The 71,263-nt window shown below is 42.6% G+C and overlaps 4 protein-coding genes and 1 non-coding gene across 10 annotated transcripts in view; 1 reads left to right on the plus strand and 4 right to left on the minus strand.

Annotated features, from left to right (window-relative positions):
- Positions 1 to 8,960: 8,960 nt before the first annotated feature.
- LOC106580505 (cytotoxic granule associated RNA binding protein TIA1) lies at positions 8,961 to 19,290 on the minus strand. 2 transcript variants are annotated; one of them, XM_014161651.3, is made up of 12 exons: positions 19,171 to 19,251; positions 19,011 to 19,066; positions 17,989 to 18,085; positions 17,345 to 17,443; positions 15,917 to 15,971; positions 13,753 to 13,840; positions 13,521 to 13,596; positions 13,264 to 13,372; positions 13,009 to 13,104; positions 12,733 to 12,817; positions 12,473 to 12,614; positions 8,961 to 12,349 (listed from the first exon to the last, which is right to left on the minus strand). In XM_014161651.3, exons 2-12 carry the CDS (start codon positions 19,046 to 19,048, stop codon positions 12,191 to 12,193), a joined length of 1,044 nt encoding a protein of 347 aa, XP_014017126.2. In that variant the 5' UTR covers positions 19,049 to 19,066; positions 19,171 to 19,251; the 3' UTR covers positions 8,961 to 12,190. The 2 variants fall into 2 exon arrangements, with proteins under 2 accessions (XP_014017126.2, XP_014017127.1); XM_014161652.2 differs by having other exon boundaries at positions 19,011 to 19,290.
- A 936-nt stretch (positions 19,291 to 20,226) lies between these two features.
- Positions 20,227 to 32,959, minus strand: LOC106580506 (prominin-2). The gene is made up of 24 exons (XM_045703268.2): positions 32,850 to 32,959; positions 32,282 to 32,532; positions 31,894 to 31,940; positions 31,147 to 31,358; positions 30,878 to 30,998; positions 30,669 to 30,732; positions 30,458 to 30,547; positions 28,829 to 29,013; positions 28,534 to 28,602; positions 28,341 to 28,404; positions 26,955 to 27,105; positions 25,192 to 25,350; positions 24,770 to 24,893; positions 24,516 to 24,637; positions 24,251 to 24,335; positions 23,911 to 24,057; positions 23,633 to 23,704; positions 23,454 to 23,543; positions 23,231 to 23,284; positions 23,012 to 23,092; positions 22,682 to 22,750; positions 21,948 to 22,037; positions 21,661 to 21,767; positions 20,227 to 21,264 (listed from the first exon to the last, which is right to left on the minus strand). The coding sequence occupies exons 2-24, from the start codon at positions 32,508 to 32,510 to the stop codon at positions 21,105 to 21,107; spliced, it is 2,592 nt and encodes an 863-aa protein (XP_045559224.2). The 5' UTR covers positions 32,511 to 32,532; positions 32,850 to 32,959; the 3' UTR covers positions 20,227 to 21,104.
- Positions 20,658 to 20,728, minus strand: trnag-ccc (transfer RNA glycine (anticodon CCC)). Its single transcript has one exon. It is a non-coding gene; the product is annotated as a tRNA-Gly (tRNA).
- A 7,348-nt stretch (positions 32,960 to 40,307) lies between the features above and the next one.
- LOC106580507 (transmembrane protein 150A) lies at positions 40,308 to 59,782 on the plus strand. Of its 4 annotated transcripts, none has more exons than XM_014161656.3 (9): positions 40,332 to 40,413; positions 41,652 to 41,782; positions 42,041 to 42,303; positions 42,566 to 42,613; positions 42,779 to 42,865; positions 52,101 to 52,168; positions 55,423 to 55,550; positions 56,449 to 56,626; positions 58,497 to 59,782. In XM_014161656.3, the coding sequence occupies exons 3-9, from the start codon at positions 42,239 to 42,241 to the stop codon at positions 58,793 to 58,795; spliced, it is 873 nt and encodes a 290-aa protein (XP_014017131.2). In that variant the 5' UTR covers positions 40,332 to 40,413; positions 41,652 to 41,782; positions 42,041 to 42,238; the 3' UTR covers positions 58,796 to 59,782. The 4 variants fall into 4 exon arrangements, with proteins under 4 accessions (XP_014017130.2, XP_014017134.2, XP_014017131.2 ...); XM_014161657.3 differs by having other exon boundaries at positions 41,652 to 41,731; XM_014161655.3 differs by lacking the exon at positions 41,652 to 41,782 and having other exon boundaries at positions 40,308 to 40,413.
- Positions 59,783 to 70,654: 10,872 nt separating this feature from the next.
- rnf181 (ring finger protein 181) overlaps positions 70,655 to 71,263 on the minus strand; it is a 4,806-nt gene continuing 4,197 nt past the window's right edge. Inside the window, exon 6 of one of the 2 annotated variants that reach the window (XM_014161603.2) lies at positions 70,655 to 71,151. In XM_014161603.2, coding sequence (XP_014017078.1) covers positions 71,092 to 71,151 — 60 coding nt within the window. In that variant the 3' untranslated portion in view covers positions 70,655 to 71,091. 2 annotated transcript variants of the gene reach the window in all.

A 71,263-nucleotide genomic window follows, 5' to 3' on the forward strand; every position in this document is an offset into this window, starting at 1 on the left:
AGTAGCGCATTTGGTAAGTGGTTGATCTGAGAACAATGAGACGGGCGCTCGCGTGCACGTGAAGAGTCCATTTTAGATTTTGAGTCTTTGAACGGAAAGGACGTCTCCCGGTCGGAATATTATCGATTTTTAATGAGAAAAATCGCATAAAAATTGATTTTAAACAGCGTTTGACATGCTTCGAAGTACGGTAATGGAATATTTTGAATTTTTTTGTCATGATACGCGTCCGCGCGTCACCCTTCGTTACCCTTCGGATAGTGTCTTGAACGCACGAACAAAACGCCGCTATTTGGATATAACTATGGATTATTTGGAACCAAACCAACATTTGTTGTTGAAGTAGAAGTCCTGGAAATGCATTCTGACGAAGAACAGCAAAGGTAATCCAATTTTTCTTATAGTAAATCTGAGTTTGGTGAGTACCAAACTTGGTGGGTGTCAAATTAGCTAGCCCGTGATGGCGAGCTATCTACTCAGAATATTGCAAAATGTGCTTTCACCAAAAAGCTATTTTAAAATCGGACACCGCGATTGCATAAAGGAGTTCTGTATCTATAATTCTTAAAATAATTGTTATGTTTTTTGTGAACGTTTATCGTGAGTAATTTAGTAAATTCACCGGAAGTGTTCGGTGGGAATGCTAGTTCTGAACGTCACATGCTAATGTAAAAAGCTGGTTTTTGATATAAATATGTACTTGATTGAACAAAACATGCATGTATTGTATAACATAATGTCCTAGGAGTGTCATCTGATGAAGATCATCAAAGGTTAGTGCTGCATTTAGCTGTGGTTTTGGTTTTTGTGACATTATATGCTAGCTTGAAAAATGGGTGTCTGATTATTTCTGGCTGGGTACTCTGCTGACATAATCTAATGTTTTGCTTTCGTTGTAAAGCCTTTTTGAAATCGGACAGTGTGGTTAGATAAAGGAGAGTCTTGTCTTTAAAATGGTGTAAAATAGTCATATGTTTGAAAAATGGAAGTTTTTGGATTTTCAAGGAGTTTGTATTTCGCGCCACGCCTTATCATTGGATATTGGAGTGGTGTTCCGCTAGCGGAACGTCTAGATGTAACTTCCTGACTGATGTCTTGAGATAATTTTCCATGTAATTTTCCTGCCTCATGATGCCATCTATTTTGTGAAGTGCACCAGTCCCTACTCCAGCAAAGCACCCCCACAACATGATGTTGCCACCCCCGTGCTTCACGGTTGGGATGGTGTGTTCAGCTTGCAAGCCTCCCCTTTTTTCCTCCAAACATAACAATGGTCATTATGGCCAAACAGTTCTATTTTTGTTTCATCAGACCAGAGGACATTTCTCCAAAAAGTACAATCTTTGTCCCCATGTGCAGTTGCAAACCATAGTCTGGCTTTTTTATTGCGGTTTTTGAGCAGTGGCTTCTTCCTTGCTGAGCGGCCTTTCAGGTTATGTTGATATAGGTCTCGTTTTACTGTGGAAATAGATACTTTTGACCCTGTTTCCTCCAGCATCTTCACAAGGTCCTTTGCTGTTGTTCTGTGATTGATTTGCACTTTTCGCACCAAAGTACGTTCATCTCTAGGAGACAGAATGCGTCTCCTTCCTGAGCAGTATGACGGCTGCGTGGTCCCATTGTGTTAATACTTGCGTACTATTGTTTGTACAGATGAACGTGGTACCTTCAGGCATTTGGAAATTGCTCCCAAGGATGAACCAGACTTGTGGAGGTCTACAATTTTTTTTCTGAGGTCTTGACTGATTTCTTTTGATTTTCCCATGATGTCAAAAGCAAAGAGGCACTGAGTTTGAAGGTAGGCCTTGAAATACATCCACAGGTACACCTCCAATTGACTCAAATGATGTCAATTAACCTATCAGAAGCTTCTAAAGCCATGACATAATTTTCTGGAATTTTCCAAGCTGTTTAAAGGCACAGTCAACTTAGTGTATGTAAACTTCTGACCCACTGGAATTGTGATACAATGAATTATTCATGAAATAATCTGTCTGTAAACAATTGTTGGAAAAATGACTGTGTCATGCACAAAGTAGATGTCCTAACCGACTTGCTAAGACTATAGTTTGTTAACAAGACATTTGTTGAGTGGTTAAAAAACAAGTTTTAATGACTCCTATGGTGGAAAAATTGCAAGATTATGTTATAATACTTTTATTGCATCAAATGGTTGTTTTATTCAAAAGAATAGAGTATTCTTCTAAACTATTGTGTGTGTGTTCTACTGAGGATGGGCCCCTCTGGGAGATAACACTGAGAGGAGATTTACAATGTCTTTTGGGTGATAAAACCTAAAGACCATTCCAGAGCATGAGTTAATGTTTCTGTTCTATACCGTACCAGGGAGAGATGGTTCCAGTTTGGAGTCGGAGGGCCAGACACTGGTCTATACAATGAAAACTGTTGACACAGCAGATACTGTCTGCTATGTATTATAGGTATCTTTTATAAAAATTTTAACCTTGTGACCCATTCTATATATCTGTTGTTCGTCATGTAGGTTGAAAGGGGTGTACTGTATCTTGGCTATAAAAGACCTTTGTTCTTTTGTCTCTGGGCTCTCAACAAATCATCTGATCGTGAATTGTCGACCAGCCATGACCAGCCATCATTATCGTAGAGCACTCAATTGATTCACTTTATATGTGTGCGTTGTATTAATAAGTGATTAAATATTTAGTTTAAGTATAACTCTGACTTGTGTGACAAGTTTGTCTCTCCTCATTTGATAGTAAAGAAATTAACCACCACACTCCAACCTAAGTGTATGTAAACTTCCGACTTCAACTGTATATGCCAAGTTGCTCTCTCAGTATATCTTAATGGACCTGCAAATGTGACTTTCTCCACTGCTATTACTTTCTGGAATTTCTCATCCAAGTTTCTCTCCGTTTGGATCCTTTTTCAACCTTACTGGAGCTAATGCATCAATAGTTGCCCCGAATTTGCTATTAAAGTTATCAACTAAATCATTACAAGATGATGGTGTATTGTTCATACACTGAAAAAAAATCTGGAGCAACTTCAAAGGTAAGACAGCGTTTCTTAATAATTGCGTTCAGTATTACCCTGTGCTATGGGCAACAAGGTAGTAAAAAATACACAGTGGTGATCAGATAAAATAACAACAATAGAAGATATGTCAATTGGAAGACACTTGGTAATAACTAGGTCCAGAGTATGGCTGCGGTTATGGGTTAGTATGTGTATATATGTGCCCTCTGTTCCCCATTGTCCTTGTCGGTTATTGTTACCATGTCCGTTGGTCTTGTGAGCACCTGTGATGCTGTACCGGCTTCCATGCTACGTGTTATTGTGCCCTTGTTTTACGGGTCTCGTCCCGTGTATTATTTAGAGGTTTACACCTCGCTCTTTGTTTGGGTGGAGAAAATAAAAAAAACTATTATGTATTCCTGCGCTTGTATCCTATCATTATACAACATGACAGAATAACCATCCCACTAACTGGAGACAGCAGGAAAAACAGAGCGTCAAACATCGTAGAGACAGTCCAGCATCAAGAGGACTGTCTCTCCAGACTTGGCAGCGCCATGGACAGCGTGCTGGCAACCATCCTGCATTTGGAGGGGAATGTGCAGTCCCTCGAGTCTCCAGCACCGGTTCCGGCACCAGCCCCCACACCACTACCTGCCTCTGTCCCATCTGAGCTGGTCCGTGGAATAACCCTGTCCCTCCCGGAGCACTTTGATGGAGCACCAGCGAGTTGCAAGGGATTCCTTCTGCAATGTGACATGTACCTCACTTGCTACGCCGAGGCTGTCTCCGGGAGAGACAGGGTGGCCATGGTCATCTCGAGAGACAGGGTTGCCATGGTCATGACCGGACGGGCCCTGGACTGGGGTGCCGCTGTCTGGGAAACGGGCGGACCCGAGGTCGAGTCCTACGAGCGCTTCACCCTCCCCTTCAACTCGGCGTTTGATCATCCTGTGGAGGGCCGAGAGGGGGGTGAGCGCCTACTCCGACTACGCCAGGGATCTAGGACCGCCTCGGAGTTCACTCTGGAGTTCTGGACCATCGCTGCCTCCACCGGATGAAACGAGTCGTCTCTGGTCACCTGTTCCTCAGTGGACTGCGGGAGGAGGTACAATGGAGTTAGCCTGCCGTGATGACAACCTGTCACTCGACCAACTCATCAGCATGGCTATTTGTTTGAACAACCTCCTGCGGTTCCGACAAAGACCTACACGGAATCCAGAGCCCATGGCTACACCTGCTCCATGGCCAGAGCCGATGGAGGTGGGCTCTGCACGTTTGCCCGAGGCAGATCGTAGGCGAGGAGGTGACAAGCCAGGGAATTCTCCTGCTCCAACCCAGATAGGATGCAAGATCTCCCCTCCCTTCTGTCAACTCAACCAGTGTGTTTTCCCATTAAATTCCCTGAATACCCTAGCCTCTCACTCCCGTTAGCTCTGATTAATTCCGGAGATGCCGGAATTAATCTTTTAGATGGCACACTGGCCACTGCATTATGCATTCCTTAGGTTCCCCTAAAGTCACCCATTCTGGTTCGAGTGCTGGATAATCGTCCAATAGGGCCAGGGCTCATACATCACATTACTGTTCCCATTTCTCTGCTGACCCATGACACTCATTTAGAACAGATAACCTTTTTGATTATTGACACCCCCACCGTTGTTTTAGGTCTCCCCGGTTGAGTTGGCATAACCCTGTTATTTTCTGGTCCGAGAGGAGACTGCTGGGTTGGTTGCAGAAGTGTCAAGGGAGGTGTCTCGCGGTGTCAACACCACTACGGTGGAAAGTCTTGGACCACGCCCCTCAAGTGGAGTTACCGGAGGAATACCAGGATCTGCACCGGGTTTTCTCTAAGACCCAGGCTACACACCTGCCTCCTCATCGCCCCTGGGACTGTGCCTTTGACCTGCTGCCTGACGCAGCCCTCCCGAGAGGACACGTCTATCCCCTCTCCTATGCGGAGACCGAGGCCATGGAGACCTACGTACAGGAAAGGACTTGTGTAACTCCTCTACTTGGCTGGTAACTGTTTGTAATGATTTGTCTGCTGGGCGCTGTTCTCAGATAATCGCATGGTATGCTTTCGTAAAGACTTTTTGAAATCTGACACCATGGTTGGATTAACAAGAAGTTAATCTTTAAACCGATGTATACAGTGCCTTGCGAAAGTATTCGGCCCCCTTGAACTTTTCGACCTTTTGCCACATTTCAGGCTTCAAACATAAAGATATAAAACTGTATTTTTTTGTGAAGAATCAACAACAAGTGGGACACAATCATGAAGTGGAACGAAATTTATTGGATATTTCAAACTTTTTTAACAAATAAAAAACTGAAAAATTGGCCGTGCAAAATTATTCAGCCCCTTTACTTTCAGTGCAGCAAACTCTCTCCAGAAGTTCAGTGAGGATCTCTGAATGATCCAATGTTGACCTAAATGACTAATGATGATAAATAGAATCCACCTGTGTGTAATCAAGTCTCCGTATAAATGCACCTGCTCTGTGATAGTCTCAGAGGTCCGTTTAAAGCGCAGAGAGCATCATGAAGAACAAGGAACACACCAGGCAGGTCCGAGATACTGTTGTGGAGAAGTTTAAAGCCGGATTTGGATACAAAAAGATTTCCCAAGCTTTAAACATCCCAAGGAGCACTGTGCAAGCGATAATATTGAAATGGAAGGAGTATCAGACCACTGCAAATCTACGAAGACCCGGCCATCCCTCTAAACTTTCAGCTCATACAAGGAGAAGACTGATCAGAGATGCAGCCAAGAGGCCCATGATCACTCTGGATGAACTGCAGAGATCTACAGCTGAGGTGGGAGACTCTGTCCATAGGACAACAATCAGTCGTATACTGCACAAATCTGGCCTTTATGGAAGAGTGGCAAGAAGAAAGCCATTTCTTAAAGATATCCATAAAAAGTGTTGTTTAAAGTTTGCCACTAGCCACCTGGGAGACACACCAAACATGTGGAAGAAGGTGCTCTGGTCAGATGGCAACAATGCAAAACGTTATGTTTGGGTTAAAAGCAACACAGCGCATCACCCTGAACACACCATCCCCACTGTCAAACATGGTGGTGGCAGCATCATGGTTTGGGCCTGCTTTTCTTCAGCAGGGGCAGGGAAGATGGTTAAAATTGATGGGAAGATGGATGGAGCCAAATACAGGACCATTCTGGAAGAAAACCTGATGGAGTCTGCAAAAGACCTGAGACTGGGACGGAGATTTGTCTTCCAACAAGACAATGACCCAAAACATAAAGCAAAATCTACAATGGAATGGTTCACAAATAAACATATCCAGGTATTAGAAGGTATTAGAAGTCCAGACCTGAATCCAATCGAGAATCTGTGGAAAGAACTGAAAACTGCTGTTCACAAACGCTCTCCATCCAACCTCACTGAGCTCGAGCTGTTTTGCAAGGAGGAATGGGCAAAAATTTCAGTCTCTCGATGTGCAAAACTGATAGACATACCCCAAGCGACTTACAGCTGTAATCGCAGCAAAAGGTGGCGCTACAAAGTATTAACTATGCGATCCCGGAGGACATTGTGTCAGATCACGTATGGAAAGCGTTCATGGAACGCCTGGGGGTCACGGTCAGTCTCACATCCGGGTACCGTCCTGAAGCTAATGGGAAGGTGGAGAGCCAGACCGAGGCCCCTGTGGTGGACGAGTGGTTTCGGCGGAGACATGGAATGCTGCTCACACTCGTCTTCAGCGACACTTGTCTTGTGCATCGGCACAAGGAACCGGCCGACCGCCACCGCAGTGAGGCACCTGTCTTCTCTCCAGGCAACCGGGTCTGGCTCTCCACCCGGAACCTGCCCCTGCTCTTCCGGAAGCAGAGCCCATGGTTTGTGGGGCCATTTTAAAGTCCTGAGTAGGGTTAATGAGGTAACGTACCATTTGCAACTCTCTGCTGATTACCGCATTAACCCAACTTTTCATGTGTCTCTCCTCAGGCCAGTGGTGCCTGGTCCCCTCGCTGTAGCTGGACCCAGTGACGCCATGCCTCCTACTCTGGACATCGAGGGAGGTCCGGCGTACTCGGTTCGTGAAGTCCTGGAGGCGCTGGGCGGGGGCTCTCCAGTACCTCATCGACTGGGATGGGTACGGCACAGCGCATCGGGGGGGGGGGGAAGACGTATCTCAGACTGGCCAATAAAAAGAAAAGATTAAGATGGGCAAAAAAACACAGACACTGGACAGAGGAACTCGGCCTAGAAGGCCAGCATCCTAGAGTCACCTCTTCACTGTTGACATTGAGACTGGTGTTTTGCGGGTACAATTGAATGAAGCTGCCAGTTGAGGTCTTGTGAGGTGTCTGTTTCTCAAACTAGACACTAATGTACTTGTCCTCTTGCTCAGTTGTGCACCAGGGCATCCCACTCCTCTTTCTTTTCTGGTTATAGCCAGTTTGCGCTGTTCTGTGAAGGGAGTAGTACACAGCGATGTACGAGATCTTCAGTTTCTTGGCAATTTATCACATTGAATAGCCTTCATTTCTCAGAACAAGAATAGACTGAGTTTCATTAGAACGTTATGTGTTTCTGGTCATTTTGAGCCTGTAATCGAACCTACCACAAATGCTGATGCTCCAGATACTCAACTAGTCTAAAGAAGGTGAGTTTTATTGCTTATTTAAGCAGAACAACAGTTTTCAGCTGTGTTAACATAATTGCAAAAGGGTTTTCTAATGATCAATTAGCCTTTTAAAATGATAAACTTGGATTAGCTAACACAACGTGCCATTGGAACACAGGAGTGATGGTTGCTGAAAATGAGCCTCTGTATGCCTATTCCATTAGATATTCCATTAAAAATCTGCCGTTTCCAGCTACAATAGTCATTTACATTATTAACGTCTACACTGTATTTCTGATCAACTTGATGTTATTTTAATGGACAAAAACACGCCAATAGGATCTCACTAGCTCATGCTTGGCTCTGCCCACCTCCTTGCATGTTCTGCCTACTATGATTAATTTACTCCCACAACAGACTCTGGTCTATCTTGGATTAGTTATAAAACATCTTGGGTTAGTTATAAAAAATATTTGGTACAACCAAATATATTTATAACTAATCCAAGATAGTTCATCTGTATCGTTTTCATTGGGAGCAAATGAAGCATAGTGGGGCGGCAGGTAGCCTAGTGGTTAGAGTGTTGGGCCAGTAACCGAAAGGTTTCTAGATCGAATCCCTGAGCTGACAAGGTAAAAATCTGTGGTTAACAAGGCAGTTAACCCACTGTTCCTAGGCTGTCATTGTAAATAAGAATTTGTTCTTAACTGACTTGCCAAGTTAAATCAAAAATAAAAATAGTGGGCAGAACAAGGAAGGAGGTGAGCAAGCAAGTTCCTGTTGTCATGTACTTACATATTTTCTTTTGGGAATGCTTTCTCTGTGCGCCTGTTGAGTAACTCAATATGCCCCTTGCACTCCTTGTAAACAACATTTTCAGAAACTTTGGCAATGGGTCATGTCTACAAAACTTAGTGCACTCTGTTAGAAACACATTTTAGTTGAGAACAGAAACCTGAAATCGGGCTTTTCTTCGCTGTGAAAATAAGCACGTTCAGCCCAGTTCCATCTTGCTCCATTCTCTCCCACTGCCAGAACTGGGCTTCCTCCAATGATGCATATAAACCCAAATAAATGGCTCTCTTTCCTAACCATGTTTAGTGAGGAGTGTAAATTTCAACCTGAAGCTTCAGATTTATACATCTGATGAAACACATCTCCTTGTTCTGTGGTGCAACTACAAGAACCACAATGAAAGGAAGAAAATCTTAAAGTTGTTTGTTCCCCATGCCCCTTACACCCCTCAATGTGTGATTTGGTTGTAATGATCGTATCACACTTCAATCTCCATAATAAAACCAACTTTTATAGGCACTTGGAATACTTTGAATATTTTCCACTCTACTCATCACACAGTACTCAGAAAATTGTTTTTGCACATCAGCAATTTAATTGGACAAAGCAAGAACACATTGGTTATTACAGTAGCAGAAACATTATCAAACCCCAGAGTAAAACACTTTTCAAAACAAAAGTTTTGAAAATGTCTGTAGGCACTGCCTAATCTATAATGATTTTGTGTCCGTTAAAAGCAATCAACTCTATAAGGCAACACAATGGGTCTGGTCCCTCTTGTATTAAAACATGTTCAAGGGGCAACAGCACACATTTCAGATTCATTCAGGTTTTCCCATAAAAAAATACTGATCTTACTTCATAGAAAATGGCAGAAAACTCAATTTATGCACAGAATTACTATTCAAAGTAAAAGTTGTGTTCATTTTTGCACTGCATAGCAATGCTGTCTTTTCCCTTCCTGGATGTACATGTATCACTATGCCAGTTACCAGGGATCTGCATTTGATAATGCTGCTACTAATAATGTTTCATATCTTCAGTTATGAAAACAAAGAAAGCAAACAAGCTCCCTTAGTGAACATTTGGATTTTCCTTTAACCATACCTTGATTTCAAGCTGTATATTTACACATTAAGCAAATGTTGAGATCATCCAAAAGAAATAAAGGGGAAAGGTGGAATGCAAAAAATAAACTTCTTGGAAATGAAATTTGTAAAAACAAGACAATATTGTGCAATATTACAGAAAGAAAGCAGTGGCATATATCCCTGCAATTGGTTGAATTGAAAAGGAAATGCAAGAAAAAAAGTAACCCATTTTATTACTTCAAACCAAAAAAAAGTGAAGGATCTGTAAATTTTTACATGATTCATTGCATAAAACTCTAAATGGATTATTAATGTTAAATCAAAAGCAATTTATTTTGACTGTTCAAGTCCTTATGAAAATGGGTTTGAGACACTGTAAACATACCAACAATGGCGCAAATCCTAGTCTCTCCTTAAGCGATAGTAATTTAAAAATGGTACCGCACTGGCCATGTACAGTCCGTCTAACAAGGGCAGCATAATACCTGTGTGGTTTATTCCAGTCCTCCATGGCTCCCCTTAACCTCCTATGAAATCAGTATCACGAGCTTTAGCAGAGGTCAACTTCCCCTTCAAATTCCATGTACCAACAAGCCTTAGTGTGCTACAAGAGGCAGGGACATAACACAGATCCCTGTGGTGCTCCAGTAAAAAGTTGACTACACCCCACCCCATCAGTGTGTGGGGTATTCTGTGGCTCCCATACTGACCTAGTTTGCTAGCATACTCCCATTCAATCCCTGTGTAAATTCGTTAACCCCACCATTACTGAGGGCACTCACACCTGTCCACCCAGAACTGGCCGGTAAGTGACTGCAAACAGGGGAGAGAGGAAAAAACACCAGCAGGTTAAAGAGGTGACAGAGGCAAGACAGGCTTAATCACAAACGGCACCCTTTTTCCTTTATAGTGCACTACTTTAGTCCAGGGCCCTGATAGAAAGTAGTGCACTACATAGGGGAGCCATTTGGGACTCAAGCAGAAAGCACACAACAAATAAACTGAGCAAGTGCCAGCTGAGAGAATGTGCAAGAACACGAGGGCCAGGGTATGTCAGAGGATCAGCACAAAACTAAGACAGCAGAGAATATGGTAGGGAGAGAGAGAGGGAGAAAGGGATTTGACATTGAAAAGGGAAACAGAGCGAAGGATGGCATTTGTGAGTGTGGGCATGCAGTATTAAATTAGTCATGATCAACTGGTGTAGCTTTACATAAAATGTTTGCGTGTGTCTTGACTCCTCGTATCCAACCCGAAGTTGCTGAAATGGGTCAATGTTGCAGAGCGGCTGAAGCGGGACTAGCTGGTTTAAATTTGGCTTTGAAGATGAATTTCAAACTTCTTCCCTGAATCCTGTAACACTGCAAATGAATAACAAAAATGTGACTGTTTCATGCCAAAACCCCATTCATGACTTATGTTTTTCCTGGTCAAATCTTTAGCAACATCCATTATGCAACAAATACCTGAAGGGAAAAGTTAACATTTGAACGGTCAGTACATCAGGTATTGGCAACAGTGACTGATGAGCTCAATGTAGTAAGAGTTAGAGGAGAACCTATAGCTCAGACAGATTGATTTAAATCCTAAAATCAGTCTCAGAACAGCCCTTGTCAACTACAATTCCCAGGCATTATTGCTTAACTATTTTTCAACGTAGCCTACTATGTCCTTGTAAGAATATTTGCATGGACTCTGTCTCACAAAATTTGGGGGGGGGGATGTTTACATGCAATGTAGTTAAGTTACTCTGCAATTTCTATTTCCAAAACAGTAAGATTTAGGATTTCAGCTAATTATTCCAAGTTACTCCATTCTTTGGTCCTCTAGATTATAGAAAAACAAGAACTAAAAAAACTGCTGTGGTAAACTCATTATCAATGTTTCTCCTGTTATAAGAGCAGTTAACAGGATTGTTGTGAAACCCAATTCTACCAATTTGGAGACAAGCAAATGACCAGTCATATTTCAAATGTAGCTATAATCTACCAACACAAATTCATACAACATCCCATTTCAAGTAGCAATGCATTTTAACTCCTCAGGAAAAAAATAATAATAATCATATTCAACAAATTAAGGGCAAATTAAAGTTCATAGAGTAAAAACAAAAGTGTGCATAAAGTAAGAAAAGATGACATGGCACTTAAAAAAAGGAATAACGTGGACGCGACACGGGCACACTAAGAAGTATCCCTCTGCACTGGGAAAAGCTTCAGAGGGCAGGGCAGCAGGTCACTTTCTGTGTATTCAACAATTCCAGTTTCCTCAGTCTAGGACGATGTAGTTCATCGATGTAGTTCAGCGGACACTCACATCTGGCGACAAGTAGACCCAGAATAGTGGCCATTTTGAAAAGCCAAAAAGGACATTAATTAATGCTCTTTTTTTATATATATATAAAAAAAGATCAAAGTCAAATGGGGGGATAAAATGATGAAATTGCTGTTATCTTGACCAATAAATCACAAACGAAATCTTTGATTATAGCTTTTTTTAAATGCGTTTTTTGTCTTTGTCCTCATAAGCTGGATATGGTGGCGAGGGTGAAGGTTGGAGGACATCTTTGGCTCCTTCCTTCCCCTGGCCAGAGCTGCAGGCGACTGGGCTGGAGCCCAGCTGTCCTTGGGAAGCCCAGCCGAGGACACTCAGACATTCAGCTGCAGCCCTTGTTGCTGGAGGAGGGGAGCCCTGCAGATGTCCTTGTGTACTTACTGAAAACCCTGCTGGTTCCAGGCCTGGGCCTGGCCGTAAACGCCATAGGTGGGTACTTGCCACCCGTTGGGGACGTACTGGCCAATCTGCTGGGCATTGCCGTACCACTGGGCATACTGGCCATAGGGCTGGGCTGCAAAGCCCACTTTGTTCTGCTGCAGGGGAGAGAGAACAACAGTGTAAGAGTGTGTGCCTGTGTATGCATGCGTGCGTAAGCTGTGCATAAGCTATGCATAAGCTATGCCGATGAGTGGAAGCCTCTGGCTCTTGCTTCATACCTGGGGAACTTGCTGAACCTGCTGCATAGAGCTAATCATGTCCGGGGTCTCTTTACCCCAGTAACACTTCACCATATGTCCCTCTATCGAAGTCCCATTCACAGACACAATGGCATGGGCTGCTCCCTCGTGAGAGTTAAACCTGAACAGAGAGGAGTCAAAAGATGGTGCTAGGTACTGAGAAACATATGCAGAAAATTGTACTTCAATGATAATAAGTCTTTGTCAGAGGTTTAGCAATTTTTGATCTCATGGCATACCTCACAAAGGAATATCCTTTGTCTGGGAACACACGGATTTCCATGATTTGTCCAAAGGGGGTGAAGGTCTGTCTCATCAATTGTTCTAGAAAACAGGAGGGAGGCATGTCAAAGGTCAGGTCAGGTCGCAATTGTAAATGAGAACTTATCCTCAACTTGCCTACCTGGTTAAATAAAGGTGAAATAAAATAAAAATAAAATAAATAAAGACCTGATTCTCTCACACACACACACACACACCACAGAAAGTAAACAGTTGAATGACAGACTACCAACCTGTTAGACCGGTGCTGACTCCCCCACAGTACACAGTGCAGTTACTGGGGCTTGACTGGTTCACTACCTCATCAAAGGCCAGGTGCTTGGTGTTGGCTATTGGGAACAGGAGAATGAAAGTTAATAAATACATTACCATTCAACAAAATAAGAACCAGTGTTAGAGGATAAAATAGAGAATATAAGATAAAAACCTAACATTTCTTCTCAATGACAAATGCGCTGGAAACCAATGCCTATCTTGCCTGGACTCACTTTCATAGGTGGTTTTAGGGGCTGAGGGTTTTCTCGTGGCCCAGTTGGTCCTGATCTGTCTGCCGCCTAGCCATTGGCCACCCATCTGCTGAATGGCATTCTCTGCATCCTGTGGGTAGTAAAAGAGAAATTCATCATATGACCCATCTACACACCCAAATACCAAAGGATAATGTTGACTACACTTACAGGAAACTCCTCCATTATGAGTTATTATGACCCCCCCATAAGTGATTACAGCCATCTGTAACACTTACCCACTTGTTGAAGAAAGAGACAAAACCATAGCCTTTAGATTTCCCTGTGGCAATATCTTTGACCACACGAGCATCCCTGAGGAGAAACACAACATTCACTCAATAAGAAGGAGTAATGTGACCATGTAAACAAACTACTGACTGATATCACACCAATTACTCTTCAGGACTTTTAAGCTATCCAATGTAACCCTGTGATAGAGCCGATAGACATGAATGTTAAGGTACATACGATATCCTCCCAAATGGGCCAAAGGCAGCTTTGACATCATCTGTTGTGATTTCGGGGCTGAGGTCTCCAACAAAGACATGGAAATGATCTGTTGGGAGGACATGAGACAAATTGTGACTCCTTGCTGGATGCAGCGCATTGTGAAGAAATTGAGAGATATGAGCAATTCCATGTTAACAGAATGATGCAGAGACTGACTTTTCCCTTTAAAATGTGAACTAAGCAAAAAAAGAAAACATCCCTTTTTCAGGACCCTGTCTCTCAAAGATAATTCGTAAAAATCCAAATAACTTCACAGATCTTTATTGTAAAGGGTTTAAACACTGTTTCCCATGCTTGTTCAATAAAACAAACAATTGATGCACCTGTGGAACGGTCGTTAAGACACTAACAGCTTACAGACGGTAGGCAATTAAGGTCACAGTTATGAAAACTTGGGACACTAAAGATGCCTTTCTACTGATCTGAAAAAAACCAAAAGAAAGAGGCCCATGGTCCCTGCTCATCTGCAAGAACATGCCTTATGCATGCTGCAAGGAGGCATGAGGACTGCAGATGTGGCCAGGGCAATAAATTGCAATGTCCGTACTGTGAGACGCCTAAGACAGCGCTACAGGGAGACAGGACGGACAGCTGGTCGTCCTCGCAGTGGCAGACCACGTGTAACACCTGCACAGGATCAGCACATCCGAACATCACACCTGCGGGACAGGTACAGGATGGCAACAACAACTGCCCGTTACTCCAGGAATACACAATCCCTCCATCAGTGCTCAGACTGTCCGCAATAGGCTGAGAGAGGCTGGACTGAGGGCTTGTAGGCCTGTTGTAAGGCAGGTCCTCACCAGACATCACCGGTAACAACGTTGCCTATGGGCACAAACCCACCGTCACTGGACTAGACAGGACTGGCAAAATGTGCTCTTCACTGACGAGTTGCAGTTTTGTCTCACCAGGGGTGATGTTCGGATTCACGTTTATCGTCAAAGGAATGAGCGTTACAACGAGGCCTGTACTCTGGAACGGGATCGATTTGGAGGTGGATGGTCCGTAATGGTCTGGGGCGGTGTATCACAGCATCATTGGACTGAGCTTGTCGTCATTGCAGGCAATCTCAACGCTGTGCGTTACAGGAAAGACATCCTCCTTCCTCATATGGTACCCTTCCTGCAGGCTCATCGTGACATGACCCTCCAGCATGACAATGCCACCAGCCATACTGCTCGTTCTATGCGTGATTTTCGGCAAGAGAGGAATGTCAGTGTTCTGCCATGGCCAGCGAAGAGCCCGGATCTCAATCCCATTGAGCACTTCTGGGACCTGTTGGATCGGAGGGTGAGGGCTAGGGCAATTCCCCCCAGAAATGTCCGGGAACTTGCAGGTGCCTTGGTGGAGAGTGGGGTAACAGCTCACAGCAAGAGCTGGCAGATCTGGTGCAGTCCATGAGGAGATGCACTGCAGTACTTAATGCAGCTGGTGGCCACACCAGATACTGACTTACTTTTGATCCCCCCTTTGTTCAGGGTCACATTATTCCATTTCTGTTAGTCATATGTCTGTGGAACTTGTTCAGTTTATGTCTCGGTTGTTGAATCTTATGTTCATACAAATATTTATTTACATGTTAAGTTTTCTGAAAATAAACGCAGTTGACAGTGAGACGGCATTTATTTTTTTTATGAGTTTATGTCAAACAAAAAACAATGACTGCAAAGTTAAAACCATACAACTCTATGTACAATGACTACATTTAACAATGATGACTGAACATTTTTCAAAAACACATTTACTTGAAGAAGAGTGCAGAAGCTAAGTTTGGTAACAGAATGACAGAACAAACCACAAATAGTAATTATGTTACCAAACTTTGCATCTGCACTGTTCTTCAAGTAAATGTGTTTTGTAAAATCTTCAGCAGAAATTGTTAAAAGTAGTCCTTCTGCATAGCGTTGTATGGTTTGTTTAACTTAGCAATAATTATTATTATTTATTTTTTTTTACATATATTTTAAACAGAAAGTTCTGAGTCTCGGCGTCATTCTGTTACAGTGGAGTTGTCCATATAGAGATGTATTTGTATCTCTATGGTGTGGAAGACCACATTTACAGAGAGAACCTCACTACTTTTCTATGGAACTGACTGATAAGGTAGCTGGGCACTTACTGCTTGTGTCTTTTTTCTGACTGCTTGGCGTTGTGGCCCAGTTGACTTTAACCTCCTAGAGAGAGAGAGAGAGAGAGAGAGAGAGAGAAAATGACCATATTAGAGACATTTCCCTCAGATTACAGACCAAAGAATTTGAAAACAAATCCAATTTTGTTAAACTCCCATATCTATTGGGTGAAATACCAGTGTGCAATCACAGCAAAAGCGATTTGTGACCTGTTGCCAGGTCAAATTTAACTATTTGTACATCATTACATTGTATATAGACATAATGACATTTGAAATGTCTTTATTCTTTTGGGACTTGTGAGTAATGTTTACTTTTCTTTTTTTCTTTCTTTTTCTCTTCATTATCTATTTCACTTGCTTTGGCAATGTAAACATATGTTTCCATTACCAATAAAACCCCTTAAATTGAGAGTGCGAGAGTGAGCAGGCTAGATGTTTATACAATTTAGATACAGTAGGCTATATTACTACCTCAGTTGTGGTGCCGTCTGTGAGATACAAATGAGCCACCTGACCAAACACAGAGTGAATCTCAATGCCGTGAAAAGCAGAGAACAGAACATGGAAGAACTGTGCACTCCATAAAAAAGTGGACCATAAACTACTGAGTAAAAGGTCCAAGTAACAAAGGACTTACAAACCAGTGATATTTTCAACTTGTATTACTTCTCAAATTGTCCTTCATTACCTGTTGTGGATAAAATAATTGGCACTGAATATATTTCCCCTGAAGTTAGACCCTATATGTATTGTGAAGCTGTGAGTCTGGAAAATGTACTGAAATTGTTTTAGCTTTATCACAACCGGCCGTGATCGGGAGTCCCATAGGGCGGCACACAATTGGCCCAGCGTCATCCGGGTTAGGGGAGGGTTTGGCTGAGGTAGGCCGTCATTGTAAATAAGAATTTGTTCTTAACTGGCTTGCCTAGTTAAATAATGGTTAAATAAATAAAAAATTGAATATGGATTGGTTTTGTAAAAGAAAACGGCAATGGGCAAAGAACATTTTAATCTCTAATATATAGTCAATCAATCACTAAGACAGAAATGCACTTGATGTCCATATAACAGAACTAACCTACTCCATATTTGGAGTAATAGGATCATAGCTATTATACACGAACATGCCTGGTAGTCAGTATCGGAACCAACTGTGGTGGTTAGGCCTATATTTGGAATCAGATCACATCTTTCAGTCTCATTTAATCTGGGGAATCAAAGCACTTACCTATGGACGGGAAGTCGGAATAAGCCATTCTCACAAAGCAAATCAATTCATGACTTTGCCATTTGAACATCGTTGAGAAACTCACTGCCTGATACAGCTAATCCTCATAGCAACCAGTAGGCAAAAACTCAAACTTCTGCAACCATAACTCACCCATCCCAACTCAGCTTGTAGATACGATAGCTTACCTTACCCATAATTTTACGTCCATTCATGGCAGACAGCGAAGCAGCAGCATGCCTGTGTTCATAGAACTCCACAAAGCAGTATGGATCATTGCCTGCAGTCTGTAAGAGAACAACAAGAGTTACAATGAGTATGTTGACATGCACACTAATAACGCGATATTAAACTGATCGTGGCAGTAGGCAGATTATGCAAGTCATATAAACACCTTACTCTGCTTATCTTAACGATTAAAACCAGTATTTGTTTTTAGCAATCTTTCAAATCATTAGGACATGTAAACACCTTAAATTCAGGATTCCTGCCGCGTTTGATCTGCGTATGTGCTTGCACCAGCCGAGCGAGCCTCCCTCTTTAGAGCGAGTGTGTTCGGAACAATTGAATATACGAGTCTTACAAGCTTTCGCATACAAATATGCTTCCCAAAATGAACATGGTGAACATAATCAAGCAACTAATATATTAATCCAACTATCCACAATAATTGCATTATTGTGTGCATGTAACCGCACTCATTGAATCCAAAGCCAGGTCTGTCAACAGCATTAGCCACATGTTCTCATTTGACAGTTACCTATCACCATTGACAATAAAGAACTGTCAATCAATATCATACAAATTCTCTCTTGGGTCCAGGAATACTCACATCAAAAATCATTTTACAGCTCTTGCAGGGGCCGATCTGTGTGAAAACCTGTAGGATGAGGGGCTCAGTGACATCCCTAGACAGGTTCCCTACATACCTGGAGGGAAAAACAAGCACGTGACTAGGAAGTTCTAAGCAAGTTTAGCTACTTCTTCCAGGGAAGCAAAATGTAGGGTGCACTGCTGCATTTACAATTAGCCAGAACAGTAGACAGTTACTTCATTGAGTCAACTAACCCTTGCGTTTGACGCATATTTTGTTTAAAGCAACTTCTGGCCGTCCCCAAAAAAACGAACTCTCGTTGACGTGGCTATCATCCCCAGCAGCTGGTAGAAAGGCATGCATTGCATGACGCTTAGTTGGGCCTCGCGCAGTCCCTTGCTTGTTGGAATGTGTGGATGGAAGCTAGTTAGCCAGTTAGGTAACATATGAAACTCAATAAGTCCATAACATATTTTTAGTTACCGATTAAATGTAATACTGGGCAAATTGGCTGACGCCAGGGCACAAATTAGTGGATGACACGTCTGTCTCTGCATATTTGCCACGAAAGTAACGTTGTTAGCTGAAAGTTAGCCAATGATTGCTGCTTTGACAAGACGGTAACGTTAAAAGTAACAGTAGTAGCTAATTTCTGTTATGGACATGTGAATCAAATCAATATCAAGTAACTAGCTAGTAGTTAGCTTGTTAGAACGATATATATACATAGCTAGTCTTTTGAGACGTAGGTAGCTAACGTTAGCTGGTTAGCTAACTAGAACTAGTTTTCGTTTCGGCGAAAGCGAACGAGCAGCTAGCTAGCCAACTATGTGTTCTGACAAGGCTCGAGCCATGGACTGGCCCGACTGAGTTACACCATCTACTTTATGCATCAATAATGGTCACACATTGACAGATAACAAGACATGAGTACATGGACGTTTTTAAATGCTGGAACATACTTTATTATAGACACATGTAAAGTAGCTAGCTACTGAAATGATTTGGCTAGCCAGCCCGCGTTAACGTTAGTTACTTACAGGGTTTTGGGCTGTTCGTCGTCCATCATCATCATCATGTTTTCGTAGGTCGTGCCCTGCGAGAGTAATCAGTGTATGGTAGTTTGAGGGATACACACGCACTTTCTGATACAGTTCATGCAGACTTCGAGGAGTATTTATGAAAAGGGTCACAAATCACCTCAGTCGCTGACTGAAAACCAGCCGTGATCAGCTTGTATGAACAATGGGTGCACAACCGAAGTGGAAGATGGCGGAAAATAAGAGCGGATGTCCACGGTCGCATGCGCAATGAATGGACCAAATAATGTGTAACACACTTCAGCTGCAGGGGTCAGTAAAATCACTATTTCGAAACCAAATCTGCTTGTAATCTTGCGTTTTATAATGACGACCTTTTAATTGACATAACCAGGACACTGATGATGAACAAATCCTGACATTGTCAGGGTAAAACTTGGTTGATGCCTTAAAAATATAGTCCCGTGTGGCTCAGTTGGTAGAGCAAAGCCAGGGTTGTGGGTTCGATTCCCACGGGGGACCAGTACGGACAAAAATGTGTGAAATGTATGCATTCACTACTGTAAGTCGCTCTGGATAAGAGCGTCTGCTAAATGTAAAAAATGTAAATGTAAATATTGTATACCAAACAAACTTAAGGAAGTGCACTTTAAAATTCGACATAAGATATGTCCATGTAATTCTATGTTGTCCAAATTTGTGGCCATTGATGATATCTGCGTTTTCTGTGAAAAATGTGAATACCGGACTCACTTATTCTATGAATGTAAATCTGTGATATAATTTTGGGAAAACATTGCAGAATAGTTATTTACCATTTTGAACACCACCCATGTTTTTGACATGAAGAATATAATATGTCACTATTGCAATAATAACAAGAACATTGAAATGATTGTGAATTTTTTTTATTCTTGTTGCCAAATACTTTATACACAAACAAAAATTCCAGAATTCTATACCAAAATTACAAATATTTTTGATTGAATTTAATAATCTATCCCTAGTGAATAACAAAAATAACAATAACAAAATAATAAAATCTTCCTGAATCATCATAATGATTTTTTTCCCGAGTGAATACAATTGCACTATAATTGTTTTTTTATTATTATTATTTCTATATATATATATATATTTTTTTTTTTGTATGTATTTAATATGTTCTTGTTTATACCTGTGTTGTGTTTTGTTAGACATGTTTGATGTAGCGATGTAAGTTGTTGATTATTTTGTATTATGAATAAAATCTATTTTTAAAATGGTGTTGAACAAAAAATAACACACGTATGGGAAACTCGCAATACTGATCACAACCAGCAACATTGTAGCTAACGTTAGTGACAGAGATAAGGGTTGACAATGCAATAATTCTACAATAATAATTTCATCGGTGCTTATATTTGTCTTATTACACACATATATACAAGTGTGAATTGTAAATGTGTTTTTTTGCAAATCCAAACTCCCCTTGAGTGGGGCAGGGTGGGTTTAGAAGTTGGACTTTTGAAAATCTTTGGTTCGCTATCATGTGAGATGAAAGCATCCACATACATAGGTAATGGTGGATATATTACTCAATACATATTTTACTTTCTTCACAATACTTTTTGATTTGGAATTTGGCGAGAACCAAGAAAAAAAATATGCGCCGCCCGGGAATCGAACCCGGGTCGAAAGAATGGGAATCTTCCATGATACCATTACACCAGCGGCGCTGATGGTATAGGGGCTGCAAACAGTGATAATAGTAATAAGAGACAGGTAATGCTTTTAGTAATGCAATTATTTGTATTATACATGTATTCGTATTTAATTCATTATAAAAACTTAGTAGAAAAAACTAATAGGAACGAATAAGCCTATTTATCAGATTAAATAGGCCTTCGCTTTTGATTACATAGGCATGTGCTTCAGATGAATTATAGAGGCTAGCTAACCCAGTTGAAATAAGAACAGATACCACAACTAACGTTGTCAGGATGTCAGGAGTTGTTAGACAAATTATTACTATAATCGACAAGATTACATTCCATATGGGATAACTCCACCATTTTTATTTCAACATAGTATCACCTTTTTTTGCATTTAAATTCAAGTGTCATAGTCTTCACATTTTTGGCTTTTGATGTATTCAGAAACCATGCTCATCTTATGGACTTCTTCTAAGCTCATGTAGTTGTTGGATGCAGCTTTCTCTGTATGGCATTTCATATTCTCTGTCTTCTTCTCAGGCAAGATGAATGTATCCTTACTGCAGATATAAACAGCAATATATGATTAAAACGACAGTGCTATGTTGAACTACATTTATAGAGCAAGGGCGTTTTATATTTTAGTAGCCGGGCTGACGAGTGACCCACGTGACAACACCGCGCGCTAAAGCTGGCGTCAACCATACTAGTATTATAGCACAACGTATGAGCAAATATGGTTAGAGATTTGTCTCATGATGCAATTCAGTGGTAGCCAATAAAGACAGTAGATAATTGCTAGGCGCCCATGCCGTGCAGTCAGGTTAACATGGACACTACTCATACATAGAGTTGAAAGGAGTACCACAAAACTAGAATGAGTTCTATTCTAGTTCTATTCATTCTAGTTAAATGAGGAGGACATTGTATCAGTGTTCTGAGCAAGGTTCTCTCACCTAATGAAGGTGGGCTCTGGCTTCAATCGCCTGGCTGTATAGATGCTGAAGATCACTCCAGGGACCAGGAATGCACAACACCATCCCAGACACAGCCAGAATGCATTCTTCATGCAGAGAGAAACAAAAACATAGAGATGAAGAGAGACAGACAGACAGAGATGAGTAACATGCTCAGATTGATTGGAAGAGAAAGACAGAAAAAGAAAGGAAGAGAGGCAGCGGGAGAGAGAGTGAGATCAGATGGCATGGTATGTTTGGGATATAGTAATAGAGAAAACGCTCACCAATGGATCAACCACATTGAGACAGACTGCTGTATACACATTGTCCAGTGACACAGCAAGCCAACGGCAATCCAGGACCTTATATAAGATCTGTACATGGGAAAATACACTATCAATTATCGAGTAGGTCTAGTCTATTGTTCTCTATAGAGACTAATGTGCATAGAAAAATGATGTAATATATGCTGATGTCCTGTATGTAGGCTACTGTACATATGTACATTGACAGTTATTGTATGGCGATGAAAGGAGCTATGATAACCAATCCATCAAAGCAATATGTTTCTTGTCATGTCACTTACTCAATGTACCCTCTTTAAAACCAAACACATGGGATGTCCTCACGTCTATTGACACCCTAGCAGCATGACATTATGAAACAATATTCCACTGTTTCAAGAATCATGGTATAGGAACAACTGTCCTTTTGACCGTACTATTGCAAACACTTTGGGGAGAGATTATTCTGTAGTGGTATCCAAATGTAATGCTCAGAGGCAGCAACAAGGTGCCTGCCTGTGAAATTGTTTCTGTATGACATTTGTTGTGCTAGTAATAACTGCACAGTCCTGGACATCAACACTATAACAATGATGTACATTTTTGAAAACATGACTATAATAAAACAGTGACATGAGCAATTACCTACCCAAAGTACCCATTCTGGTTTACACAGTGTTGCTAAGTGCTATTATTATCTCTATAATTCTATGGCATATTAGTACAGTACTTACCACATGATGGACCCAATCTAGGTACCGAAGCAGGGATTGTTCTCCGTTCTCCATGATACACTGAGACACCTGCAGCGAAAAACCTCACCTCAGTCTAGAACCATTATAACTATGACCCCTGAAAAGTTTTGGCAGTGTCATTCATCATAACTTCTAAGAGCAGCTCCACATTTAGCTCTGGTCCAGGGTGTTACATGTGGTAACGTGCCACACATAACGTTCTGGACCAGAGCTATTCTACTTTCAACTTTCCTGTATACAATTAATTATAATGTAGTCCTTGACCAAGTGCATAGAGAATAATGGAAAACAATTGAATTTTGGTCTTACATTTCCCACAATGTAAGGAACCTGGTTGTGGAGTGCCACTTCTGTCTGGGTCAAACTTTCCAGAGTTTTGTCTACATTAGCCTAGAGTGAGATGAATTAGTTGTTAAGGGATTGATCACCACACTCAAATAATCACATTAAAACACACACACAGACACAACTCAGTGGTTATTTTATCTCAAAGGGATCATCATCAGATAGTGACAGTACTCTCTCTACCTTGTAGACTGTGCTGATAGTCTTCAAGGCCCTCACAATTTGGCTCATCTTTGCCTGAGTAGTGAAAACATTCAAATTTGAGGCAATAAAATACTTTGCAATGTTAGGACTGAGCGAGTCTAAATAGTTCTGGAAAAAAATCTATGTGCTTATTTTGAGGTGGAACATTAACACTTATAAATGTTTGTGGTTGGGATGACAATAAGTGTCAAAATAAACTCACTGCATTTGTCTGCTGTTGCTTAACGATGGTGTTCAGATATCTGGTTGTTTCTGCCTCTTTTTTCAAATCTTCCTTAATTCCTGCATTTGCCTGATGTGAAGAAAACAATCAAGCATTGCAATTTACATGGTCCATTGTGTTCTGAGGTTTATTTGTTACCTAAACCAAGACATACTTACAGGAACTTCTGCCTTCTCATCCAGTTCATCGGCAAATACTCCAAGGTCTGTCTTCACAACTGGTGTGCTTAGCTACAGAGACAATAAATTGATAAATGGACAACATAAATATGGAGCTTTCTGCACACACACACACACACACACACACACACACACACACACACACACACACACACACACACACACACACACACACACACACACACACACACACACACACACACACACACACACACACACACACACACACACACACAATTTGCTGCTCCTGTGTATACCATCAGTAATAGCTCATGGTAGTTGATGCTGTCTATCCCACACTGTTTAAAGCTCAGCAGACCCTGTCTGCCATTGTCAGGTAGCAGTTTCAAGCCATCCAGGTTGACTGTCATATTCTGAGCAGTCTCATTTAATCCATCCAAGTACTACAACAAATGAGAGGAGAAACATCCAGGCACATATTAAATAACTGGCACAGACAGTATCATTATTATATGCCATTTGAAAATGTAAATATTCTGTAATCAAAGGTGCAGTAGTAACAGTACCTTAGACACACAGGGTGATTTTTGAACAGAAAACAAATGAAATATGACAAGATGACAAATTGGACAACACCTTGCTGGCATTGAGGAAGTCCTCCAGATCAAAGTGCTGCTCCATGTGCATGCTGTGGAACAATGACTGTCCACTCTTGCAGCCACTGAAATAAAGAGCACAGACAGAGGGATGTATGACCAAACCCAGAAACAGAGGGTACAAATGCTGTTATCCAGTTTAACGGTCTGAGACAATGTGATTGTGACTGAGCATCATTGTGGAATGCGAGGGGCAGTAGCACATGAAAGGACAGATGCTCATTGAGCAGCAATTGAGAGCTCACTGGTATATTGCTGAGGAGCTGGGCTGATTTTGGTGGGTCTCAGAGTTGGTCTCTTTACTGATGTTGGGGCTTTGACTGATGTTGTTTAGGCTGCTGAAAACATTCTTCTGCTGGTCTAAGAACTATGATAGAAATGACAATGGGGGAGAGAATCATTTTAACGAGTTGTGTATGTATTAATTGAAGTTAAATAACTATAAGGTTTTTTCTATGCACATATATTTCCCATTAGCTCCATAGGGGCCCTCACTGACCCCAAATAGCTGTCCATGGGTCCAGCTCCGGCAGCCCAGGGTGTGGGCATTCCCCCCGAAAAACAACACAATAAAGACCAAGAGGATGAAAAGCCCAGAGAACACGAAGCTCGCTACTACAGCTCTGTGGAATGATGACAGAAAACAACATAATTAAAGAAAAACAGTCAATAATGTTAGGAGAAAACAGGTCCATGTCAGAAGAGGACAGGACTGGATCTCATGGCCAGTATTCATAAAATGCCAAAGAGCAGGAGTGCTGATCTAGGATCAAATGAAGCCCACCCTGTCCATGTAATCATATTCATTGTGGTGTTAAAGCAAAAACTGATCCCAGATAAAATGTCCTAATCTGAGATGTTTTAAGAATACCTGTATCTTCTCACAGGTTACATATGCTAAATCAGGTATACTTCACTTACGCTCTATACAGGCCAATTGCTGTGTGTTCCAGTCGAGCATCTTGGTATGTGGAGTAAATCGTAGGGTAGAAGAACACAGGCAGTCCCAGAGAGAGAGCAGCCACCATCAGAACCACTATGACCAGCATCACCATGCAGAGTGTCAATGACACTGCCCACCTGGAGAGCGCGCCAGAGAGCACACTGGCATCAATCCACCTCAGTGTCTTTCAGCAAAAAGTATGTCAACATGTCATTATTTTATAAATGATGGAAAAATATGTGTGACCCTATAGGGGAAGACAAGGGGGACAGATGCATACAGAAGTCTGTGGGTAAACGCTATCAAATTTGTTTTGTATGTCTTGAGATACTGTAAGTGACTGAGATAATCAAAATACCGTATCAGTCACATGGAAAAGAGTTTACAATACACTAATATGTGCCTAAGCTACTGACTGCTAAGGGAACCATGCCTGTAATGTGGTAGACAGGTTCATTAGGCTTCTGTATCTGTATGGTATGACACCTTAGTATTAAAGGTCCAATGCAGCTGTTTTTTGTTCTCAATCTCAAATCATTTCTGGGTAACAATTAAGTACGTTATTGAAAATGTTTTTAATTAAAATGGTAAAAAATAAACAAAAATAGCTCCTTAGCAAAAAGCTATATATCTAGCAAGAATTTTGCTAGGACTGTCAGGGAGTGGTCTAAGTGAGGGCCCTAATTGGAGGAGCCGAATGGGAGGAGCCTAATAGAGATATGTAACCTGAAAACAAGCTGTTATTGGCAGAGAGGTTTGAAACTCTTTTTGTTATTTGTCTATTCACTTCCTACCGCCTGGTGATGTCGCCAAGCGGTCCAAATACCCACCCATGCAAAATAAGCTTACATTTCAGGCGGTCTTTTCAAACAGCTCTTACACTAAAACAACATTACCATAATTTCACAATTTCAAAGTATTATTCCAACCTCATAGTGTGGAAATATATATAAAACACAGGAAAAACGTATTTGACAGCTCTGGGCCTTTAACAACAGACTAATCTTGATTAATCGTGAACAAAAATCTTGCGTAATTGGTCAGATGCTCAATTAAATTGTGGGCCCATAGTACGAGGTTAGGAACCGTGGGCGATAGTACGAGGTTAGGAACCGTGGGCGATAGTACGAGGTTAGGAACCGTGGGCGATAGTACGAGGTTAGGAACCGTGGGCGATAGTACGAGGTTAGGAACCGTGGGCGATAGTACGAGGTTAGGAACCGTGGGCGATAGTACGAGGTTAGGAACCGTGGGCGATAGTACGAGGTTAGGAACCGTGGGCGATAGTACGAGGTTAGGAACCGTGGGCGATAGTACAGGGTTAGGAACCGGAACAAAGAGCTCCACCATTTCGGCTTTGAATGTTACAGGCAAGTCTATGGGCCAAATGTCCCTTAACTTTCAGATATTCGAAAGATGCTAACATCACATCGTGATTTGTCCGAATAACCAGCGATGAAAAACCCAAGCACTGGAACTAATGCTGCTGATCTCATGCATCCCGTTGTAACAGGACAAATCTATGGCACAATTTATGTTTACTTGGTCTGTCCACGAGAGATTAACAACTGACAGCATTGATATGATTTTATGACTCTGGTGATAAATGTTCCATGATAGTCATAGGCTGTATCACAAATGGCACCCTATCCCCTACATAGTGCACAACTTGTGGGCCCTGGTCAAAAGTAGTTTACTATATAGAGAATAGAGTACCATTTGGAACTCAGCAAAATGTTACCTGACAAAGTCGTAGTAATCTACTGGGTCTGCAAAGCGTCTCACAGTGGTTCTACAGTCAGACACAGCCTCAATGAGAGACTCCAGCGAGGGGAACCTATGGCTGGTGTTCAGCAACTCTTCTTGGGTTTCATTCAGCACTGACATGAGAGCTACGTCAACCAGACACAGAGGGCAGCGGGTTCAGAAATAGAGTAGTGACAAGGAGAGAAGGAAAGCGAGAGACAGAGAGAGACAGAGATAGAGAAAGAGAGACAGAGAGAGAGCGAGACAGAGAGAGAGAGAGAGAGAGAGAGAGAGAGAGAGAGAGAGAGAGAGATTCTTCACATAGCTCATTCTAATATACACTACATGACCAAAAGTATGTGGACACCTCCTCGTGAACATCTCATTCCAATATCATTGGCATTAATATGGAGTTGGTCCCCCCTTTGCTGCTATAACAGCCTCCACTCTTCTGGGAAGGCTTTCCACGAGATGTTGGAACATTGAGGCAGGGACTTGCTTCCATTCAGCCAAAAGAGCATTAGTGAGGTCGGGCACTGATGTTGGGCGATTAGGCCCGGCTCGAGGTCAGTGTTCCAATTCATCCCAAAGGAGGTCAGGGCTCTGTGCAGGCCAGTCCAGTTCTTAAAAACACCGATCTCGACAAACCATTTCTGTATGGACCTTGCTTTGTGCACGGGGACATGCTGAAACAGGAAAGGGTCTTCCCCAAACTTCTCCAGACTTCTTGGAAAGGTGGCATCCTATGACGGTGCCACGTTGAAAGTCACTGAGCTCTTTAGTAAGGCCATTCTACTGCCAATGTTTGTCTATGGAGATTGCATGGCGGTGTGCTAACAGCCACACCTGTCAGCCACGTGTGTGGCTGAAATAGCCGAATCCACTAATTTGAAGGGATGTCCACATACTTGTGTATATATAGTATATCTACTACTGTACATTGCATTTTTTTCCACTGTTTATTTATACACCGGATTCTCAACATAGCTCACTGTAATATATCTAATGACGTGCATATCATTCTTAGTATATATTTTTGGTATATATAGGCATAGATTGTATTAGATTACTGATACAGTGTTATTGGGGTTGTTACATGGATTCGTTCTGACATTTGTGATTTCTTGTTTCTGGTTTTCATTATTATTTGTGTATTTTTCAACATTTTTGCTGCACTGTCAGGAGCTAGTAACACAAGCATTTCACTGCACCTGCTATAACATCTGCTAAACTGTGTACGCAATCAATACACTTTGATTTGAGAGAGAGAGAGGTTTTGATAAATTGCACATTTATGCCTTGCAGCCATTTACTTGGTCATTAGACATAATTAAATATAGCGAATAATGATGAAAAACAAGAAGGCCGTCTTCAAATTCACCTGCTATTGTGGGAGCCACTTGCTCTGAGCACTTTTGTGGAATGGCATGGAAGGTTAGGTTCCCCTAGAAGACAACCGATAAAAACATTATTTCAGTTTGATTTTCTCCAGTCCAATGCAACAACATATCAAGAATAGTTTAGCAAACATTACCATTCTGGGGTGGTTAAATTAATCCTGTTTGTATTCCCACCTGTTCAATGAGGCCTGCGAGGCTGGATGCAGGTGGCATATCATTCAACTTGTCATCCACACTGGGGATCTACAATGACAAACACAGAATAGACACTGTAACATCATTCAGTACCAGACATATTATACAACATACACTGGGAAAATGTTCTTTTTTTATATCGGTCTCCATCATCTCCTTGGTTTTGACAGACAAGAAAACAACATTGGAGAAAGACACATTGGATGCCCTGTTCGAATGGGCCCTGTTCAAAAACTACTGCACTAAATATCGAAAAGGGTACACTTTTTCATACCAGGTAGTAGTTAGCAACAGTAGTCAGGTTGCTAGGGTTGGGGACGTCACAGGTGGGGCATTTAACCAGACTCTCCACTCGGCTCTGTAGTCCCTGGATGCCGTTCTGCAGGGTTGTGTGATTGGCCTGCAGGTCTGTCCTAGTTGTCTGATATAGCTGCAGGTTCTCAAAGGTTCCGATAGCATCTGTGTCCATACAAACAGACACACAGGCCCATGGGGAAGGAAATGAAAGTCACTGAGATTCAGTCAGATCCTGTACTTTAATAAAACATTAGAAACAATGTCTGATTAAGTACTGGGTGGCAGATACTGATTTTGACTGGTGGCCATAGCCTGTTTTTCGTAAAGTGTCTCAGAGCAGATCTAGGATCAGGTTCCCCCTCTTATTCATTATGATCTAATGATCTAAGGTCCTGTGTGGCTCAGTTGGTCGAGCATGGTGTTTGCAATACCAGGGTTGTGGGTTCGATTCCCACGGGGGACCAGTACGGAGAAAAAATGTATGTAATGTATGCATTCACTACTGTAAGTTGCTCTGGATAAGAGAGTCTGCTAAATTATGTAAATGTTAAAAAAATGATCGTAGATCAGCACACCTACTCAAAGGTGCTTTATGAATACAGACCCTGGTTTTTGTGTCTGTTGAGAAGACAGGACTTTGTTTTGTGTATGTAATCAGATATCTTCTCTGGATGAGAGACAATGAATACCTTTGTCTGACTGTGATCATGGTAGCTAAAGTATGCTAGAGTGCAAGCCAATGGCACTCCCTGGATTGTACTAACTCATCACTACAAAACATCTAACAGGTTTACATATAAACTGAATTTACCAATCAAATCTGTCACAATAGTTGACAAGGTGTATTGCCTTGTCTTAAGTCAGGCGTAAGACAATGCATTTCAGCAAAATATTTAGCATTTGAGTATGATATGAATGTGTGTGTGTGTATGTCCGTGTGCGTCTATGTATGTCCGTGGGCATGTGTGTATACTTTCTTACAGGAATAAATGGTGACAAGAACAAGACAAGCTGTCACACTAATGTCCTGATGGTAGAGTTATGATGATAATGATGACTGAGTGTTGTTCACCTCTACCTTCCTGCTATGGAAACACCTCCAAGCAAGAACTCCACCAGCAACTACCATCAGGAGCAGGAAAAGTACAGCTGACCTGCTCCCCTGGGCAGAATTTTGTCGCGCTCTAGGTATATGGTGAAGCTCTAGGCCCATCCAACTACCTCATCCCCATACTGTTATTTATTTGATTTATTTTGCTCCTTTGCACCCCAGTATCTCTACTTGTACACTCAACTTCTGCACATCTGTCACTCCAGTGTTTAATTGCTATATTGTAATTATTTCCCCACTATGGCCTATTTATTGCCTTACCTCCCTTATCCTACCTCATTTGCACACACTGTATATAGACTTTTTCTATTGTATTATTGACTGTACAGTATGTTTGTTTATTCCATGTGTAACTCTGTGTTGTTGTTTGTGTCTCACTGCTTTGCTTTGTCTTGGCCAGGTCGCAGTTGTAAATGAGAACTTGTTCTCAACTAGCCTACCTGGTTAAATAAAGGTGAAATAAACATTTTAAAACAATATTGTAGCGAAACACACCTTCGATGGAGGCAGATAAGACTGTGAGATCTTGGTCGACATCAGTGTTGAAAGAGGAGATGATTGTTGCACCAATGATGTCGTCAGCATCTGTAAAGTACAGATTGTCCACATACTTCAATTTTTTTGAAAGATAGGCAACATTTTATTTATAAAACAGATCAAGTAAGACCCCTACATCAACTAACTACACCTTATCAACTTTATTTACCATTTATTTCCTGTGAGATTTTTGCTTTGGGAATGGAATACTGATCCATAATGACCTTAATTTTCTGTACAGAAAAAAGTAAGCAAAGAGAGTGCATTAGGGCTACAACTGTATATTTCCAAAATGCTAATTCCCAGAATAAACCAACTATCAAAAATGAATTCCAGGAAGACAGAGTGGTATGATGTGTTATGGTTTGCTGGCCAGACCTGTGTAATTGAAGTTAGAGAGTCTTCAATGATCCTGCCGCTGGTCTCTACATGATACAGGCCTGGGTGCATGTTCTCACTGACTCGACTGTTCACGGTGAAAGCCAGGATCACCCCTGTCCTAAACACACATACATAGGAAGAAATCACACGTCACTCAATATCCACCTATACAGTCATACAGTGTAATTATATAACTTCATATGTGTGCATGTGTGTGCGTGTGTGTGCCTGTGTGTGTGCATACGTGCGTGTGTATACTTTCTTACAGGAGTAAAATGTTGACAAGAACAAGGCAAGCTGCCACACCGATGTCCTGATGGTAGAGGGATGCTAATGATGATGACTGAGTGTTGTTCACCTCTACCTTCCTGCTATGGAAATGCCCCCAGGCAAGAACTCCACCGGCAACTGGCATCACAAGCAGGTAAATTACAGCCAAGAGCAAGCACACTATGTATCCAGCCTCATACCGAACCAGCTGTTGAGAGGAAAGAGTGGAGTTTTGCGGAACAAAACCACCAAGATTACATGATAAGAAACAACCATTTCAAATAGCAAATACTTCATAAAGTTCAGAATGGTGTTATCCATTGCCGAAAATCTGATTGAGATAATAATCACTTAGAGTAAGAGGCAGTAGGTAGCCTAGCGGTTAAGCAGTTGGGTGTTCAAATCCCTGAGCTCTGTAGCTGAAACATCTGTCAATGTGCCCTTGAACAAGGCACCTAACCGTAAGTCTCTCTGGATAAGAGTGTCTGCTAAAAAAAACATGCATTACATAATGTTACCCCCACTGTAGGAGGAGGAAATCAGTTGCACAAACCAGTAATGTTACCAGTGTGGGACAGAGGTTCTGAAATTATCTGTCGAGCTGATATGATTGTAAAGGCATAGCAGACCATCTTGTCCATGAAGGTATAATATGCAACATATAAATCAGGAATATGTCTGAAACAGGAAGACATAAGAAAGGCCAGGGAACACCATAGAGACAGACCATAGGAAGCACATACCTGTGGAATATCTAGTTGTTCAGTCTTTAAAGCTGTAGAGATGATATCTGAAAATAGAAATCATACAGGTTTTGTTTTTGTACTAAGCCAAGGGAAAGTAGTAATTGTTTAGGACATCTAGCCATTGTTATATTGTTTCTGTGTCACAATACTTCTTTACTTCTGTCTTCTAAGTAGTATAATTTCAGGGTCAATAAAGGGAAGAAGCAGATGTTAACATCATATGGCTATTCAGTAGGTAGGACAGCTATTAGAATGCTTACAGTAAGTCACTCACAGTGCAACGAACTCGCAGTGTGTTCTAAGAATGTGGGCTTTCAAATGGTTGCCCCAATTCCCTGTGCAACAGACAGTGTAAAGTTAAGCCTCATCAATGTTGCTTGCTTACCTTCCGGGAAAGGATTTGGCTGTACTGACTCAAGAAAAAGCTTGGCAAAGTTATACAGGGGCTTCAAGCAACCACCATCGCTTTCCACCGGCCAAGTCTGAGTTTGGGTCAAGGAGAGGAAAGGTTGCGTGTCACTGCTGCTGCTGAGGCAGTGGTAAGTGCAGTCTGCAGCACCCAGTAGGGACATGAACACCCACAGCCAACCGCCATGAGAGAGCCTCGGCCCCATGGTTCATCAGGCACTTGATGTCCTGCAGAGAGTCACAGATTCACAAACATATGATGATCATAATAATGATGATGACAGTGACAATGTGTTGAATGATTATGATGATATTAGCAGCAGCAGTAGTAGAAGTAGAAGTAGTTTTTGTTTAAATCAGGATTATGTTTTTAATCAGTTAATGTAATTATTCTAAGCTTTAGTGTTTGTATAGTGGTGCAGCAGTACACAAATCCGATGATATACCAAGACCAAAAAATTGCAATCTTAATTTAGCCTAATAGAATTACCTAACCAAAAGTCACTTATTATCAGTCAATTGGCATAACTGAAAGCTAGTATTACCTTCAATTGAATGAAGAGCGAGGTTCCTCCATAAACATGGAAACAGTGCGTTCTCTAAGTTTCTCTGATTGTGTTCGATGATCTTGACATTAAAACAGCATACCTTCAGTAGGATGGGTTTGAGAACCAGTTATACAGGGTGTTCTTTGTTTATTACATGAACATGCAACATCTGAGTTGATTCATTGGTCCAATAAATCCATAGCCATTATAATGCAGTATATACAGTACACCCATAGCATGGAATACTACGTGGATTCGGAGGTGGGGAGCCCTATTTGATTGATTGAATTTATTATACTTTTCTTTTTTAAATACATACATAAGGGACGCTCCAGCCAGTGATGCCTCCACATACAATTTAAGAGAATCATCAAGGATAACACGATATAGCTTGAAAGCTTACTCTTCCTGGGGTCCAGCAAAATTAAGGCAGTTTATACAGTTTTAAAAACATTACAATACATTCACAGATTTCACATCACACTGTGTGCCCTCAGGCCCCTACTCCACCACTACCACATATCTATGGTACAAAATCCATGTGAATGTGTGTGTATGCATGTGTCCGTGCCTATGTTTGTGTTGCTTCACAGTCCCTGCTGTTCCATAAGGTGTATTTTTTATCTGTTTTTGTAACGATCGTCGTGCAGGAAGGAAGAAGTGGACCAAGGCGCAGCTGGGAGCGAACTCATGTTATTTATTACAGACTGAAATAACACGGTCAAAACAGAGAATAAACGTATCGCTACTGCTCCAACAAAAAGAGACAACAACCCACAAACATCGTGGGGGGGGGGAAAGGAACTTAAATATGATTCCCCAATCAGAGGCAACTAGTGACAGCTGTCTCTGATTGGGAATCGACAGAACCCAACATAGAAATACGCCCCAAAGCAAGGCTATACCAAAAACATAGAAAATAAACTATAGAAATGCCACACCCTGACCAAAATAGAAGAGTTCACCTGGTCAGGGCGTGACAGTACCCCCCCTCCAACGGTGCGTACTCCCGGCGCACCAACCTAAAGTCTATTAGGGGGGGGACCCGGGTGGGCGCCTCACCCTCGGTGGAGGCTCTGGCCCCGGGCGTGTTTCTCCCCCTGCCTCCACCCTAGCCCTACCCCTCTGGCCCGGACTGGACCACGGTGGAGCGGCATGCTCAGGCTCCGGAGCGGAGCCGCCGACCGGAACAGGACTGGTCACCGGTGGACCGGACACAGGCCGTGCCGGACTGTGGACACGCGCCGTGGGCCTGGTGCGGGGAACAGGGACGGGCCGGACAGGACCGGGGACACGCACCACCAACCTGGTGCGGGGAGCAGGGACGGGCCGGACTGGCCTGGGGACACGCACCACCAACCTGGTGCGGGGAGCAGGGACGGGCCGGACTGGCCTGGACTGGACACACGCACCACCGGCTTGGTGCGGGGAGCCGGGATGGGCCGGACAGGACTGTGGACACGCACCACTAACCTGGTGCGGGGAGCAGGGACGGGCCGGGCAGGACTGGGGACACGCACCACTAACCTGGTGCGGGGAGCAGGGACGGGCCGGACTGGACTGGGGACACGCACCACTAACCTGGTGCGGGGAGTAGGGACGGGCCGGACTGGAGGCACACACCACTGGCTTGGTGCGGGGAGCAGGGACGGGCCGGACTGGACTGGGGACGAGCACCACTAACCTGGTGCGGGGAGCAGGGATGGGCCGGACAGGACTGGGGACACGCACCACTGGCTTGGTGCGGGGAGCAGGGACGGGCCGGACAGGACTGGGGACACGCACCACTAACCTGGTGCGGGGAGCAGGGACGGGCCGGACTGGACTGGGGGCACACACCACTAACCTGGTGCGGGGAGCAGGGACGGGCCGGACTGGACTGGGGGCACACACCACTGGCTTGGTGCGGGGAGCAGGGACGGGCCGGACTGGACTGGGGCCGCACACCGGCGACACAGTGCGCATAAGCGGCGCCGGATATCCTGGACCGAGGAGGCGCACTGGAGGTCTGGAGTGCACAGCTGACATCACCCGTTCTGGCTCAACACCCACCTTAGCCTGGCAAGTGTGGAGCGTTGGCACAGAACGCACTGGGCTGTGTAGCCGTACCGGAGACACAGTGCGCGTCCTCGGCGCAGGATACATCGGACCGAGAAGGGGCACCGGAGGCCAGGAGCGCTGAGCCGGCACAACACGTCCTCGCTGAACACTCCCCCTAGCCCGGCAAATGTGGGGCGCTGGCACAGAGCGCACTGGGCTGTGCAGGCGCACTGGCGATACCGTGCGCACCTCTGCCACCCAAGGCTCTTCCTCCACGCTGTCCCTACGCAGGTCCTCCAGGACCTGCCACATCTCTGCCTCCTCCTTCGCCGTTATCCCCCACGAGAGCAGTGGTCTGGGCTCTTCCTCTGCCCTTCCGGACCACCCCATTAGCCCCCCCCAAAAAAATTATTGGGGGTGTCTTCCGGGCCTCCTCGACCGCCGCCTGTGACTCCTTCCACCGGCTGGCATCACCTCCTCGACCTGGGAATCCTTCCGCCAGGGTCCTTTCCCCGACATGATCTCCTCCCAGGTCCAGAACTCCTTTCCCTCGCGAGCCCATCTCTCGCGCTCCTTTTCCTCCCGCTGCTTGGTCCTGGTTTGGTGGGTTGTTCTGTAACGATCGTCGTGCAGGAAGGAAGAAGTGGACCAAGGCGCAGCTGGGAGCGAACTCATGTTATTTATTACAGACTGAAATAACACGGTCAAAACAGAGAATAAACGTATCGCTACTGCTCCAACAAAAAGAGACAACAACCCACAAACATCGTGGGGGGGGGGAAAGGAACTTAAATATGATTCCCCAATCAGAGGCAACTAGTGACAGCTGTCTCTGATTGGGAATCGACAGAACCCAACATAGAAATACGCCCCAAAGCAAGGCTATACCAAAAACATAGAAAATAAACTATAGAAATGCCACACCCTGACCAAAATAGAAGAGTTCACCTGGTCAGGGCGTGACAGTTTTTTAAATCTAATTTTACTGCTTGCATCAGTTACTTGATGTGGAATAGAGTTCCATGTTGATGCAAAGAGTCAATATTTGCAGTGTTGACCCTTCTTTTTCAAGACCTTTGCAATCCACCCTGGCATGCTGTCAATTAACTTCTGGGCCACATCCTGACTGATGACAGCCCATTCTTGCATAATCAATCCTTAGAGTTTGTCAGAATTTGTGGGTTTTTGTTTGTCCACCACCCTCTTGAGGATTGACCACAAATTCTCAATGGGATTAAGGTCTGGGGAGTGTCATGGCCATGGACCCAAAATATCAATGTTTTGTTCCCCGAGCCACTTAGTTATCACTTTTGCCTTATGGCAAGGTGCTCCATCATGCTGGAAAAGGCATTGTAAATCACCAAACTGTTCCTGGATGGTTGGGAGAAGTTGCTCTCGGAGGATGTGTTGGTACCATTCTTTATTCATGGCTGTGTTCTTAGGCAAAATTGTTAGTGAGCCCACTCCCTTGGCTGAGAAGCAACCCCACACATGAATGGTCTCAGGATGCTTTACTGTTGGCATGACACAGGACTGATGGTAGTGCTCACCTTGTCTTCTCCGGACAAGCTTTTTTCAGGATGCCCCAAAACAATCGGAAAGGGGATTCATCAGAGAAAAGGACTTTACCCCAGTCCTCAGCAGTCCAATCCCTGTACCTTTTGCAGAATATCAGTCTGTCCCTGATGTTTTTCCTGGAGAGAAGTGGCTTCTTTGCTGCCCTTCTTGACACCAGGCCATCCTCCAAAAGTCTTCGCCTCACTGAGCGTGCAGATGCACTCACACCTGCCTGCTGCCATTCCTGAGCAAGCTCTGTACTGGTGGTGCCCCGATCCCGCAGCTGAATCAACTTTAGGAGACGGTCCTGGCGCTTGCTGGACTTTATTGGGCGCCCTGAAGCCTTCTTCAGAACAATTGAACCGCTCTCCTTGAAGTTCTTGCTGATCCGATAAATGGTTGATTTAGGTGCAATCTTACTGGCAGCAATATCCTTGCCTGTGAAGCCCTTTTTGTGCAAAGCAATGATGACGGCACGTGTTTCCTTGCAGGTAACCATGATTGACAGAGGAAGAACAATGATTCCAAGCACCACCCTCCTTTTGAAGTTTCCAGTCTGTTATTCAAACTCAATCAGCATGACAGAGTGATCTCCAGCCTTGTCCTTGTCAACACTCACACCTGTGTTAATGAGAGAATCACTGACATGATGTCAGCTGGTCCTTTTGTGGGAGGGCTGAAATGCAGTGGAAATGTTGTTGGGGGATTCAGTTCATTTGCATGGCAAAGAGGGACTTTGCAATTAATTGCAATTCATCAGATCACGCTACTTAACATTCTGGAGTATATGCAAATTGCCATCATACAAACTGAGGCAGCTGACTTTGTGAAAATTAATATTTGTGTCATTCTCAAAACTTTTGGCCACGACTGTAGAACTTACAGTGAAATGCTTACTTACAGGCTCTAACCAAGTGCAAAAAAGGTATTAGGTTAACAATAGGTAAGTAAAGAAATAAAAACAACAGTAAAAAGACAATGAAAAATAACAGTAGCGAGGCTATATACAGTAGCGAGGCTATAACAGTAGCGAGGCCACATACAGGCACCGGTTAGTCGGGCTGATTGAGGTAGTATGTACATGTAGATATGGTTAAAGTGACTATGCATATATGATGAACAGAAAGTAGCAGTAGCGTAAAAGAGTGGTTAGCGGGTGGTGGGTGGCGGGTGGCGGGACGCAATGCAGATAGCCCGGTTAGCCAATGTGCGGGGGCACTGGTTGGTCGGGTAAATTGAGGTAGTATGTACATGAATGTATAGTTAAAGTGACTATGCATATATTATAAACAGAGAGTATCAGCAGTGTAAAAGAGGGGTTGGGGGGGGGGGGGCACACAATGCAAATAGTCCGGGTAGCCATTTGATTACCTGTTCAGGAGTCTTATGGCTTGGGGGTAAAAACTGTTGAGAAGCCTTTTTGTTCTAAACTTGGCACTCTGGTACCACTTGCCATGCGGTAGTAGAGATAACAGTCTATGACTGGGTTGGCTGGGGTCTTTGACAATTCTTCCCATCTTAGCTACTATTGTATCAATATGTTTTCACCATGACAATTTACAATCCGGGGTTACTCCAAGCAGTTTAGTCACCTCAACTTGTTCAATTTCCACATTATTTATTACAAGATTTAGTTGAGGTTTAGGGTTTAGTGAATGATTTGTCCTAAATACAATGCTTTTAGTTTTAGAAATATTTAGGACTAAGTTATTCCTTGCCAACCACTCTGAAACTAACTGCAGCTCTTTGTGAAGTGCTGCAGTTATTTCAGTCACTGTAGTAGCTGATGTGTATAGTGTTGACTCGTCCGCATACATAGACACACTGGCTTTACTTCCTGGAGTGATTGATGCACGTCGGATGAATCGTGTGGTGAATGAAGAAAAAGTAAAGAGTCTATCTGTTCTTCTGTTTTTTGATATGGAGTCTCTCCCTACTCAAGCGCAGTTGGGTTATATTAACTACAGAGTCAGAGCATTTATCCCAAGATAAATGTTTCAAGTGTTTTCAGAAGGGAGAAGCCGAGATGTCCAAGTTGTGGAAAAGATCACATGTGTTATAAAAGTGATTAAAATGTGACATGTTGCAATTGTGGTGGGAACCATGAAGCCAAGTCTTTCGAATGCCTCACAAGGGTGAAAGAGAATGAGGTGGCCAAAGTCAGGGCTATCCAGAGCAGCTGTTAAAAGGGTTGAGGGTTTGAATGGTGCGCTTGAAGAGTCCATGGTGGTGGATTTTAAGTTCCTCTGTGTTTATATCACCGACAAACTGAAATGGTCCACGCACACAGACAGTGTGGTGAAGAAGGCGCAACAGCGCCTCTTCAACCTCAGGAGGCTGAAGAAATGTGTCATGACACCGAACACCCTCACTAACTTTTACAGGTGCACAATTGAGCGCATCCTGTTGGGCTGTATCAATTGCCTGGTACGGCAATTGCACCGCACACAACTGCACAGCTCTCCAGAGGGTGGTGCAATCTGCACAACGCATCACCGGGGGCAAACTACCTGCCCTCCAGGACACCTACAACACCCGATGTCACAGGAAGGCCAAAAAGATCATCAAGTACATCAACCACCCGAGCCACTGCCTTTTCACTCCGCTTCCATCCAGAAGGCGAGGTCAGTACAGGTGCATCAAAGCTGGGACAGAGATTGAAAAACAGCTTCTCTCTCAAGGCCATCAGATTGTTAAACAGCCACCACTAGCACAGAGAGACTTGACATTGGGCACTTTAATAAATGGTACACTAGTCACTTTAATAATGCCACTTTAAGAATGTTTACATATCTTGCATTACTCATCTCATATGTATTTAATGTATACCGCATCCTTCACTGTAACGCCCTGGCCATAGAGAGGGGTTTTGTTCTTTATTTTGGTTAGGCCATGGTGTTACATTGGGTGGGCGTTCTATGTTCATTTTTCTATGTTTTTGTATTTCTTTGTTTTGGGCCGTGTGTCTCCCAATCAGGCACAGCTGTAGTTCGTTGTTGCTGATTGGGAGTCACACATAAGGAGCCTGTTTTTCCATTTGGGTTTTGTGGGGGGATTGTTTCTGTTTAGTACCTGACAGGACTGTTTGGCTGTCGGTTTTCCTGTTTTTGTTGTATAGTGTTCTTACGGTTATTAAAATTCAAGATGAACACTAACTCCGCTGCACCTTGGTCTACTCTTTCCACAGACAGCCGTTACATTCACTATCTATTCTTTACTATCTATTGTATCTTAGCCGATCTGTCACTGCTCATCCATATATTATATAGTTATATATTCTTATCCCATTTCTTTACTAGATTGTATGTATTAGGTTTTGCTGTGGAATTTGTTAGATATTAGGTTTGTTGTGGAATATTACCTGTTAGATACTGCTGTACTGTCGGATCTAGAAGCGCAAGCATTTAGCTACACTCGCAATAACATCTGCTAACCATGTGTATGTGACCAATAAAAAATGATTTGATTTGATAGGCTTTCACTGTAGGATGCAGGATCCTGACATTTTAAAGGTTAGGAAGGTGGACTTTTTACCTTTATAGCTAGAGTGATACATGGCACTGCCAAGGTGGAGAGAAAGTCCAGGAAGATAGAAATCATTGTGGAAGTGGCGGAGTGGTTCCTGGGGCTGAAAGATTTCTCGGCAAAGGAGTTACATGGAAAATTGTCACAAGCTGTACCACCCTCAGGTCCTAGAGCCTGAGAAGGTAGATGTGGAGAATTGAAAGAAGGAAGAAGTGGGAGTTTTGTTTTGTCAATGTACTATTTTTATTTTGGTGAATTAAGTTAGTTTCACAATCACTATGGATTTTTTTTGTACCTTGTTTTGGTTTCAACCCGTCCAGTTGGTGGCGGCAATACAACTTTTGAGGTAGTAGTCCGCCATAAAACCCACAGAAGAAGAAGAGGAGTGGCACGCACGATTGAGTGGAGGGGCCCGTTTTAAAGGGAAACCAATGTTGAGGTTCGTGGTGGGAATAGCGGGATCTGGGTTATGTATATAGTGGTTTTCATTATATGTGCTACGGTTGTGGACGTTTAACTTGTATGCGGTGTCAAAACTAGCCAGTCAGGCACCGCTAACCCCTCTCTTTTGTTAAGTTGTCCAGCCCGCCAGCTAGCTACTTTCTTTGGAGAAAGGGGATAATAATTATTTAGCCGGCATAAACCAGCTGTCTGTCAGTGAACACACTTTACCGCAGCGTTACTGGTACCCAACCCCGCTTTAACTTGTTAGCTAGTAGCAGTGTTGACTAGTTGGCTTACGTTCGTTTGCGTATGGACTAACGTTGGTTAGCGAAACAAGATGCTATGTCGTTAGCTAACTAGGAGGAACGATGTAACGTTAATAGGATCAAATGCATTAACTACTCTTGGTAGCAAGGTAATGCATTTGATCCTACGGTAGGTGGCTAGTTTACCTGTCACACTTGCAGGGTGTACTGCCAACCATTTGAGACTAGCTTTAATTAGCTAGCTAGTGGTTAGCTAACGTTGCTGGCTAACAGCCGGTGTTCTGACAATGATAATCTGATCATCCATGCCAGCCACAGTGCAACAATGGATCATAGCTACTCAGTTTCAACATCAGTCTGCTAGATAACCCAATTATTGTTGCTTGCTGCAGTTGGACCTCAAATGAATTAGCCTAGCACGATAGAGAGGGACCCCTGCCCTAGCCAAGTCCGATGCTTCAGTAACAGTGGGGGTTGGGCGTTCAAATCCCGGAGTTCTGTAGCTGAAACATCTGTCAATGTGAGACTTGAGAAGAGATATCCAGCTAAATGGGGAAATTGATCAAGCCTAGACAGGAAATATTCTGTCATGAACCTCTCCATTATCTCTTCCCTGTGTAAATGTATCAGGAAACAATGGCCTCTCACATTTGTCATGGAGATGAGCGCTCAGTATCTCTACCGCCCCCCACATTGTATAAAATATACTGTATTACAGTACTACTTGAAAACTAAACTACCCCTTTAAGACTTAGGTTAGTCTTTTCTAATGTGATCATGGAAAACCAAGAGCTTGTTTTAGTTGCTGTGTGATCATTCTTAGTTCATTCTAATCCCTGTGAGTCTGAGCGAAGGTTGAAACTGTACAGGCCTAAACTGCACACTATGCAAAATGACACTGCTTATGTCAGTCAACACACTAATTTTAGTATAGCAATGACCAATCAGATTTTGTTTTCTTCTGTAGGTTATACTAACAGGGTGATTTTGACAGAGCGTTGGTCCAGTAATCGAAAGGTCACTGGTTCGAATCCCTGAGCCGACTAGGTGAACAATCTGTTGTGTTCTCGAGCAAGCCACTTAACCTTAATTGCTCCTGTAAGTCACTCTGAATAAGAGTGTCTGCTAAATTAAGAAACGGTTAAATGTTATTGTGGTGTGATTTTCCTAGACCAAGGATACCTGATTTTAGAATTCCTGATGTCTGACATTTTTTTCAGGCAACTAAAGAAAGTGAAGTCACCCTACTGAAAAATAAACTACAAATACTATGCCTAATTGTTCTTTCTCCCTTGCCCCTCTTTTCTCCTCTGCTCACATTTGGCCTTTTGTTCCACTCCCTGCTCTGTGGTAAAGACAGCTGCTGGTTGCAGGCATCGAGCGGCATAACACAAGCAGTGTGCCATCCCCCCGTCCTCCTCTCATGCCCCCCCCCCCATGTCTGTCCTCCCTGCCTGTTAGTGTCCCCACCTTGTCCCCTCATTGTCTGCCTTGTCCAGCCTGAAGCCCTCCTCTACCTCATGCTTTGAACAAAGACAGCACACTGCGAGTCCAATGACTGCCTGGATCGTCTTGCCTGTCAGCCTCTCTGCCTTCTCCATCACAGGAATATGGATAGTGTGAGTTCTCAAATACTAGGCTGCAGTTACATTTGTCTTCCTTACTAAGGGTGTACTACAAAGTGATTGACAGAGAAACATTGATATCTGGTTTCTTGGACACTGATTAAGGACACAGATTAAGCCCAGTCCTGGATTTAAAAAAGCATGCTTAATGGAGAATCTAACATTTTTTGTCCATGACTAGTCTTAATATATGTCCAGGAATCCAGTCCATAATGTTGTGATTTTAAGTCATTGATGTGTTTGTTTTCCCCCACAGCTACGCCATGGCTGTGATGAATCATCACGTTTGTCCTGTGGAGAACTGGTGAGTGACCCTTCAGTGAGTTTCATATTAAACTTTGTGGGAATAAAGAAGACCCCGTTTTGTCTTTGGATTTATAGCCTACATTGACTTGATTCTACAGTATATCATCTGCTTGACTGAACAAAAAAGGGCTAATTCCCTCCCAAAATTGTGTCTTGTGTGCAGGTCCTACAATGTGACATGTACAGAGGAGATGGCCAGGCCAGGCTTCCCTAAGACGTGTTGCACCATACAGGACATCCCACTAATCAGGTCTCACATTCCTTCGTTCGCTTGCTCTCTCTCACCTTTCATGCTGACCACACCTGCTGCGTTTTGTGCGTGAGCATTGCAAAATGATGTACACGTGTTCAGTCATTTCATCAAAACTGCTTGTGCGCATCAATGAGTGTTAGCGTAGCTAGGCGCTAAAATAGCCACTTGACGCACTGCAAGTCCTGCATCTCCCATCTCCTCATTGGTTTTTAGGAGCATATACAGTGAGGGGAAAAAAGTATTTGATCCCCTGCTGATTTTGTACATTTGCCCACTGACAAAGAAATGATCAGTCTATAATTTTAATGATGGGTTTACTTGAACAGTGAGAGACAGAATAACAACAAAAAACAGAAAACCGCATGTCAAAAATGTTGTAAATTGCATTTTAATGAGGGAAATAAGTATTTGACCCCTCTGCAAAACATGACTTAGTACTTGGTGGCAAAACCCTTGTTGGCAATCACAGAGGTCAGACGTTTCTTGTAGTTGGCCACCAGGTTTGCACACATCTCAGGAGAGATTTTGTCCCACTCCTCTTTGCAGATCTTCTCCAAGTCATTAAGGTTTCGAGGCTGACGTTTGGCAACTCGAACCTTCAGCTCCCTCCACAGATTTTCTTTGGGATTAAGGTCTAGAGACTGGCTAGGCCACTCCAGGACCTTAATGTGCTTCTTCTTGAGCCACTCCTTTGTTGCCTTGGCCGTGTGTTTTGGGTCATTGTCATGCTGGAATACCCATCCACGACCCATTTTCAATGCCCTGGCTGAGGGAAGGAGGTTCTCACCCAGGATTTGACGGTACATGGCCCCGTCCATCGTCCCTTTGATGCGGTGAAGTTGTCCTGTCCCCTTAGCAGAAAAACACCCCCAAAGCATAATGTTTCCACCTCCGTGTTTGACGGTGGGGATGGTGTTCTTGGGGTCATAGGCAGCATTCCTCCTCCTCCAAACACAGCGAGTTGAGTTGATGCCAAAGAGCTCCATTTTGGTCTCATCTGACCACAACACTTTCACCCAGTTGTCCTCTGAATCATTCAGATGTTCATTGGCAAACTTCAGACGGGCATGTATATGTGCTTTCTTGAGCAGGGGGACCTTGCGGGCGCTGCAGGATTTCAGTCCTTCACGTCGTAGTGTGTTACCAATTGTTTTCTTGATGACTATGGTCCCAGCTGCCTTTAGATCATTGACAAGATCCTCCCGTGTAGTTCTGGACTGATTCCTCACCGTTCTCATGATCATTGCAACTCCACGAGGTGAGATCTTGCATGGAGCCCCAGGCTGAGGGATATTGACAGTTCTTTTGTGTTTCTTCCATTTGCGAATAATCGCACCAACTGTTGTCACCTTCTCACCAAGCTGCTTGGCGATGGTCTTGTACCCCATTCCAGCCTTGTGTAGGTCTACAATCTTGTTCCTGACATCCTTGGAGAGCTATTTGGTCTTGACCATGGTGGAGAGTTTGGAATCTGATTGATTGCTTCTGTGGACAGGTGTCTTTTATACAGGTAAGAGATTAAGAGTGTGCTCCTAATCTCAGCTCGTTACCTGTATAAAAGACACCTGGGAGCCATAAATCTTTCTGCTGTAGAGGGGGTGAAATACTTATTTCCCTCATTAAAATGCAAATCAATTTATAACATTTTTGACATGTGTTTTTCTGGATTTTTATGTTGTTCTGTCTCTCACTGTTCAAATAAACCTAGCATTTAAAATTATAGACTGATCATTTCTTTGTCAGTGGGCAAACGTACAAAATCAGCAGGGGATCAAATACTTTTTTCCCTCACTGTACATGTGGGTGATTGAAAGATGAATGAGGTCAACACTCCAGTCCGGTTGGTTGCAGTAGTGCATCTTAAAGTTGGTTGCCAACCTAAACTAACTAAGTTTTCCATTTTAATCTGTGGATTAATTGTCAGAGTATAGAACACACAATGTTGTGACTAAAAATGGGCCGATACTCTACAACGGTCCAGCAAAAAAAAAAAAGACTACATTTCAGGTAAAATAACTAGCCAATATTTTTATCCCAGGACAAATTAGCTAGCAACAGCAAGCTTGCTAGCTAAATGTCCATGAATGTTTTAATGTGTTTTTTGACCTTTCCCCAAATTAATATAGTTGGTTCAGAGTTAATTTTGAAATTTCAAAGTGCGTGTCCTGATTGCGCCTGGTGGGGATAGACAAACTCAACATGCACACGCACGAAGCTGGTTTGGTCATGTAACCGGTATGGGAGTTGATCAATGTTTTGTTTGTTTTCAAATTCTTTGTGGGTCTGTGGGAAATATGTATCTCTAATGTGGTCATGCATTTGGTAGGAGGTTAAGAAGTGCAGCTCAGTGTCCACCTCATTTGGTGGGCACAGAGGCAGACCTGGCTCTGTAGAGAAGACAGGCTATGGCGGCTTCTCTCAATAGCAAGGCTATGCTCACTGAGTCTACATGGAATTATTGACTATTTTGTCAGTCAGTGGTCAGGTATTGTGTATTTTGTTTACAGTCAAATAGCATTAGTTTGCTCTGTTCTTTCCAGTATGTCATAGTTTTCTTTTTGCCGCCTTATAATTTGGTTGGGTCTAATTGTGTTGCTGTCCTGGAGCTTTGTGGGGTTTGTGTTTTTGAACAGAGCCCCGGAACCAGCTAGCTGATGGGACTCTTCTCTAGGTTAATCTCTCTGTAGGTGATGGTTTTGTCATAGGATGTGTGAGCATCGCTTCCTTTTAGATGGTTGTGGAATTTAAGATATATTTTCTAGATTTTGTTAACTAGTGGGTGAAGTCCTAATTCTGCTCTGTATACATTGTTTGTTGTACACAAGTGTATTTTTGCAGAATTCTGCATGTAGTCTCAATTGGGTGTTTGTGCCATTTTTTTTGTGAGTTATTGGTTGGTGAGTGGACCACAGACCTCAACCATAGAGGACATGTATAGAGTGCAGTGATGTGTCCTATAAGGAGCATTGGTGGCAAATCAGATGGCCTAAAGGTAATGAACATCTAGCCGCTCGAGAGCACCCTTACCTGCCGATCTATACATTACGTCTCCGTATTCTAGTATGGGTAGGATGGTAATCTTTATCAGGGTTAGTTTGACAGCTGGGGTGAAAGAGAAGCGGTTACGATAGAGGAAACCAAGTCTAGATTTAACATTAGCCTGCAGCTTTAATATGTGCTGAGAGAAGGACAGTGTACCGTCTAGCCATACTCCCAAGTACTTGTATGAGGTGACTATCTCAAGCTCTAAACCCTTAGAGGTAGTAATAACACCTGGGAGAAGAGGGACATTCTTCTTACCAAACCACATGACCTTTGTTTTGGATGTGTTAAGGGCAGAGAAAGCTTGTTGGACACTAAAAGCTTTGTCATAGAGCATTTAACACAAAATCCAGGGAGGGGCCAGCTGAGTATAAGACTGTATCATCTGCATATAAATGGATGAGAGAGCTCCCTACTGCCTGAGCTATGTTGTTGATGTAAATTGAGAAGAGTGTGGGGCCTAGGATTGAGCCTTGGGGTACACCCTTGGTGACAGGCAGTGGCTGAGACAGCAGATGTTCTGACAGCAGTAGTTAGCAAACCAGGCCAAAGACCCCTCAGAGACATCAAAAGCTTTGGCCAAGTCAATAAAAATAGCAGCACAACATTGCTTAGAATCAAGGGAAATGGTGACATCATTGAGGACCTTTAAGGTTGCAGTGACACATCCATAACCTGAGCGGAAACTAGATTGCATACCAGAGAGAATACTATAGACATCAAGAAAGCCAGTCAGATAAACAGGGCAAAATAGAAATAAGCCTATAACAGTTAGGATCAGCTTGATCTCCCCCTTTTAAATAAAGGATGAACCATGGCTGCCTTTCAAGCAATGGGAACCTCCCCAGAAAGGAGAGAGAGGCTTAGCGATGATAGGGGCAGCAACCTTAAAGAAGGGTCTAAACCATCAGACCCAGATGTTTTTTTGGGGGGTCAAGTTTAAGGAGCTCCTTTAGCACTTCGGACTCAGTGACCGTCTGCAGGGAGAAACTTTGTAGCGGGGCAGGGGGATAAGAGGGAGAAGCATTGGGTCTAGTCGAATTAGAAGGGGTGGGAGATGAGGAAATGTTGGACGGGCAAGGAGGCATGGCTGAGTCAAATAAGAATCCTGACTTAATGACGTGGTGATTAAAGAGCTCAGCCATGTGCTTTTTGTCAGTAACAACCACATCAACATTAAGGGACATGGGCAGCTGTGAGGAGGAGGGCTTATTCTCCAGGTCGTTAACCGTTTACCAGAACTTCTTGGGGTTAGACCCACGGAGAGAGAGAACTTCTCCTTTAAGTAACCGGATAGCCGGAGTGCACTTATTACTAATTTGCCTGAACGAGAGCCAGTCAGCCTAAGTATGCGTATGCCAAGCCTTTCGCTAAATGCAATTCTTGAGGTGGAGTAACTCTACAAGATCACAGTCAAACCAGGGGCTGAACCTGTTTTTAATTTATGTGGGTGTGCTTGTTAACAATACCACTGAAAATGGTTGTCCTGGCTACTGGACCTTTTTTGGTACACCATTATTTTTGTCTTCCTGAAATTTACTGTCAGGGCCAGAATCTGTGCAGAAGCTTAGGTGCTGCTGTAGGCCCTTCTTGGTTGGGGACTGACACACCAGATATTCTGCAAACAGACATTTGATTTCCGAGTCTAGTAGGGTAAGGCTGCAGACTGTTCGAGTGTTCTCGACAATTCATTGATATACAGTGCATTCGGAAAGTATATAGACCCATTGGCCTGTTTCCACATTTTGTTACGTTAGTCTTAATCTAAAATGGATTAAATCGTTTCTCAATCTACACACAATACCCCATAATGACCAAGCAAAAACTGGTTCTAAGATGTTTGCAAATGTATTAAATAAAAAATATCACATTTACATAAGTATTCAGACCCTTTACTCAGTACTTTGTTGAAGCACTTTTGGCAGCGATTACAGCCTTGAGTATTCTTGGGTATGACACTACAAGCTTGGCACACTTGTATTTGGAGTTTCTCACATTCTTCTCTGCAGGTCCTCTCAAGCTCTGTCAGGTTGGATGGGAGTGTCGCTGCAGGTCTCTCCAGAGATGTTCTGTCTGGGCCACTCAAGGACATTCAGAGACTTGCCCTGAAGCCATTCCTGCATTGTCTTGGCTGTGTGCTTAGGGTCGTTGTCCTGTTGAAAGGTGAACTTTTGCCCCAGTCTGAGGTCCTGAGCACTCTGGAGCAGGTTTTCATCAAGGATCTCTCTGTACTTTGCTCCGTTCAACTTTCCCTCGATCCGGCTGCTGAAAAACATCCCCACGGCATGATGCTGCCATCACCATGCTTCACCGTAGGGTTGGTGTCAGGGTTCTTCCAGACGTGACGCTTAGCATTCAGGCCAAAGAGTTCAATCTTGGTTTCATCAGACCAGAGAATCTTGTTTCTCATGGTCTGAGAGTCTTTAGGTTCCTTTTGGCAAACTCCAAGGGGGCTGTCATGTGCCTTTTACTGAGGAGTGGCTTCAGTCTGGCCGCGCTACCATACAATCCTGATTGGTAGAGTGCTGCGGAGATGGTTGTCCTTCTGGAAGGTTCTCCACAGAGAAACTCTGGAGCTCTGTCAGAGTGACCATCGGGTTCTAGGTCACCTCCACAAGGCCTTTCTCCCCTGATTGCGCAGCTTGGCTGAGCGGCCAGCTCTAGGAAGAGTCTTGGTGGTTTCAAACTTATCCATTTAATGATGGAGGTCACTGTGTTCTTGGACCTTCAATGCTTCAAAACAAATGTTACCCTTCCCTAGATCTGTGCCTCACAATCCTGTCTCTTAGCTCTATGGACAATTCCTTTGACCTCATGGCTTGGTTTTTGTTCTGACATGCACTGTCAATTGTGGGACCTTTTTATATAGACAGGTGTGTGCCTATCCAAATCATGTCCAATCAATTGAATTTACCACAGGTGGACTCCAATCAAGTTCTCAAAACATCTCAAGGATGATCAATGTGAACAGGATGCACCAGAGCTCAATTTCGAGTCTCCTAGCAAAGGGTCTGAATACTTATGTAAATAAGGTATTACTGTTTCATTTTAATTACATTTTCTAAAAATGTATTAATGCTTATTTTCTATTACAGCATATTGGAGGACTAATTCATATTCCATTCACCGAGCTCAATATGACATCGATAGGTTTAGGCTACTACATGGTACTCGAATTTTCCCTATACCCATCAAGAGGTTGCTACAACATAGCCAATGAAAAGTTTGCAACGTCTGTGCACAGGTTGAGAGAGAAACTTGAGTAATCAAGGTGACACAGTGACACTTTCAATACCGCCTTGCACACTCTTGCCTGCATCTAGCTGATCTAGGGTGTAATCATTAGTCCAAAAGTTGCAAACGAGAGTTTCTATTGGACAAATTCAGATATGTTTATCCCAGTTTTGTTACTTTGTTCAACTACTGTCTTTCTCTTTGAGTCAACATGCATTGCAGTGCTAGATAGCTTCAGCTTAGACTTTCAGTACTACATTCATTCTCTGATCCTTTGATTTGGGTGGATGTCATTTCATGCTACAAGATCTCTGATAGGCTCAAAGACATCCTCCGGAAGTTGTCATAATTACTGTGGAAGGGCAGTGAGAACCATGAGCCTCCTAGGTTTTGTATTTACAGTTGAAGTCGGAAGTTTACATACACTTAGGTTGGAGTCATTAAAACTCGTTTTTCAACCACTCCACAAATTTCTTGTTAACAAACTATAGTTTTGGCAAGTCGGTGAGGACATCTACTTTGTGCATGACACAAGTCATTTTTCCAACAATTGTTTACAGACAGATTATTCCACTTATAATACACAATTCCAGTGGGTCAGAATTTTACATACACTAAGTTGACTGTCTTTAAACAGCTTTGAAAATTCCAGAAAATGATGTCATGGCTTTAGAAGCTTCTGATTAATTGGCATCATTTAGGTTAATTGGCATCATTTGAGTCAATTGGAGGTGTACCTGTGGATTTATTTCAAGGCCTACCTTCAAACTCAGTGCCTCTTTGCTTGACATCATGGGAAAATCAAAAGAAATCAGCCAAGACCTCAAAAAAATTGTCCACCTCCACAAGTCTGGTTCATCCTTGGGAGCAATTTCCAAATGCCTGAAGGTACCACGTTCATCTGTAAAGACAATAGTATGCAAGTATAAACACCAATGGACCACGCTACCGTCATACCGCTTAGGAAGGAGACGCGTTCTGTCTCCTAGAGATGAACGTACTTTGGTGTGAAAAGTGCAACTCAATCCCAGAACAACAGCAAAGGACCTTGTGAAGATGCTGGATGAAAACGGTACAAAAGTATCTATATCCACAGTAAAACGAGTCCTATAACGACATAACCTGAAATGCAGCTCAGCAAGGAAGAAGCCACTGCTCCAAAACCGCCATAAAAAAGACAGACTACGGTTTGCAACTCTACATTGGGACAAAAAATGTCCTCTGGTCTGATGAAACAAAAATAGTACTGTTTGGCCATAATAACCATTGTTATGTTTGGAGGAAAAAGGGGGAGGCTTGCAAGCCTGAAGAACACCATCCCAACCGTGAAGCACGGAGGTGGCAGCATCGTGTTGTGGGGGTGCTTTGCTGCAGGAGGGACTGGTGCACTTCACAAAATAGATGGCATCATAAGGCAGGAAAATTATGTGGATATATTGAAGCAATATCTAAAGACATCAGTCAGGATGTTTAAGCTTGGTCGCAAATGGGTCTTCCAAATGGACAATGACCCCAAGCATACTTCCAAACTTGTGGCAAAATGGCTTCAGGACAAGGTTAAGGTATTGGAGTGGCCATCACAAAGCCCTGACCTCAATCCCATAGAAAATTTGTGGGCAGAACTGAAAAAGTGTGTGTGAGCAAGGAGGCCTACAAACCTGACTCGGTTACACCAGCTCTTTCACATTCTGAAAATAAAGTGGTGATCCTCTTTCACATTCTTAAAATAAAGTGGTGATCCTAACTGACCTAAGACAGGGAATTTTTACTTGGATTAAATGTCAGGAATTGTGAAAGAGTTTAAATGTATTTGGCTAAGGTGTATGTAAGCTTCGGACTTCAACTGTAAGTCAATGTACCCAGAGGATGGAACCTAGCTATCCTCCGGCTACACCATGGTGCTACCCTACAGAGTGCTGTTGAGGTAACGAAGACGTACATTGCAGAACAGTGTGTTTTTAATGAATGATTTGGTGACGTGACTTTATATTTAGTTAAAAATAAGTCACTAAAATGTTTCTGAAATTCACTGAGGAGGATGGTCCTCCTGTGAGGAGCCTCCACTGTTGTAGATGAATGGGAGGAGATGGGTTAAAGAAAGATTTTTAAGCATTGAGATATGGATTGTGTATGTGCGCCATTTAGAAGATGAATGGGCAAGACAAAAGTTTAAGTTTAAGTGCCTTTTGAATGAGGTATGGTAGTAGGTGCCAAGTGCACCGGTTTGTGTCAAGAACTGCAATGCTGCTGTTTTTTTTTTTTTTTTTTTTTGACGCTCAATAGTTTCCCATGTGTATCAAGAATGGTCCATCACCCAAAGGACATACAGGTAACTTGACAAAACTGTAGGAAGCAATGGAGTCAACATGGGCCAGTATCCCTATGGAACACTTTCGACACCTTGTAGTCCATGCCCAAATGAATTGAGGCTGTTCTGAGGGCAGAAGGGGGTGCAACTCAATGTTGGGTAGGTGTTCCTAATGTTTTGTACACTCAGTGTAAGAGGGTGGGGCTCAAGCTGCATCCCTGTCTCACCCCCTGGCCCTGAAGAAAGAGATGTGTTTATTGACAATTTTAACTGCACACTTGTTTGTGTACATGGATTTTATAATGCCATGTTTTCCCCCAACACTGCTTTCCATCAATTTGTATAGCAGACCCTCATGCCAAATTGATTCTAAAGCTTTTTTTTAAATCAACCAAGCATGAGAAGACTGCTTTTGTTTGTCAATAAGGGTCTCTCTCGCTCTTACTCCCTCTCGCTCTCTGATAATACACTCATCTACAGTCTTGTAACCATACCAGAAGAGAAATGGTGAAATAGTAACAACCTTGTCATGCATGCCTTTTCCTAACATTTTAATCATGGTCATAATATAGGCCTAGTCAACTTGTGAGTGGATTCCTTATGCGTTTTGGGTGACATGTTGTTTCATCCCTCTTGTGTCTCGTACAGTAAATGTGGCTCCTTCCCCCCTGAGAGCTGTCTGTTCAGTCTGATCGGGAACGTCGGAGGCTTCATGGGTAAGAAGAGCCTCTTCTCCATCCCAAATGGCAAACTATTCACGATTTAGTGTACTATTTTTGACCTGGGCCCATAGTGCACTACTTTTGAACAGAGACCTATGTAGGGATTAATAGGGTGTCATTTGGGATGCAGCCCCTCTTCTGTCATCACTCACACTGACAATAAGCTGTGCCCTTTGTATTACCCATCAGTGACGTATTGGAGGTCAAAGGAAAAATCCACCCAAAACCACTCATTCCTTTAATTTACAGTGTTAAATAACACTTTTTTTTTTGGCAAACAAATGTTTCATTTTGCGGTTATAAGGTTGGTAGTAAAATTGTTGTGACAATCTGTAGCAGCTCAAGTCTACTACAAAATCCACAATGCAATGGTTGCTCTGCTGGCTGGCTAGGTAGCTAGCTAGCTAACGTAGCTTCATGCAATAAAACCAAAGACATTGTCAGCATGTAACGTAGGTAGTTAGTGCAGTTTGTGACTTTACCGCTAAATATTTAGGACTCTACAATCTCACCATGTTCAACCTGCAGATTGATGTGCCTCAGAGTGGAGTCTAACATTCGGAACGGCAGAAACTTTGCCCATGCTACGTCAATGGGCACTCGCTGAAACCCAACATTAGCACGAATTTCGGCAACAAGAAGTACAACATTACAAATCTTTTCTCAGATGTGAGATAATTAACTTGCCATCTGGATGGTCTTCAGAGATTAGATTTGAGGGTAGCTGAAGGATGGGATTAAAAACAAAATGACTATTGTAAAATGCATTGTCTGTAAAATGTATGTAGAAGCCTAAGTGTTGTTGTCCATTATTTTACTCCAATTAGGGGAGGGGTGGTAGGGTTAGGAGAAAATAAAGGAAAATGATAACAAAAAGTGTATATACAGTACCAGTCAAAATGTGGGACACCTTCTCATTCAAGGGTTTTTCTCTTTTTACTATTCTGCATTGTAGAATAATAGACATATAAACTTTGAAATAACACATGGAATCAGGTAGTAACCAAAAAAGTGTTAAACAAATCAAAATATATTTGAGATTCTTCAAAATAGCCACCCTTTGCCTTGATGACAGCTTTGCACTTGGCCTTCTCTCAACCAGCTTCACCTGGAATGCTTTTCCAACTGTCTTGAAGGGTTCCTACATATGCTGAGCACTTGTTGGCTGCTTTTCCTTCACTTTGCGGTCCAACTTATCCCAAAACATCTCATTTGGGTTGAGGTTGGGTGACTTTGTGGAGGCTAGGTTATCTGATGCAGCACTCCATCACTCTCCTTCTTGGTCAAATAGCCTTTACACAACCTGGAGGTGTGTTGGGTCATTGTCCTGTTGAAAAACAAATGATAGTCCCACTAAGCGCAAACCAGATGGGATGGCGTAACGCTGCAGAATGCTGTGTTAGCCATGCTGATTAAGTATGCCTTGAATTCTAAATAAATCAATGACAGTGTCATTAGCAAAGCATCCCCACACCATCAAACCTCCATGCTTCACGGTGGGAACTACACATGCGGAGATCATCCATTCACCTACTCTGCGTTTCAAAGACACGGCGGTTGGAACCAAAAATCTGATTTTGACTCATCAGACCAAAGGACAGATTTCCACCAGTCTAATGTCCATTGCTCATGTTTCTTGGCCCAAGTAAGTCTCTTCTTATTGGTGTCCTTTAGTAGTGGTTTCTTTGCAGCAATTAAACCGTGAAGGCCTGATTTCACGCAGTCTCCTCTGAACAGTTGATGTTGTCTGTTATGTGTTGTGTCTGCAATGTGTCTGTTACTTGAACTCTGAAGCATTTATTTGGGCTGCAATTTCTGAGGCTGGTAACTCTAATGAACTTCTCCTCTGCAGCAGATGTAACTCTGGGTCTTCCTTTCCTGTAATGGTCCTCAGAGCCAGTTTCATCATAGCGCTTGAGGGTTTTTGCTATTGCACTTGAAGAAACTATCAAAGTTCTTAATTTTCCGAATTGACTGATCTTCATGCCTTTAAGTAATGATCGACTGTTGTTTCTTCTCTTTGCTTATTTGAGCTGTTCTTGCCATAATATGGACTTGGTCTTAGCCCTATTTGGTAAATCTTCTGTATACCACTCCTACCTTGTCACAGCACAATTGATTGGCTCAAACACAAGAAGGAAAGCAATTCCACAAATTAACTTTTACAAAGCACACCTGTTAATTGAAATGCATTCCAGGTGACTACCTCATGAAGCTGATTGAGAGAATGCCAAGAGTGTGCAAAGCTGTCAAGGCATAGGGGGACTACTTTGAAGAGTTTAAAATATATTTTGATTTGTTTAACACTTTCCGTATGTGTCATATTTTTGGCATCTTCACTATTATTCTACAATGTAAAAAAAAAAAAAAAAAAAAAGCCCTTGAATGAGTGTCCAAACTGGTACTGTGTATGGGGGATTTTAAATGATGCAGACAATTACGTTGCAGATAGATTATAGTTTACATCAATATTAAAGCTGATCTACCCCCTAGAAAAAAATTACTTGACATCTGTAGTGTCGTATAGCTTTCGAATCGTGACAATACGTACTTTCAAGGAAAATAGCAATTTTTTACATATACACTGACTTTGAGAAGGGATTGCATGATGATTAGCTTAGCAACCGCAAGACAACATAAAAGCGATTGGTCGACAGTCTGCTGGGTGGGCGTAATATTTTTTTTTATCTCAGTAGGAATATCGCCAAAATATGATCATTGGCTCATTCGAGAGGTTGGTTGTTTGTGCAACAGTGCAGATAATACTTTTGCTGTGTCATGGTGATAACGATCTGAAGGTGGTGATTAAATACCTAGAATGTATATTTATATCAGTTTTTTTGTCATTGGTGTTAAGAAATATCACCTCACATAATCTCCTTTTTAGTACATTATCACCATGACACAGCAAATGGGTGCTGAGTCCACAGGTATAATGTGAACTTTTATCAAAACAAATATTTAGAAGAATTTCCTATATAGGCCTAACTGATCTTGTCTGCCTGCCTAGATGGATTTATATAGCAAATCGGTGTATGCCACTAGTCAGCAGTATGTGCAGAAGGGCTTGAAATGGGCTCTGGTCTTCAATCAATAATGCATGTGGCCTTTCTGCCATTATTGCCATCCCCCCTTTTATCATCTATGACCTTTCTCCATTACTTCCTGTTCTGTCTTATTTATCACCACTCACTCTGCTGCCGTTGTCTGTGCTCCTCTTCATCCCATCTCTCTTGCTCTCCCCCCAGTGGTGATGGTGTGCCTTCTGCGCTATGCCCAGGTGATTGAGCACAGCCACGCTTGCTGGATTAACACCAACGCCCTGTTGTCTGGCTGCACCAACGCTGTAGGACTGGTCATGGTGGGAAACTTCCAGGTGATTCACTCCAATTCTTCTCTAGACATACAGTACATCTTGATTCCATATCTCTGCTACCAGTCCCTCTCCAGCTGTGACTGTATTATCCCAATGACTTGATGTCAATTAAACCCCACCATGATTTTTCATTTTGGTCTTATAGCAGACACTCTTATCCAGAGCAACTTACAGTTTTGTCAATTATCAAGTGGTGGCTATATTCTCCTGCTGATTCCCTGTGTTGTCTAATATTTGTCTATTGGTTAAAAACAAGGGGTGTGGGTGGGCAGGAGTGGGTGTTAAAGGCTTTGGTTTTTCTATTTATGTTTTGAGGTTGGACTTTAGCACCTATAGCTCGTTAGCACATGGTGTCACCTCATCAGTCAGTATGTTACACCTGTGCTGGTTGCTATCCCATTAGTGGGAAGGTGTTTCACCTGTGTTGGTCAAGGTGCTCCAGGCGAGCTTGAGAGATGTTGGGGAGAGCTACACTTCATGTAAGCTGAGGTGTGGTTTTGAAAGAAGCCTGAGTTTTGGTGTTTTTTTTTTTTTTGCTCCATATTCTTTTTACTCCCTATCCTGTTTTATTTTTTTTGTTTGTCTTTTTGGAGGCAAACCTAGTGGGCATCCATGGTGGGTGTCTTTTTTATAACCCCTTACTAGTGGGTTTGTCAACTTTCAGTGTGCACCCACATGGGTGCCTTTCAGAACCCCTTTCTGTTTTGGTTGTTAAAGTTTCTTTGTTAGCTCCCTTTTGTTGTGAGCGACGTTTGTGAGTTTGTCTTGTGGGTGGGTTCAGGGGGACAAGCAATGGAATTTGGGTATTCGGAGCGGCTTCACTTGTATATAAAAATTTGTTTTCAATCTCAAAAAATAAATAAATGGATTAACATGTTTTACCCCCCTCCCTGGGCAGGTTGACCATGCCAAGTCTCTGCACTACGTTGGCGCGGGCGTGGCATTCCCTGCGGGTCTGCTCTTCGTGTGCCTGCAGTGTGTTCTCACCTACCGGATGGCCATTACCGCCCTCGACTACTGGATGGCACACGTCCGCGTGGCGCTGGCCGCAGGAGCCCTGGTCTCACTTGTCCTTAGTATCCTTCCGGACTCGCTGGGATTGGTGGAGGGGTGGGGGTAGGTTACTAGATATTGGTCATGATGGATTCCACCATTTAATAAAAGGTGACTGATCATGTCACCATAGCGTCATGTAATTTCAATCAAACACAGTTGATGTGTAATTTCTCTTCTGTATTGAAGCCTTGCAATGGCTAGTCTGTGAAACCGCGTAAGCGGTAGTCTAGTTCCTGTCAGTCGTCTGTGATGAATGGGGCTCTGGACAAAAATACTGCACTACATAGTGTAGTGACGTGACTTTCATTAATGGGATGACAGTTGATTCGACAAATAACAATGTTTAATTGTTACCCAATATTAAATTGATCATGTAACTATTAACTCATTTGGAATTTGGGGCACCACGGTAGAAGTTGTTTATAGAGTTGCCATCTCCCGAATGAAACTCAATTTGTGTTATATCGATAAGTTATTAATCATTACTTCATATTAGTCTCATTCTGAATGTTGCAGACTTCTTGAATCTGCACAAACCCAAGTCTTACTGATCATTCTGTACCACACAAATTGATTTGATTTATTTACTAACTAAATGATAACGCAGGATATACACGCACGGTATAGGTTATTGATTAGAAACGTAATACGATGAAAATGGATCCCTAGCAGACTAACACAATATGACACTTGTTAAAAAAGATAGAGTTAAGGCGAGACAACACTTGGATTTATTTGGAAACTATGCTCACAGTAATCCTAATACCTTGCCCTGAACTGCCACCCGTTTTGGGTAAGCAATAATGCATGTATTTACATGTTGAAGGTCTTCCTTTGACTTGTATCTCTGTTGGACCCAGGCCTTTGAAAAGGGTTCGATTGGGCCTTCTCCTTAGTTTGTAAGTGTAACGCTCTAATTGTTAGTTGTCTGTTTACTTTCACTCGTTCTGGAAGAGTGGTCTTCTGAGGACAGCTAATCAGCTGTGTCGATGATTCCCAGAGTTGTGATGAGAGCAGTGTAGTTGACGATGATTTGAAGAGAATAACCGGATGGTTCTACTTAAATTCACTTTCTTAGATACAGTACTTACAACAGCTACTCAACTGTAACATTGATTGTTAGAGGCTACTTCGTTGTCTTCAACTCGTGTTGATTTTCAGGGTCGTGACCCAATGGAGACCTAGCTGCAGCTTGAGTCCTAGTCTGGTATGTTAATTCTTAACTCAATCTTTTATACACAATGCTAAAAAGGAGCATTTCCGTCATACTGACACGCTCTCTGAGCTCCCTCGGGCGTGGCTAGTTATGGGCCAAAACATAATCAAAAATGATGATCTCCTTAGAAAACTAAAGTCACATTCCTATCTTAACAAAAATATTCTCTTCATCCTTTATTTCCTACACAACGTAAAGGATGTAAACCTGATATACACAGTGTGAAAGCTCTTCAAGTTACAATATTTTTGTTATATCGCTTTTGTACCTTTCTTTTAATGATAGACATTAATTTCCCATATTCCATCTCATCATTCCCCACATTCGGATGTTGAAATATATTGTCCCAGTGTTCACTTTTGGACGTTAGTTTTTGGGTGGCAAAATGTCCCTGTAACAGAGACATTCCAATCCCCCATACTAGAGACCAAAAAGAGTCGTCTGGTGCATACAATTTACGATTTGGTGTGAGGTGTCATAAAACCCCCAAACCAATCCCTTCTCCCTTCTGCGGGTGAGAGGGATCTGTGGAAGTTGCTCCATTGTAACCTGATCTTTGGATCGTCACAGGAGAGTCATGACAGAGTGCCATTTGGGACACATCCATAGATTTATTGATGTGGCCTTTCTTCCTCCATCGATGGGGCTGTTGCATCTCCTTAACTCTTTCCCAGGTGGTATCTTCTTCATCCACGAGAGCTTTGTTCTCCAGCACGCAGCAGCCATCTGCGAGTGGGTCTTTACCGTGGACATCCTTGTCTTCTACGGCACCTTCACCTACGAGTTTGGCACAGTCACCAACGACACCATGATGGTTGGCCTGCAGCAGACCCACCACCACTCGGGGGTCATGATGGGCGGCACAGCCGGGGCCATGTCGCTGAGCATGGGAGCCAAGGGCCTAAAGTCCCCTGGAGGAAGCAGCACATCCACCCATCTCAACTGCACCCCAGAGAGCATAGCCATGTTGTAGCTCTGCTGGGGTCAAGGAGATCACCACACAGGCAGCAGGGGTCAATGATGGCACTGGCCAGCCAGAGGGAGGAGACAAGACATTGAAAATCACAAGATATGATTGACACACCGGGTTGGTATTGCTGTATTGGGTTTTTGTGTTTTAATAAGCCATCCGCTTCTCCACTACGGTCGAATTTCCTTCACTTCACACTTACACAAAGAATAAATATCTGGGATGATGAGGGGTGATGATACTGTGACTGTTTCCAAGATGGCTACTGGCCTCTGCACACTGTCATGATACCGTCTTTCTTAAAGATCAGTGTTTGAACGGTCACTGAGGCTTTTGCCAGTGTTCATCCTTGTCATGTTGGGATGACAGACACAAAATAAGGTTTATTTTATATGCCAACTTTTAGTTTTTTTTTTCTGCCACATTTTACAGACTTCCTCTACCTGGCCATGGCTTGTGGTGGGGCCCGGTCTCTCATGCCATTCAACTCTGCACGCTACAATTTGAATGAGAGAGTAGAGTGCGTCTTTGGATTGATCAGACTGAGTTTTTTTCTTTTGTCTACTCTGCCAATGTTAAAGCATCGTAATAGAAAATATTGAATGTTTGAGAAGTGGAACTATAGATTGTATACCGTTATGTACATGACAGTTCAGCCTGGCCTCAGAGCAATATGAAATGTACTAAACGTATTTCTGAGCACCTTCAAGATGTATGATGCCTACTAATGGTTTAGTTACTTGACACACACTAAAGTAGGGAGGTTGGTCGAAGAGGATGGTTGGGCGTAACCCACGACAGACTAGCAAGCCAAAGGTTGCATGTTTTAGAAACGTCAGGGACAACTATAGCATTTTAGCTAACCCTGATTGTAAACGTAACCAAATCCACCTAACCTTTGTCATTCGTTCCCCTAACTGCCAATGTTAATTTTCCTTTGTTATGGTGCAACAAGCAACCTGGTCTCAAATAAAGATGTGCAATACTATACATCCTCCAAGAAGTATGATAAGTTATGTCTTCCAATTTGAATGCTATTGTACGACCGGGTAACACGTATGATACTATACGTCCTCTAATTTGTATCATATTGTACGACTGCTATTCCATTCATAATGTAACTTAACATAATTGAGGTCTCAGATTTACATACAGAATAATACGATTAGCCCTGAGACCAAGTTGAACAGGTTGTACGCACACCTTTTTATTGATCAATCAAGTATAAATGAACTGTAGAAGGATTTGTGAAATTAGCAATGTCATTTGGCAAGAACATTTACACATTTTGTGCACACTACCTGCCCAAGACCTCTAATAGCTGCCTCAAAAGGGCAAGTGATATGACTTGATTTCTTATTGTTTAAAATGATAGCTCTGTTTAGTTTTTATATTAGTTATTCCCTAGATAGCATTTTATAGATGTATGAAATGCTATGTACATCTATCTAGCTAACAGAATGCTCACACAAACCTGCTGGTCTCTTCTGCCCCTCTTTTACTGGGGCAACCTCTGCGTCTCAATCACTCTTGCTTGATTTGTTTTATATTGCCTATTCATGTTGCCTCTGAATTTCTCTCACTTGTTACCTACTGGTTACATGGCTTTTAAAAAAAAAAAAATTTATGAGGTCACCTTACTGTTTTCAATCTTTGTTTGGTACGGTAATGGCCATTTCATCCGCCAAAGTGAAGTATCCCAGAGTAGTGGAGTTCTGCATTTTACGAGGTGTTTGAGACCTTTCTATGAATAGTTAAACACATTGCTCTTAATTTCTGATCTGCAGTTTTAGCTATAGTACAACATGTAATGTACACGATTATAAGTAAGTCAACTGATAGGCTACAATCACAGGTTGGTGGCACCTTAATTGGGGTGGGTGGGCTTGTGGTAATGGCTTGAGTGGAATGGTATCGAACATGGTTTCCAGGAGTTTGCCATTCCATTACTTCCGTTCCAGCCATTATGAGCCATCCTCCCCTCAGCAGCCTCCACTGGCTACAATCCATTTTGAAAGGTGCAAATATGACTCATTGAACTGTCCTATTTGGAAGAAAAAAAACATGTTTATTATAGGGATATCTACTATTTCAAGTCAAATTTTATGTCACATGCTTTGTGAACAGCCGGTATAGACTAACAGTGAAATGCTTACTTTACAGGCCCTTCCCAAAAATGCAGAGAGAAAGAAAATAGATGGATTCCAGGCTGGTTCCTTGGAAGCCTGATTTGGATACTGTGGGCAATACAATCGCCATAAGACTTCTCAAAGCCTGTTATTAATGTGCTGAGTGAGATACTGTACATGTTGAGATCACGGCATGTATTTATAGAGCGTCTCAGATAGAGGTCGACCGATTATGATTTTTTTCAACGTCGATACCGATTTATTGGATGTCCAAAAAAAGCCAGTACTGAGTTTTTTTTATTTTATAAATAATGACAATTACAACAATACTGAATGAACAATGAACACTTCTATTTTAACTTAATATAATACATAAAATCTATTTAGTCTCAAATAAATAATGAAACATGCTCAATTTGGTTTAAATAATGCGTTTATTCTTTCAGTGAAATACAGAACCGTTCCGTATTTTACCGAACGGGTGGCAACCCTAAGTCTCTAAATATTGCTGTTACATTGCACAACCTTCACTGTTATGTCATAATTATGTGAAATTCTGGCAAATTAGTTCGCAACGAGCCAGGCGGCCCAAACTGTTGCATATACCCTGACTTTGTGCAATGAACAAGAGAAGTGACAATTTCCCTAGTTAATATTGCCTGCTAACATGAATTTCTTTTAACTAAATATGCAGGTTTAAAAAATATACTTGTGTATTGATTTTAAGAGGGGCATTGATGTTTTATGGTTAGGTACATTTTGTGCAACGATTGTGCTTTTTTTTCGAATGCGCTTTTGTTAAATCATCCCCCGTTTGGCGAAGTAGGCTGGGATTCGATGATAAATTAACAGGCACCGCATTGATTATATGCAACGCAGGACAAGCTAGTTCACATAGTAATATCATCAACCATGTGTAGTTCACTAGTGATTATGTGAAGATTGTTTTTTTATAAGATAAGTTTAATGCTAGATAAGCAACTTACCTTGGCTCCTTGCTGCACTCACGTAACAGGTGGTCAGCCTGCCACGCAGTTTCCTCGTGGAATGCAATGTAATAGGCGTCCAAAAATGCCGATTACCGATTGTTATGAAAACTTGAAATCGGCCCTAATTAATCAGCCATGCCGATTTTTAATCGGTCGCCCTCTAGTCTGAGTAGAGTGCTGCTCTAGGATCAGGTTCCCCTTTCAATATAACCTTATGTATTTCTCAAGTGTAATGAGTTGAAATGGTTCAGAATAAACCTCTCAACTTTGACTGACTACCAACCAAATATGCCCCAGGTGAGGGTCACCAGGAGAAAACATTTTTATTTCTGTAATTAACCAGCGCCACCTTGAGGCCAATGATTGTCTCCGTAGAGAGAAATCAAATGCAAGTCATTAATAGCAAAGTCCCTGGGGCCTATGTTTAAGGGGTTTCAATTGAAATGGGCCCCAACTGCCCAGGGGCTTCACTGGCAGATTTCTTTACGCAAATGTATAAAGAACTTTATATGCCTATGGATTTCCTGAAATTAAAAAAAATACATTTTTAGGGGGTAGGCCCCTATAACATTAGTGATCTATGACATTATCACTAACCCAGTATTTTCTGTTGGGCCATTGTGTGTCTGTATTGTACAGTTGAAAATATACCAATCACTGAATGGTGTTTCAGCCAACAAAACTATTTTAAACGTTTTATTGTTTTCTTCATGTCAGCTACCTCTGTGATTGTGAGTGGACTTGTTGTTCCAAGGCAGATGCTGAGCAGATGCGTAGCTGGTATTTCCTATTCTTCTTTCCAAAAAAGATAGGAATCTACTCTGGAATTTGGTGGGTTGGCTATGTTATAAAACAGCCAGGCCACACAGAAAATACAAAATGAAAGCATACTGGTAGTTTCTGATGTAAAAATTCTATAGCTCCAGTGTAAGTCCACTCAGTTTGATTCTGTTGGCTTTTTTCCCCCTCGTTCTCTACCAGCCAAAGTTTTTTCTTTTTTTTCTTCAAATATTTTATTTCGTGATGTATTTCACCATACTGTAACTTAGTATCAAGGTTAGACTTCAATCGGCAGCTTTGATGAAAATGTACCTACACGGGATTGGAACTATTCTGTGTAAACATTTCTCTTTATAGTAGACAAGGCCAAAACATGATAAAATGGCATTTATGTACTTTTTTGTTCCAATTCCTGCACTTATTGTAACTTTTTTTAGTTGTGTTTTTTGTGAGAATACCAATTCCAGTTGCAAAAGACTAACACCAATGCAGATCAAATGTCTTGAAAGATATAGTTTTCAAAGATTATAAAATGTCTATGTAAAACATGTATTTTACTGAATTCTTCTCTCTGAGAGGAAAGATGATTACCCCCCCCCCCCCCCAAAAAAGCAAACAAAGCATTTTCTTTTATAAATTGTCTCAAGGTGTATGCTTATCTATCATTTACCAATTTTATTTTGTCAGATTTATATTCAAATATGAAATAAAATTGAATTATAAGCAAATTATCTGCTCTTGTATGGTTTATTCTTGGGCAGAAGATTGGCAAATGGTTTGTTTTGACTTCACTGATCTGGGATGAGTGTCAGCTGCATCCTCTCAGAAAAATCAGTTGGATGGCTTGGCAGACTACCCACTGAAAATGTCTATTTAATCAATATTGCATAAGTTGACTCACAACTCTTTATTGCATTGTAGCTACCAAGGGTTACCCTGGTGCGTCAGACCACTTGGCATGGTTGAAGAGGCTGGGTCTGACAAATACAGGCAAATCAACGTTAGGCCTTCCCTTGAGCCCAGAACATCAACTTCTCGAACATTACTGCTCCTCTCCTCTAGCCTTGTGAAACCAGACTAACTGCAATGTGTGATATTGCAAGATCACTCTGGTTTTGAGGCTACCTTTCCTCAATTATTTTACTTGTGTACTTTACAAGACATCCCTTCATTGTAGTCAGAGAAATATGGCAGAACAATTAACCCTGCCTTGAAATAGTTAAGTACCGTTAGCATGTCAGAACAACTGTCTATTTTAAGGACTCAATCACAGTAGTCAGCGGTTATTTTGTCATATGCTTACGAATGGACATGAAGCATAAACCAGTTTGGCCAACCAGACCAACAATGCTGTACATGCTTTATAACCACCCTTGGGTCGTTGTGTGCGAAAAAAGCTGGATCATTATCTTCTTTTGGGTAAATATAACATGACTATATCAAATGTTTTTAATATTTGAGGAAATGAGATTGAGTGGTTTTACAGTTCGGCTCAAGAGGACCTGAGAAAAACCACAGCTGTGAGATTGGTCCTTAATCTATACTGAATAAAAATATAAATGCAACATGTAAAGTGTTGGTCCCATGTTTCATGAGATGAAACAAAAGATTCCCGAAATGTTCCATACGCACAAAAAGCTTATTTCTGTCACTGTTTGCACAAATGTATTTACAGCGCATTCGGAAAATATACAGACCCCTTGACTTTTTCCACTTGTTACGTTACAGCCTTATTCTAAAATTGATTAAATAAAACATTTCAATCTGCACACAGTACCCTATAATGACAAAGCAAAAACAGGTTGAGACATTTTTGCAAATTTATGACAGATAAAAACGTATAACTTACGTAAATAAGGTTTCAGACCCTTTGCTATAAGACTTCAAATTGAGCACAGGTGCATCCTATTTCTACAACTTAATTGGAGTCCACTTGTGGTAAATTCAATTGATTGGACATGATTTGGAAAGGCCCACAAAATCAAATCAAATGTTATTAGTCACATGCGCCGAATACAATAGGTTAGACCTTACAGTGAAATGCTTACTTACGAGCCCTTCACCAACAATGCAGTTAAAAATAAATGAATAAGAAATAAAAGCAACAAGTAATTAAAGAGCAGCAGTAAAATAACAATAGCGAGACTATGTACGGGGGGGGGGGGGGGGTGTACAGAGTCAACGTGCAGGGGCGCCGGTTAGTTTAGGTAATATGTACATGTAGCTAGAGTTATTAAAGTGACTATGCATAGATGATAACAGAGAGTAGGTGTAAAGGGGGGGAGGGGCAATGCAAAAAGTCTGGGTGGCCGTTTGATTAGATGTTCAGGGGTCTTATGGCTTGTGGGTAGAAGCTGTTTCAAAGTCTCTTGGACCTAGACTTGACGCTCCGGTACCGCTTGCCGTGCGTTAGCAGAGAGAACAGTCTACGACTAGGCTGGCTGGAGTCTTTGACAATTTTTAGGGCCTTCCTCTGACACCGCCTGGTATAGAGGTCCTGGATGGCAGGAAGCTTGGCACCAGTGATGTACTTGGCCGTACGCACTACCCTCTGTAGTGCCTTGTGGTCGGGGGCCGAGCAGTTGCCATACCAGGTAGTGGTGCAACCAGTCAGGATGCGCTCGATGGTGCAGCTGTAGAACCTTTTGAGGATCTGAGGACCCATGCTACACCTGTCTATGTAAGGTCCCACAGTTGACAGTGCATGTCAGAGCAAAAACGAAGCCATGAAGTCGAAGAAATTGTCTGTAGAGCTCTGAGACAGGATTGTGTCGAGGCACAGATCTGGGGAAGTGTACCAAAACATTTCTGCAGCATTGAAGGTCCCCAAGAACACAGTGGCCTCCATCATTCTTAAATGGAAGAAGCTTGGAACCACCAAGACTTTTCCTAGAGCTGGCCGCTCAGCCAAACTGAGCAATCAGGGGAGAAAGGCCTTTGGGAGGTGACCAAGAACCCGATGGTCACTCTGACAGAGCTCCAGAGTTCCTCTGTGGAGATGGGAGAAACCTCTGCGTGAAAGGTCTGAAGAGTTGTGCAAATGTGATATTTCACCTTTGTATTTTTTTATTAATTTGCAAACATTTCTAAAAACCTGTTTTTCGTTTGTCATTATGGGGTATTGTGTTTAGATTGATGAGTGGAAAAAACTATTTCATCCAATTTAGAATAAGGCTGTATCAAAATGTGGAAAAAGTCAAGGGTTCTGAATACTTCCCGAATGCACTGTACATACCTATTAGTGAGTTTCTCCTTTAACAAGATATTCCATCCACCTGACAGGTGTGGCATATCAAGAAGCTGATTAAACAGCATGATTATTACACAGGTGCACCTTAATGCTGGGGACGATAAAAGGCCACTCTAAAATGTGCAGTTTGTCACACAATATAGTGCCACAGATGTCTCAAGTTTTGAGGGAACGTGCAATTGGCATGCAGACGCAAGAATGTCCACCATAGCTGTTACCAGAGAATGTAATTGTATTTTTTAAATTTTATTTCACCTTTATTTAACCAGGTAGGCTAGTTGAGAACAAGTTCTCATTTACAACTGCGACCTGGCCAAGATAAAGCAGAGCAGTGTGACACAGACAACAACACAAGGTTACACATGGAGTAAACAATAAACAAGCCAATAACACAATAAACAAGTCAATGACACAGTAGAAAAAAAGAACATCTATATACAGTGTGTGCAAAAGGCATGAGGAGGTAGGCAATAAATAGGCCATAGGAGCGAATAATTACAATTTAGCAGATTAACACTGGAGTGATAAATGAGCATATGATGATGTGCAAGTAGAGATACTGGTGTGCAAAAGAGCAGAAAAGTAAATAAAAACAGTATGGGGATGAGGTAGGTAGATTGGGTGGGTAATTTACAGATGGACTATGTACATCTGCAGCAATCGGTTAGCTGCTCAGATAGCTGATGTTTAAAGTTGGTGAGGGAAATAAAAGTCTCCAACTTCAGCGATTTTTGTAATTCATTCCAGTCACTGGCCGCAGAGAACTGCCAAATGAGGTGTTGGCTTTGGGGATGATCAGTGAGATATACCTGCTGGAACGTGTGCTACGGGTGGGTGTTGTTATTGTGACCAGTGAACTGAGATAAGGCGGAGCTTTACCAAGCATAGACTTATAGATGACCTGGAGCCAGTGGGTCTGGCGACGAATATGTAGCGAGGGCCAGCCGACTAGAGCATACAGGTCGCAGTGGTGGGTGGTATAAGGTGATTTGGTAACAAAATGGATGGCACTGTGATAGACTGCATCCAGTTTGCTGAGTAGAGTATTGGAAGCTATTTTGTAGATGACATGGCCGAAGTCGAGGATCGGTAGGATAGTCAGTTTTACTAGGGTAAGTTTGGCTGCGTGAGTGAAGGAGGCTTTGTTGCGAAATAGAAAGCCGATTCTAGATTTGATTTTGGATTGGAGATGTTTAATATGAGTCTGGAAGGAGAGTTTACAGTCTAACCAGACACCCAGGAATTTATAGTTGTCCACATATTCAAGGTCGGAACCGTCCAGGGTGGTGATGCTAGTCGGGCGGGCGGGTGCGGGCAGTGAACGGTTGAAAAGCATGCATTTGGTTTTACTAGCGTTTAAGAGCAATTGGAGGCCACGGAAGGAGTGTTGTATGGCATTGAAGCTCGTTTGGAGGTTAGTTATCACAGTGTCCAAGGAAGGGCCAGAAGTATACAGAATGGTGTCGTCTGCGTAGAGGTGGATCAGGGAATCGCCCGCAGCAAGAGCGACATCATTGATATATACAGAGAAAAGAGTCGGCCTGAGAATTGAACCTTGTGGTACCCCCATAGAGACTGCCAGAGGTCCGGACATCATGCCCTCCAATTTGACACACTGAACTCTGTCTGCAAAGTAGTTGGTGAACCAGGCAAGGCAGTCATTAGAAAAATCAAGGCTATTGTCTGCCGATAAGAATACGGTGATTGACAGAGTCGAAAGCCTTGGCCAGGTCGATGAAGACGGCTGCACAGTACTGTCTTTTATCGATGGCGGTTATGATATCGTTTAGTACCTTGAGCGTGGCTGAGGTGCACCCGTGACCGGCTTGGAAACCGGATTGCACAGCGGAGAAGGCATGGTGGGATTCGAAATGGTCAGTGATCTGTTTATGAACTTGGCTTTCGAAGACTTTAGATAGGCAGGGCAGGATGGATATAGGTCTGTAACAGTTTGGGTCTAGGGTGTCACCCCCTTTGAAGAGGGGGATGACCGCGGCAGCTTCCCAATCTTTAGGGATCTCGGACGATATGAAAGAGAGGTTGAACAGGCTGGTAATAGGGGTTGCAACAATGGCGATGGATAGTTTTAGAAAGAGAGGGTCCAGATTGTCTAGCCCAGCTGATTTGTACGGGTCCAGGTTTTGCAGCTCTTTCAGAACATCTGCTATCTGGATTTGGGTGAAGGAGACGCTGGGGAGGCTTGGGCGAGTAGCTGCGGGGGGGGGGGGGGGGGAGCTGTTGGCCGGGGTTGGAGTAGCCAGGAGGAAGGCATGGCCAGCCGTTGAGAAATGCTTATTGAAATTTTCGATTTTCATGGATTTCTCGGTGGTGACCGTGTTACCTAGCCTCAGTGCAGTGGGCAGCTGGGAGGAGGTGCTCTTGTTCTCCATGGACTTTACAGTGTCCCAAAACTTTTTGGAGTTAGAGCTACAGGATGCAAATTTCTGCTTGAAAAAGCTAGCCTTTGCTTTCCTGACTGACTGGGTATATTAGTTCCTGACTTCCCTGAACAGTTGCATATCGCGGGGACTATTCGATACTATTGCAGTCCGCCACAGGATGTTTTTGTGCTGGTCCAGGGCAGTCAGGTCTGGAGTGAACCAAGGGCTATATCTGTTCTTAGTTCTGCATTTTTTGAATGGGGCATGCTTATCTAAGATGGTGAGAAAATTACTTTTAAAGAATGACCAGGCATCCTCCACTGACAGGATGAGGTCAATATCCTTCCAGGATACCCGGGCCAGGTTGATTAGAAAGGCCTGCTCGCAGAAGTGTTTTAGGGAGCATTTGACAGTGATGAGGGGTGGTCGTTTGACCGCGGACCCATAGCGGATACAGGCAATGAGGCAGTGATCGCTGAGATCCTGATTGAAAACCACGGAGGTGTATTTGGAGGGCAAGTTGGTCAGGATAATGTCTATGAGGGTGCCCATGTTTACGGATTTAGGGTTGTACCTGGTGGGTTCCTTGATGATTTCTGTGAGATTGAGGGCATCTAGCATAGATTGTAGGACTGCCGGGGTGTTAAGCATATCCCAGTTTAGGTCACCTAACAGAACAAACTCTGAGGCTAGATGGGGGGCGATCAATTCACAAATGGTGTCCAGGGCACAGCTGGGAGCGGGGGGGGGGGGGGGGGGGGGTCGACCTCCAACATTGTTTTAGAGGATTTAGCAGTACGTCCAACCGGCCTCACAACCACAGACTACATGTAACCACGCCAGGACCTTCACATCCGGCTTCTTCACCTGCGGGATCGCCTGAGACCAGCCACCCAGGAAAGCTGCTGAAACTGTGGGTTTGCACAACAGAAGAATTTCTGCACAAACTGTCAGAAACCATCTCAGGGAAGCTCATCTGTGTGCTCATCGTCCTCACCAGGGTCTTGACCTGACTGCAGTTCGGCATTGTAACCGACTTCAGTGGGCAAATGCTCATCTTTGATGGCCACTGGCATGCTGGAGAAGTGTGTTTTAACGAATTAATCCCGGTTTCAACTGTACCGGGCAGATAGCAGACAGCATGTATTTGGGCGAGCGGCTTGCTGATGTCAACTTTGTTAACAGAGAGCCCCGTGGTGGTGGGGTTATGGTATGGACAGGCATAAACCACGGACAATGAACACAATTGCATTTTGTTGATGGCAATTTGAATGCAGAGATACCGTGATGAAATCCTGAGGCCCATTGTCATGCCATTCATCCACCGCCATTACCTCATATTTCAGCTGGATAATGCATGGCCCCAAGTCTCAACGATCTCTACACAGTTCCTGTAAGCTGAAAACGTCCCAGTTCTTCCATGGCCTGCATACTCACCAGACATGTCATCCATTGAGCATGTTTGGGATGCTCTGGATTGACGTGTACGTAGCGTGTTCCAGTTCCCGCCAATATCCAGCAACTTCGCACAGCCATTGAAGAGGAGTGGGACAACATTCCACAGGCCACAATCAACAGCCTGATCAACTCTATGCGAAGGAGACGTGTCGTGCTGCATGAGGCAAATAGTGGTTACACCAGATACTGACTGGTTTTCTGATCCACCCCACTATTCTTTTTAAGGTATCTGACCAACAGATGCCCGTCTGTTTTCCAATCATGTGAAATCCATAGATTAGGGCCTCATTTATTTAAATTGACTGATGTCATTATATAAACTGTAACGCAGTAAAATCTTTGAAATTGTTGCATGCTGTGTTTCTATTTTTGTTCAGTGTATTTTCACAGAGTGTGTACTGAGTGGTGTTCCTTAAGCTTTCTTCAATACCCTATACCAGGGTAGGATGTTAAAGGCCCAATGCAGCCATTTTTATATCAATATCATATTTATATCAATATAACAATTAAGTATTTTACTGTAGTACATTAAAATCGACCAAAATATTTTTTTTTAGCAAACAACTATTTCTCAAGCAAGACATTTGCTAGGACTGTCTGGAAGTGGTCTGAGTGGAGAGGGGAAAACTGAAAACTAGCAGTTATTCAAATTGAGGTTTGGAACTCTTTGTTATTGGTCTATTATCCAATTTACCGCATGGTGATGTCACCATGGAAAACCAGAACTCCTGCCCATACAAACCTACTGATTAGAAAGTCCTGTGTAGATTGTATTTTTAACCAGCAACTATAACCAATAACACTGATTAAAAAAAAATTAAAAATTGTGTTTCATCAGCTGTTGTACAAAATGATACAAAACACAGGAAACAGAATTTTGACTGCACTGGGCCTTTAATGCTGATGCCAAAGCAATCAACACTATAAACAGATTGAATTTAAAGTCTGATAAATATTGTGATGCCAGCAAAACATATGCCATGAAAAGCCATTTAATCATCTGTTTTGGTAAATGTATTGTGTCTTGGGGAAAAGGAAGAAATGCTATGATGTGTTAAGGCAGTGAATGTAGAGAGTTCAAACGGACTCAACTGTCTCAGTATTCCTTTCATTGTATAATGATCATCCATAATTTGAATCTGTATCACAAAATGGGTCTTTGTACAATTGACTGTATTTAAAACTGACATATTTACAGTACATAAAACATAATAGCTACATAATATTATTTGCAGCTTTTGTCAATTCGTAATTCTATTGCGACCCAACGCTAGAAAGGTGAAATCAGCAATAAGCAGTGTGCTCTGAGCCGTTATGTGTACATGGCTCCATGCAGATCTTCCAGTCTGTGTTCCCTCTGTTTTCTCCTGTCCTGTAACAGACAGAAATGCTCCATTTAGTAACGGGTTGACGCTGACCATTTCTGTGTCCCAAATGGCACCCTATTCCCTATCCAGTTCACTACTTATTTTGACCACGGCCCA

This window comes from Salmo salar, chromosome 20 (assembly GCF_965601325.2).
Source record: "Salmo salar chromosome 20, fSalSal1, whole genome shotgun sequence".
NCBI classification, from domain to species: domain Eukaryota; kingdom Metazoa; phylum Chordata; class Actinopteri; order Salmoniformes; family Salmonidae; genus Salmo; species Salmo salar.

Coding starts and splice junctions, on each gene's coding strand:
- LOC106580505 (XM_014161652.2), bottom strand. CDS start 19,048: ATGATGATGATGATGGACGACGAACAGCCCAAAACCCT. Junction 13,373..13,520: donor TCTCTTTCTTCAACAAGTGG/GTAAGTGTTACA, acceptor TACTACCCACAG/GATGCAGAGAATGCCATTCA. Junction 12,818..13,008: donor AGTCAGCACCGGTCTAACAG/GTTGGTAGTCTG, acceptor CCTGTTTTCTAG/AACAATTGATGAGACAGACC.
- LOC106580507 (XM_014161655.3), top strand. CDS start 42,239: ATGACTGCCTGGATCGTCTTGCCTGTCAGCCTCTCTGCCTTCTCCATC. Junction 52,169..55,422: donor GAACGTCGGAGGCTTCATGG/GTAAGAAGAGCC, acceptor CTCTCCCCCCAG/TGGTGATGGTGTGCCTTCTG. Junction 56,627..58,496: donor CCTGGTCTCACTTGTCCTTA/GTATCCTTCCGG, acceptor ACTCTTTCCCAG/GTGGTATCTTCTTCATCCAC.
- LOC106580506 (XM_045703268.2), bottom strand. CDS start 32,510: ATGGGGCCGAGGCTCTCTCATGGCGGTTGGCTGTGGGTGTTCATGTCC. Junction 30,999..31,146: donor CTTGTCAACATTTTACTCCT/GTAAGAAAGTAT, acceptor ATGTGTGTTTAG/GACAGGGGTGATCCTGGCTT. Junction 28,405..28,533: donor TCGCAGGCCTCATTGAACAG/GTGGGAATACAA, acceptor GTTGTCTTCTAG/GGGAACCTAACCTTCCATGC.